Below are 61,847 nucleotides of genomic sequence, written 5' to 3' on the forward strand. Positions count from 1 at the left end.
GAAGGGGGGTCTAGGCTGGGCAGGGAGGAGAATCAATAGCACCACTCACACAGTTCTCAGCTTGTCACAGAAGAAGACAGAGACGTTTTAAACAGGTTTTCAACAGGATTAGGCCAAGATTTCCTCATCATGGAGAAAAGTATCAGACTCCTACTGCTCCTTGCATGGCCAGTCAACAGATTGTCATAACATGTTGTAATGTGATATATTATGCCGTTGTTATGACAACGTTATGGCTTGATGATGATGGTTGTTACAATGACCTACTGCTGTAGGATACAGTCCATAAAGTAGGAGTGTGTCTTTGTTTAATCATGGTCCCAAGAGCATCTCATTGCCTTGGTGCATTTACACACAAAGCTGATTTAGGACAGGGGCGGCAGGTAGCCAGAGCGTTGGGCTAGTAACGGAAAGGTCCAATCCCCGAGCTGGCAAGGTTGGAAAAATCTGCCGTTCTGCCCTTGAGAAGGGCAGTTCATCCCCTACAACAACTGCTCCCTGGACGCCGATAACGTGGACATCGATTTAAGGCAGCCTAGTAAAGGGTTTCTCATGTCACAATGCTTCATCAACATCCTCGAGAGCACCACTCCAAGTCCACACAGCTGTGTCAACACCACGGAGTAAAATAAGCATTCAGAAAGAAATACCTAAATTAACCATTAATGGAAGAACAGTCATATTTTTCCACACTGTCTGTCGTCGTTGTACGGCTGTTTCGGGTTTGTCATATTCATGTCTGGCCGCCGTGGTAACAGACATGATTTTCTTGTAACAGTGACACAAACTAGAGTGGATACTTTCCCTAAAACACACACAGACAAAGAACTTGAAAAGTGCAGACAGTTGGTTGTGTAGACTAGATTACCAGTTCAGACAGTTGGTTGTATAGACTAGATTACCAGTTCAGCCAGTTGGTTGTGTAGACTAGATTACCAGTTCAGACAGTTGGTTGTATAGACTAGATTACCAGTTCAGACAGTTGGTTGTATAGACTAGATTACCAGTTCAGACAGTTGGTTGTGTTGACTAGATTACCAGTTCAGACAGTTGGTTGTGTTGACTAGATTACCAGTTCAGACAGTTGGTTGTATAGACTAGATTACCAGTTCAGACAGTTGGTTGTGTAGACTAGATTACCAGTTCAGACAGTTGGTTGTGTTGACTAGATTACCAGTTCAGACAGTTGGTTGTGTTGACTAGATTACCAGTTCAGACAGTTGGTTGTATAGACTAGATTACCAGTTCAGACAGTTGGTTGTGTAGACTAGATTACCAGTTCAGACAGTTGGTTGTGTAGACTAGATTACCAGTTCAGCCAGTTGGTTGTGTAGACTAGATTACCAGTTCAGACAGTTGGTTGTATAGACTAGATTACCAGTTCAGACAGTTGGTTGTGTAGACTAGATTACCAGTTCAGACAGTTGGTTGTGTTGACTAGATTACCAGTTCAGACAGTTGGTTGTATAGACTAGATTACCAGTTCAGACAGTTGGTTGTGTAGACTAGATTACCAGTTCAGCCAGTTGGTTGTGTAGACTAGATTACCAGTTCAGACAGTTGGTTGTGTTGACTAGATTACCAGTTCAGCCAGTTGGTTGTGTTGACTAGATTACCAGTTCAGACAGTTGGTTGTGTTGACTAGATTACCAGTTCAGACAGTTGGTTGTGTTGACTAGATTACCAGTTCAGACAGTTGGTTGTGTTGACTAGATTACCAGTTCAGACAGTTGGTTGTGTTGACTAGATTACCAGTTCAGACAGTTGGTTGTGTAGACTAGATTACCAGTTCAGACAGTTGGTTGTATAGACTAGATTACCAGTTCAGACAGTTGGTTGTGTTGACTAGATTACCAGTTCAGACAGTTGGTTGTGTAGACTAGATTACCAGTTCAGACAGTTGGTTGTGTAGACTAGATTACCAGTTCAGCCAGTTGGTTGTATAGACTAGATTACCAGTTCAGACAGTTGGTTGTATAGACTAGATTACCAGTTCAGACAGTTGGTTGTGTAGACTAGATTACCAGTTCAGACAGTTGGTTGTGTAGACTAGATTACCAGTTCAGACAGTTGGTTGTATAGACTAGATTACCAGTTCAGACAGTTGGTTGTGTAGACTAGATTACCAGTTCAGACAGTTGGTTGTGTAGACTAGATTACCAGTTCAGCCAGTTGGTTGTATAGACTAGATTACCAGTTCAGACAGTTGGTTGTATAGACTAGATTACCAGTTCAGACAGTTGGTTGTGTAGACTAGATTACCAGTTCAGCCAGTTGGTTGTGTAGACTAGATTACCAGTTCAGACAGTTGGTTGTATAGACTAGATTACCAGTTCAGACAGTTGGTTGTGTAGACTAGATTACCAGTTCAGACAGTTGGTTGTGTAGACTAGATCAGGGGTTCTCAAATCTCTGCTCTGGGACCCTCTGGGACCCTCTGGGACCCACATCACTGGACTAGATGAACCAGTTGTTGAGAAACAGTGCACACGGAGCAATACAAAACAGACCAGGTTTAGAGAGATCTGATTCTTGATAATGAAACTATAGATTGAAATGATAACAAACCAATCTGGGCTGTGATGCCTGTAAGCAACTATTAGAGTATGAGTTTGAAGAGACACTTCGTTCAACAGAGAGTTGTTCAGGCCTGTTATTTACGGTCTCTCACACACAAACATCTTGATCTCTGACATCAGTGTTTGGTGAACGGTTTTCTTTGTTCCTCACAGCCATGTAATATGGGAGAGAATTCCATCTGTCCAGAGCAGGCCGGGACACGTACATGTATGCCCACAACCTGCTGTCGCTAGAACCTCCTGTGTCATTCCACATTAGTGCCTGCCGGTCTCTCTGAAGAAACCAGAAGGTTTATTCCAAGTGTGGTTGGACTCAATCTTGGTCCTGAGGGCATCTTAAAAAAGTAAAAACATATTATGTGTAATAATAATAATAGCAGCAGAAAGAGGCCCTGGTGGTTGTGAATTAAATTAAAACCATTCTGTGTCTGCGGGGAAGTCTCATGTTGGGCAAGATTTTCCGCACATCCATTATGACATCATCGGCCCTGGACGGCTCTCACCCTGTCTCGTTGATGGCAGGGGGTCGTCGTGGTGATGGATTCCGCAGCCAAGAGAATGTGGAAGCAGAGTGGAACAGACAGAGTAGAATGGAACAGTCGTGAAGTTCTGAATTCTCCCTGGAAACAGTGGAACCTGTAACTGATTCCAGACCTGTCTGAGCGGCCATCTGACCTCAGAGAGAGAGAGACTGCTGTGATGGTTATATGCCCTCCAGGAGGGCCCAAATACCATTTGAATGCGTTCCATAAACCACAGAGATATACACAGGGAGGGGCGTAATGATGTGAAGGAAATTGCAGCTATACATTTCATGGACTAACTTTCTTAGGGTTCTTGTGTATTTCTGCTCTGTTAGCAGTTTGGGATGTGATTTGCTTTGTAATGTCATTTTCTATCTGTTTCCCTTGATTTATTGATGTGATGTTTACATGTGTCATCAACAATATGTTACAATTTACTATAATGTAGTGTCATCAACAATATGTTACCATTTACTATACTTTAGTGTTACCAACAATATGTTACCATTTACTATACTGTAGTGTTACCAACAATATGTTACCATTTACTATACTGTAGTGTTACCAACAATATGTTACCATTTACTATACTGAGGTTTTACCAACAATATGTTACCATTTACTATACTGTAGTGTTACCAACATTATGTTACCATTTACTATACTGTAGTGTTACCAACATTATGTTACCATTTACTATACTGTAGTGTTACCAACAATATTTTACCATTTACTATACTGTAGTGTTACCAACAATATGTTATCATTTACTATACTGTAGTTTTACCAACAATATGTTACCATTTACTATACTGTAGTGTTACCAACATTATGTTACCATTTACTATACTGTAGTGTTACCAACATTATGTTACCATTTACTATACTGTAGTGTTACCAGCATTATGTTACCATTTACTTGGTTGTAGTGTTACCAACAATATGTTACCATTTACTATACTGTAGTGTTACCAACAATATGTTACCATTTACTATACTGTAGTGTTACCAACAATATGTTACCATTTACTTGGTTGTAGTGTCATCAACAATATGTTACCATTTACTTGGTTGTAGTGTCATCAACAATATGTTACCATTTACTATACTGTAGTGTTGCCAACAATATGTTACCATTTACTTGGTTGTAGTGTCATCAACAATATGTTACCATTTACTTGGTTGTAGTGTCATCAACAATATGTTACCATTTACTTGGTTGTAGTGTCATCAACAATATGTTACCATTTACTTGGTTGTAGTGTTACCAACAATATGTTACCATTTACTTGGTTGTAGTGTTACCAACAATATGTTACCAAAAATCCAAGATGGCGTAGTAGTGCAGTCCTGTTTTTGTCGTGTGTCTGTAAATAGCCTGTAAATACCCTGTTTTTTTTGTATTTTTTGTACATATTTTCCTATCAGACTTTTCATCCTTCTACAAAATATACTTTCCTGCAACCTGCCTCACTCAATGTGGAACGGATTCTATTATTGACTTACCTTTTATCTAGAATCTCCAGTTGAAACTAGCTAGCCAGCTAACTAGCTACTTGCTATTAGCCACAGTTGCTATTTCACCCAGAACATTGGATTTTCTGCCAGAATAATTTAATCACTGGACATTAATCACCGGATCGCAACTAGCTAGCCGCAACCGAATGGATGTTGCTGTTTGGCTAATCACCACTGCCCCCGATGCAAGCACCAGTTAGCCTCGAGCTAGCCTAGAGCCAGGCTCATATCCCGGCTATCTACCTCTAGGTCTACTGGACTATTATTCGGCCAGTCTGCACTGTCTGCACAGCGCGTTATCGACCCAGAACATATCCGTTTTTCTGCCGGAATCACTGAATCACTGGACCTTTAACTCCGGATTCATCGCTACCAGCTAGCTGAAACAAAATGGACGTTGAGGTCTGGCTAATCATCCTGAGCTAGGCCCATCTCCCATCTCCCATCTCCCGGCTATCTACCTCTCTGTCAACCGGACGGGACCACCTAGTGTTGACACGGAGCCCAGCCGATCCTATACGACTGGTCTGCCGACGAAATCGTCTGATGAGGTAAATTTTACAACAGGCTTCCCGTTACGACGTTGACCACGAAGATTCCATCTGCTAGCCCCGGCCTGCTAGCACACGCTAGCCGTGCCCTCTTGCTCGCTAGTGCTTTAGCAGCCCCCGAACTACCTCCGAACTATCCTATTGCTGTTCACCGGACCTTATAACTCAGCTATACAGCTGATGTCTGCTGGACTGTTCCTTTTTACGGTACTGCATCCTGTTTATGTTTAGCCTCAGCCCAAACTGTGTCGTCATTACCAGCTGTTGTCTTAGCTCTCTCAAATTACACCTTGATTGCTTTATGCCTCTCTCCCTTGTCAATATGGTTAGCTTATTGTTGTTTCGGTTATTTCTAATTGTACTATTTCACTGTAGATCCCCCAGCCCAGCTAAACTTGCCTTAGATAGCTCCTTTGTCCCACCCCCCATACATGCGGAGACCGACTCAATTGGTGCCTCCAGTGATGCTATCTCTTTCATTGTTACCCAACGCTTAGGTTTACCTCCACTTTACTCATATCCTTCCATATCCTTGTCTGTACATAATGCCCTGAATCTTTTCTACAACGCCCGGAAATCTGCCCCCTTTATTATATGTACCCAACGCACTAGAAGACCAGTTCTTAAAGCCTTTAGCCGTATCCTTATTCTAGTCCTCCTCTGTTCCTCTGGTGATGTAGAGGCTAACCCAGGCCCTGCAGCCCTCAGTATCACTCCTGCTCCCCAGGCGCTATCATTTGCTGACTTCTGTAATCGCAAAAGTCTTGGTTTCTTGCACGTAAATATCAGAAGTCTACTTCCTAAGTTTGAGTTATTCACTGCGTTAGCACACTCCGCCAACCCTGATGTTCTAGCAGTGTCTGAATCCTGGCTTAGGAAGGCCACCAAAAAATTCTGAAATTTCCATCCCCAACTATAACATTTTCCGTCTAGATAGAACTGCCAAAGGGGGTGGAGTTGCAATCTACTGTAGAGATAGCCTGCAGAGCTCTATCATACTATCCAGGTCTGTGCCCAAACAGTTCGAGCTTCTACTTCTAAAAATCCACCTTTCCAGAAATAAGTCTCTCACTGTTGCCGCTTGCTACAGACCCCCCTCAGCCCCCAGCTGTGCCCTGGATACCATATGTGAATTGATTGCCCCCCATTTATCCTCAGAGTTCGTACTGCTTGGTGACCTAAATTGGGATATGCTTAACACCCCGGCCATCCTACAATCCAAACTAGATGCCCTCAATTTCACACAAATTATCAACGAACCTACCAGGTACAACCCTAAATCCGTAAACATGGGTACCCTCATAGATATCATCCTGACTAACTTACCCTCTAAATACACCTCCGCTGTCTTCAACCAGGATCTCAGCGATCACTGCCTTATTGCCTGCGTCCGTAACGGGTCCGCGGTCAAACGACCACCCTCATCACTGTCAAACGCTCCCTAAAACACTTTAGCGAGCAGGCCTTCCTAATTGACCTGGCCCAGGTATCCTGGATGGATATAGATCTCATTCCGTCAGTAGAGGATGCCTGGTTGTTCTTTAAAAGTAATTTCCTCTCAATCTTAAATAAACATGCCCCATTCAAAAAATACAGAACTAAGAACAGATATAGCCCCTGGTTCTCCTCAGACTTGACTGCCCTTGACCAGCACAAAAACATCCTGTGGCGTACTGCATTAGCATCAAATAGCCCCCGCGATATGCAACTTTTCAGGGAAGTTAGGAACCAATATACACAAGCAGTCAGGAAAGCAAAGGCTAACTTTTTCTAACAGAAATTTGCATCCTGTAGCACTAACTCCAAAAAGTTTTGGGACACTGTAAAGTCCATGGAGAATAAGAGCACTTCCTCCCAGCTGCCCACTGCACTGAGGCTAGGAAACACTATCACCACCGATAAATCTACAATAATCGAGAATTTCAACAAGCATTTTGCTACGGCTGACCATGCTTTCCACCTGGCTACCACTACCCCGGCCACCAACTCTGCACCCTCCGCTGCAACTTGCCCATGCCTCCCCCCGCTTCTCCTTCACACAAATTCAGACAGCTGATGTTCTGAAAGAGCTGCAAAATCTGGACCCCTACAAATCAGCTGGGCTAGACATTCTGGACCCTTTCTTTCTAAAACTAGCCGCAGAAATTGTCGCAACCCCTATTACTAGCCTGTTCAACCTCTCTTTCGTAACGTCTGAGATCCCCAGAGATTGGAAAGCTGCCGCGGTCATCCCCCTCTTCATAGGGGGTGACACTCTAGATCCAAACTGTTACAGACCTATATCCATCCTGCCCTGCCTTTCGAAAGTATTTGAAAGCCAAGTTAACAAACAGATCACCAACCATTTCGAATCCCACCGTACCTTCTCCGCAATGCAATCCGGTTTCCGAGCTGGTCATGGGTGCACTTCAGCCACGCTCAAGGTCTTAAACGATATTATAACCGCGATCGATAATAGACAGTACTGTGCAGCCGTCTTCATCGACCTGGCCAAGGCTTTCGACTCTGTCAACCACCGCATTCTTATTGGCAGACTAAATAGCCTTGGTTTCTCAAATGACTGCCTTGCCTGGTTCACCAACTACTTCTCAGATAGATTTCAATGTGTGAAATTGGAGGGCCTGTTGTCTGGACCTATGGCAGTCTCTATGGGGGTGCCACAGGGTTCAATTCTTGGGCCGACTCTTTTCTCCGTGTATATCAATGATGTCGCTCTTGCTGCTGGTGACTCTCAGATCCACCTCTACGCAGACGACACCATTTTGTATACATCTGGCCCTTCATTGGACACTGTGTTAACAAACCTCCAAACGAGCTTCAATGCCATACAAAACTCCTTCAGTAGCCTCCAACTGCTCTTAAACACTAGTAAAACTAAATGCATGCTCTTCAATCGAACGCTGCTGGCACCCGCCCACCCGACTAGAATCACCACTCTCGACGGGTCTGACCTAGAGTATGTGGACAACTACAAATACCTAGGTGTCTGGTTAGACTGTAAACTCTCCTTCCAGACTCACATTAAGAATCTCCAATCCAAAGTTAAATCTAGAATCGGCTTCCTATTTCGCAACAAAGCCTCCTTCACTCATGCTGCCAAACATGTCCTCGTAAAACTGACTATCCTACCGATCCTTGACTTCGGCGATGTCATTTACAAAATATCCTCCAACACTCTACTCAGCAAATTGGATGTAGTCTATCACAGTGCCATCCGTTTTGTCTCCAAAGCCCCATACACTACCCACCACTGTGACCTGTACGCTCTTGTTGGCTGGTCCTCACTACATGTTCGTCGTCAAACCCACTGGCTCCAGGCCATCTATAAATCACTGCTAGGCAAATCCCCGCCTTATCTTAGCTCATTGGTCACCATAGCAGCACCCACCCGTAGTCTGCGCTCCAGCAGGTATTTCTCACTGGTCATTCCCAAAGCCAACACCTCCTTTGGCCGCCATTCCTTCCAGTTCTCTGCTGCCAATGACTGGAACGAATTGCAAAAATCTCTGAAGCTGGAGACTCTTATCTCCCTCACTAACTTTAAGCATCAGTTGTCAGAGCACCTTACCGATCACTGCACATGTACACAGCCCATCTGAAATTAGCCCACCCAACTACCTCATCCCTATATTGTTATTTATTTTGCTCTTTTGCACCCCAGTATCTCTATTTGCACATAATCTCTTGAACATCTAGCATTCCAGTGTTATTACTAATTGTAATTATTTTGCACTATAGCCTATTTATTGCCTTACCTCCATAACTTGCTACATTTGCACACACTGTATATATATTTTCTGTTGTATTTTATGACCTTATGTTTTTTTTACCCCATATGTAACTCTGTGTTGTTGTTTTTATCGCACTGCTTTGCTTTATCTTGACCAGGTCGCAGTTGTAAATGAGAACTTGTTCTCAACTGGCTTACCTGGTTAAATAAAGGTGAAATTAAAAATTAATTTTTTTTACTATACTGTAGTGTTACCAACAATATGTTACCATTTACTTGGTTGTAGTGTTACCAACAATATGTTACCATTTACCATACTGTAGTGTTACCAACAATATGTTACCATTTCCTTGGTTGTAGTGTCATCAACAATATGTTACCATTTACTTGGTTGTAGTGTTACCAACAATGTGGTCCTCTGTAGCTCAGCTGGTAGAGCACGGCGCTTGTAACGCCAAGATAGTGGGTTCGATCCCCGGGACCACCCATACACAAAAATGTATGCACGCATGACTGTAAGTCGCTTTGGATAAAAGCGTCTGCTAAATGGCATATTATTATTATATTATTATAACAATGAGAAGACTTCCAATAATCAATGTGTACCACATGCTCAGCGCTTCATGCAGTGGCAATAAACAGAACCTTTTTGTAACCCTTCTATTGTGAATGCATCCTGGAAGCACGGCAGTACATTATTGCTTATTTAACTCAAATGAGCGTGTAGTGTATTAAGATTATGACTTTCTTAATGGAACCAGAAAGAATGTTTATCTTAGTTCAAAAGTAGCCATTTGTAGGGTGACGCCCCAGGGGAGACAGGTGATTGGACAGCAGAGGGAGCAACCCATATTTTTGCATTGTTTATAAGTATATGCTGGACGAAGAAGAGGCCAGAGCAGCCATTGCAATCTGGGACGTTGCTCTCCGGGTGATCTTGACACCTGTAACTCATGCTGAAAGCTTGTGATATGAATAAACTTATGATCAAGGTTCAGTATGAGCGGACTCCTTTGTTTATCAGCAATGACTAGCAACTTTTACTCGATACCACAGAATGGCGTCACGAAAAGGGACGGTCTGCGTTTCTTCAGTGTTATACTCATGAGCAACGACGTGACTCTCGCTCAAGGCGCCGGCATAAGGTGAGATTTCTCACGGTCTTGTGTGTGTGTGTTTACTTCGTCTGCTTCTGGGTATGTGCGCTGGGGAAATGTACCGTGTAAAGGAACAATGTGTGCTTAGTGTTGCTGTATTGCTGAGAACTGGGGGTCTGGCTAATCATTATAAATTTGGTTGCGCTGGTAGACAGCGCAAAAGGGGGAAAAGAGCCTATAAAGGGTCTATAGAGATATTTGCTTGAATAATAGTTCAAGAACAAGCGATTAAGTGGAATAAGGAATGCCTAGGCATATGTGTATGTAACTTAGAGCCGCTGTAGATCAATGGAAAAGCCCTGGAAGACAGGCGACCTATTAAGGGTGGGCCAGTAAATCCTGATAACGCGTTATGCGTTTTAGGTGGGCCCTATGGGCTGGAGTCCGTGGTATATTGATGATGTATATTGCCTCTCAGCTGGCGGTTGACGAACGGCTTGTTTGACGCAATCTCTCGTGTCGGTTCCACGGATCTCGTGGTAGCATAAATTTAGCTAACAAATTGAATTTTACGGTACAGCGGAGGGAGAAATGCTAACGTGGCCTGCTAATTATGCTTCATGCTACATGCTAATGCTAAATGCTAATCATGCTACATGCCAATTTTGGATGCGGGTTATGATTAATATTTCTTCCTTGGTGGTCCATTGGAATGGGACGAGCCATCAGAAATGTGTTTAGTTAGCTTGGGCTTGGTGCCTGGTGTCTTGTGAACTGTTAAGTGTTATTGTTTGTCTATAAGGGGTAAAAAAAGAGAGAGCTATAGCGGAATGCTAACGTTCTGTTGTTTGGAGCTGCTTCCATGGTGAATTCGTAATGATGAATGTACTGCGCATGCGTTTGATTTTACGGCACTAAAACTACAACACGAGGGGTTTTACTAAAACTACAACCCGGGGGATTTTGGGTAAATAGGTCACTCCTCTGTTACACTGTGTTGCGGGGAGGCTGAGACAAACAAAAAGGAACAAAGAATTAGACATTTAGAGTCTAATGGTGTATTTTGGTTGTTACATCGGCTGTTGGTTAAAGATGAAACTGTTTTTGTGACCTATTGAATTGATAAATGAGAGAGAGATGTTGACGGATTAAAAATAAAAATAATTAAATAAATAAATAAAATAAAAATGTTATTGAGCTATTTGAATGCGATTCCTGAGTTAAGTCTTAGAGCGAATGTGAACGAAGAAATATTGAATGCTGGAAGTAACTCAGGTGATTGCATAAACTACTAAAATATTTTTCTGTGTCTCTGTTCTTTTGTCATATGAGAGGAACGATAGGACGAGACGAGAGGAGAGAGAGGGAGAAAGAAAGAGAGGTGCTGACGTGACATCACGTGACAAGGGGAGGATCGAGTCAAAAGGTTTTGAGGCTGGTTCTGTTTGCAAAATCTTCCCCTACAGGATATTTGATGTTATGACAATTTCACAGAGGCTTGGCAACAGACTGATCATTTGAATACAATTTGCATTTTGGAGTTTCTGTGCATCACTTGGCTTGATTAGGGGTTGTGTTGGAAATTAAGTACTGACATTATTCTGTAAAATTAAGATAATTAGGTGCTTATAAAGCAAGGGGGGTTATGGGAATTGTAGTGTTGTAAGGTTAGAGGGCTTTGTTTTTAGGATTGCTGTGAAGTGGACTACTTGTATTTACTTTCCGGATGGGTTGTGGTAAGATAGCCACTAATTGATAAATTGGTAAAATAGGAATATAGGAAAAAATAAATAAATTTGTTTTAATTATTCATAATTTTTAAATTGATTTTTTAAATTGATTTTTATTTTAATTAGGTGTTTTTTGAATAAAAAATTTTAATAGAATTTTTTTATATTCATATTTTGGTTGATTGATTAAAAAAAAAAATCTATAGTTTATATTAATAATTAAAGGGGGGAAGCCATAGGCTATATAGTCTAAAATAAAATAATTCACAATAAAGGAATATAAAAGGGTTGTTACAATGGGGAGAAAGGACAGCAAGGCTATGAGGGTGATTACACCTGTTGATATAGTACAAAATAGTAATCCTTTAACTAAAGTATTGCTAGGTTATCCGGCAAATGAAACAAAAGTTGCCCTTCATTCTCAAACAAAAACTGATAAAAGATTCCAGCGATAAGATAAACAAAGGTATAGAGAACATGCTAAAGGAAGAGAAGGCGACAGAAAAACTAATGGCAGAAGCTAGTACACCTTTCTCACACACGGATTCAGCAAAAAGACACCCACCTTATGAGAAGGAAGTAGAGCTTAGGGATGTTTATCCTCAGCTTCCAGTGATCATCCAGGAGGGTGATTATTGCATCAGAGATGAAGATGAACGAATAATAGATAGAGGACAAGCAGAAACGACCAGAAAGATGAATCCAAAACTCCAGAAGTAAGAAAAACCGAGATGTCTGGAAACTAAGAGAAGAATACAGTGAGGCCAAGGAAAAAGGCCACTAGTAAGAAGATGATGGAAGATGATATTTCGAGGACAGAACTTAGAATATAACCTTTTGAAGAATCCTGATATGTCAACAACAAGAAAGAAGAAGGAGAAGAGAAGCTTTGGTTATGAAGAATCAGAGTGAACCAAATCAACAATCCCTGCTACAGCTTCAACTGAACAAGGCCAACCGCAATTGTACCAGCCATCAAGGGGGGTACCAGTTGTTTCATATCCACAGCCAGTTTCTGGACAGACACAGAATTGGAGAGGAAGAGGACGAGAAGGCCTAGAAGGAGGAGGAAGATTTCAGCCACACTTCCAGCAACTTTCAGAAGAGTGTTATAATTATGGACAGGTTGGTTACTTTACCTGTGAGTGCAATGGGCCAGGAGGAAACAACAGAGGACATTTCTAAGGAAGATAAAGGAGCAAGTGAAGATCATCTGTTCTCCAGGTGAACCCCTACAGGGGTCCGGAGCAAGGATTCTAGAGTGCCTAGAAGATCCGAAGGGGGGTGTCAGCTGGTAGCACCAATTAGGAAGAAAAGTATCTAACAATTGAAGTGAAAACAAAGGACTATGAGAAGTGATGGTGAATAGTAGAAAAGCTTTTATCTGTGTTGAGCCTAAAGAGGTTAAACATCTCACTATGTAAAATTAACTAATTAGGATAGGGATTTGAGGTAGTAAAACAGCTAATTACTCTTAAGGAACCAATTGAGCTCTGCTATAAAAATCAAAGAGAAATTAAAATAGACATACTAATATTAGAACATACCTATTGCATTGTTGGGAAGAGAGGCATTGTGTAAATTGAACTGTACAATAAGATGTACACTAGACGACTGTCTGGTAGAGGATTTTAAAAGAGTAGGGTTTTTGGGAATCATATTTGCTTAAAAAGATAATATCATAGGAAGGATGATAATCTATTAGACTGCTTATTAGACAATCTGTCTGAAAAATAAAGTTAAAAGGGATGACTGTTATTCTGGGTTACATTCCTACACCAAGAGATTTCAGGCTAGGCTAAGGGATGTTTAGTCGTTTGCCAAGTCTGTGTGTAAAGAAGTCAGAAGCAGGTGGGGACTTCCCAATCACATATTCTAAAAATTGGTGGTAAAGGGATTTTGTGAATAAATCAGTGGAAAAAGGTTTTTAAAGGTTAGGAGAAAAGATTAGATTAAAAAAAGTTAGGAGAACTAGGTGAAGGAACTCTAAGACAGTAAGCTAAGTTTCAAAGTTAGTAGTAAGAGAGAGAGAACAGTGGTGAAGGACATTTTAGAGTTTAGTGGGAAGATAGATATGGTAGGAGTTTAGATCTGTTAGGAGCAGATGCATTGAGAAAGTATGCGTTGCTGAATGATAAGAGAAGATTGAGGGTGATTGAGTATCTATACTTACAGTTCCCAGCAGGGAGATCAAGGTAATTATAGGTGTATTTTGTTATAATCAAAAGTTTGAAAGTCAGGGATTAGAGGTAGGACTGAGAGTAAAAAAATAAAATAAAAAAAAGTGACACTAGTGGTGATAGAGGGAAGTACAAGCAAAGAGTTCAAAGTCTTAGGGAAAATAGATGAAGTAACAACAATGACATTAACACTTCAGTATATTAAAACAACAGTGAGAAGCAATTTAACTCTTTCAACATTGATAGTTATTAAAGCCATAAATATATCGCATTTGATTATAAGGGAACCAATAGCTCCAGCACCAATTTTAGGGGGAAAAAGACTGTTGTTAGGGTTAGGATGGTGACGTTCCTCCCACATGGAGAGATAATTAGGGAGAAGAAGTATTGTTATCAGGACCAGATGTAGAAGCGGTTGCACCTAGTCAAAGGAGGTATAGTTTGTACAACGATATGAAGTGGAAGAGGGTTATGAGTGATTGTTCATTTATTTTGCGTAATGTTACAGAGAAAGATCAGGGGGAATATATGTGTACTTATCTAGTGCAAGCATTAAAATTTGTTCCGGTTAAGAATTATTGGTTAAAAGGCTATGTAATTCGTAAAGTGACGCTTATAATGGATGAGTTGAAGTCTGTTGAAGCTTCCACATTCACCGAAGGAGTTCAGGAGTAGTATATTACAGTAGTCACTCCAACAGTAAATAATACACAGAGGATATCGGGAGCTTTCCCACTAGAAGTAGTTAAGGGTGTTAATACATCAATTAAATCAACTACTTTAATGGTAACTTTGAAAGGGATTAATGGTACGACGGCAATAGCAAATGTAGGAAGTATGACACCGACACCGACAACAACTTTTCTGAAATTAAAGGGGGTAGCAAGAAGGACTCAGGGGTTTATGGTACGGATAGAGAGTGCTGTCAATGATAGTAAGGATAGGGTTAAAATAGGAGAGCAGATAGTGGTAGAGAACAATATAGATTCATCTGAAATAGTGAAGGATACTATCATGGAGGTACAGGATGAGGTCTTTGATTTTAATGACAGACAAGGAGAGGTATCTGATCAGTACCGCTCGTTAGGGAAGAGAGAAACTAAATGGAAGGCATGTGGTTTGATTCTTCTGTTGTGAAAATTAAAGATGGATGGGCAGGTAGGAATCTTTGGTTCCAGCAGCTAGCTCATTCTGTAAGATCAGTGAGGAATCTTGAGGGTACATGTCTGTTGAGAATTCCAGAACAGATAAAATAATGTCGTTGTCAAAACATTTGTTTAAGCCTAGGTTTAAGTGTTCTTGGTTAAATGAATTACCCTATGTGGATTTGTTAGATGGGAAGGAAAATCTGTTAACAGCGAACCCTGAAGCATTGGAGGTGAAACCAGTGAGGGCTAAAAGTTGTTTTTGTGCTAATGAAACATATGATGTAAGGGGTATGTTTATGGGAATATCAGATTGTGATGATTATATGATAACTTTGGGTATGCATGACCTTAAGGGTAGTAATGAGAAATATAATGTTACTTTTTATGTTCCAGTTAGTAAGAAGAGCAGGACTTTGATGGTGAAAGATTAGCTTTTGCCTGACAATGTGACTATTGGGAATTTTAGAGATATTTGGAGGGTTTGTGGTGATAAAGCGTATATATTCTTACCCTATGGATGGACAGGATGTTGTTACATGTCAACGTTGAAGCTTCCATATGAGGCTTTTACCATTAAAAGAGGGGTAGCACCAGACACAGATAAATCTGAATCTAGGTTTGGAAGTAGGGTGAAAAGGGACATGGCGACATTTCATAGTCTTGACGCCTATCATTGGAGGATAAGGCTAAGAGAGAAGGGGGGACTTTTTCCATGGTATGGTGTAACATTTTTGGCAGATCATATTGATAATATTAGCTATACTTTGATTCCAGATAGTTCAGATAGTATCACTATGCGTTGAAATATATAAGGGATGCGTTTGGTAGATCTGAAGGAGCTGGATGGTCAGCGAAGACTTGGTTGCAAGATCAGTTAGGCCCAGTAGGAGCAGTGATGGATTAGATTTTAATGGCAGCTTTGATAGCACTGTGTGTGATGTTTGTAATTTGTTACTGACCTTTGAGAAAGCTATGATATTGAGATAGGTTGGAGTTGTGATGCCTGGAGACAACGCTCAGATGCCGTTGTTGACTGTTCCTGATCTGGATGAAGAGGGACAAGTGGGACTGGATGGAGTATTGATGATAAATATCCTTTTTGATTTTTTGATCATTTTTCAAAAAAAAAATTCAATATTAGTGTGATTTTAGTATGATGTTATGAATCAAAGGGGGTAAGTGTATGAATGAATCTTATTATCCTAGTTCATTATTCTATCATTTATAGTGATTCATACATCATTTATATATAATTTTTATATTCTTAGTTGATATGGATGTTTAATTTGAAAGTGTTGTTTTGCAAAAGATACTGTTTGGTCTTTTCTTTTCTTCCAGAAGCATTTGGGGGAACATGTAGAGATTGAAATACTCAAACAAGGACAATATGAAGGGACAATATGAAAGGAGAATGACTGGAGGAGATGGAACAAGGAAGGTGTGGAAAGATTCCGATTCCATCATCAACAATGCATTGGAAGAGGAGACTACGGGGGAGATGAAGTGTAGTGGACTACATTCCAGTGTCTGCAATGAAATATAGACATATTTGCATGTGTAATACATAATTTGTGTCATATTCTTAGGTATTAATTTTTGTAGAATGATATTTGATGTTATTGGATACATGTGGGGATCTTAGATGTTTTTGTTTATTTCGTGAATGCTTAGGGACAGGGAGTCTAGGCAGGGAGAGGTCCACTGTAGGGTCCGATGGGTTGCCAGCCTTGGTGTAGATATTTTTTGAATAGTAATTTGTTTGCAGGGGCTTACATGTGTATTTAATTGCATCATAGTTTCAAATGCATTGATAAGGATTTATGAGTTTATCGGGAGTACCTAGGTGGTTGCCTGGGGCAGAGGGACCGTGAGAGAATTTTACTGTCTTGATTGATGGATGGATATTTGGAACGAAGTTGCCAGACAGTTTTTCGCTCTCACACTCCATAAAGATTTATTCATATTTCATAGTAATGTATTCACACTCCATAAAGATTTGTTCATATTTCATAGTACTGTATTCACACTCCATAAACATTGGTTCATAGTTCATAGAAAGGTATTTACACTCTAGAGAATAATGTTTTTTGGTTTAATGTTAAAGATACTCAATAAGATAAATTGTTACTTGTCATAATCCTATTCTGTTTGTTTTCGAGACTTTTAGTTCGTCTCGAAGGGGGGATATGTAGTGTATTAAGATTATGACTTTCTTAATGGAACCAGAAAGAATGTTTATCTTAGTTCAAAAGTAGCCATTTGTAGGGTGACGCCCCAGGGGAGACAGGTGATTGGACAGCAGAGGGAGCAACCCATATTTTTGCATTGTTTATAAGTATATGCTGGACGAAGAAGAGGCCAGAGCAGCCATTGCAATCTGGGACGTTGCTCTCCGGGTGATCTTGACACCTGTAACTCATGCTGAAAGCTTGTGATATGAATAAACTTATGATCAAGGTTCAGTATGAGCGGACTCCTTTGTTTATCAGCAATGACTAGCAACTTTTACTCGATACCACAAGCGTTCTATCCAAGGCATCTTTCTCTCTTGCCTGAGGTCCATATGAAAAGCATTAGAGACAACATTGTGGCCCAACAAGACTGACTCTACAGTTGAGGAATACACATACAGACATAATAAGTCCTGAATGCCAACATTAAGACAAAACAACATAAACACATACAGAAACTATTCGCTAAATCAAGTCTTCCACATTCATGGCACAACATACAGCACATGCATTAACAAAAGATCCCCCACAAAAAACAACCCACTGTTCGGAATTGTGGGCACTCCAAAAAACAATACTTCACAATACGCCATTTGGGACTTGATCGTTTCATAAATGTATATTTATCTCCTCAGCCCAGCAGGGTTTGTCTGATGTAGTGGCGGAAGGTTGTCAAGGTTGTGCTGAACTCATTTTCAAGGGAGAAATGTGTCCACCCAAGCATGCTTCCATGATTACATCACTCCTCTGGACCTCCTCTTGAGATAAGAGAGAAATTTCATTCTTAATCAAAGGCTTCAAACCTGCCTCAAACCAGTAGTTACAGTATACGATTGTAGTGGCATACAGTCGGCTATCATTGTATTAATTGTCGGTTTTATAGTCATATAACAGATGGTTAATAACAGAGACAGTTTGTCTGAGTTGATTGCGTCCCCATGTCAGTCCTGCATCTTTTCCAACATTATAGAAACAATGTCTTTCCAATCCGCTGCATGTGGAAGAAAGCCAAGTGAAAAAGCCTGAGAAACTGGGAGGAAAGCTAACACAAAAAACATGTTTTGGTAAAATACAGTCTAATATTCATATACTAAATCAAAAGCTTCATATCTCAAACAATGGACTGTTTAAGCGTTCTGGTTGGGACATATTTTTCTTAGGAAAGCTATGGAACATGTGAGATGTGACATGTTGCTAATTTAAATGCATATCTCTTATAGGTTGGGATTTTAAATGATCAAATCAATGTAAATTCCACTCAAGCAGAAAAACACCAGAGTATTGTAAAACTGCACTCAAGATAAACTGTTAGGTTCTCATCTTCACCTTCTTAAATCAATGTCAAGACACCTGCACTAAAAAGAAAAGTTCACAAAACCTAACCTGATCCTTTGAGAAGAGAGAGTCTTTCCCCCTTACTAGCTCTGAGTCTGCTGATAGCTTATTTACATAGGAAAAATGTCCTTACTTTGACTGTGATATGTGGTTGTCCCACCTAGCTATCTTAAGATGACTGCACTAACTAAGTCACTCTGGATAAGAGCGTCTGCCTACATGACTAAAATGTAAAATGTACAGTACCAGTCAAAAGTTTGGACACACCTACTCATTCAAGGGTTTTTCTTTATTTTTACTATTTTTTACATTGTAGAATAATAGTGAAGACATCAAAACTATGAAACAACAAATATGGAATCATGTATTAACCAAAAAAGTGTTAAACAAATAAAAACATATTTTATATTTCAGATTCTTCAAATAGCCACCATTTGCCTTGATGACAGCTTTGCACACGCTTGGCATTCTCTCAACAAGCTTCACCTGGAATGCTTTTCCAAAAGTCTTGAAGAAGTTCCCACATATGCTGAGCACTTGTTGACTGCTTTTCCTTCACTCTGCGGTCAGACTCATCCCAAACCATCTCAATTTGGTTGAGGTCGGAGGATTGTGGAGGCCAGGTCATCTGATGCAGCACTCCATCACTCTCCTTCTTGGTAAAATAGCCCTTACACAGCCTGAAGGTGTGTTGGGTCATTGTCCTGTTGAAAAACAATTGATATAGCCCCACTAAGCCCAACCCAGATGGATGCTGTATCACTGCAGATTGCTGTGGTAGCCATGCTGGTTAAGTGTGCATTGAATTCTAAATAAATCACAGACAGTGTCACCAGCAAAGCACCCCCACACCATAACACCTCCTCCTCCATGCTTTACGGTGGGAAATACACATACAGAGATCATCTGTTCACCCACAACGCGTCTCACAAAGACACGGTGATTGGAACCAAAAATCTTTCAAAGTTCTTCAAATGTTCCGTATTGACTGACCTTCATGTCTTAAAGTAATGATGGACTGTTGTTTCTCTTTGCTTATTTGAGCTGTTCTTGACATAATATGGACTTGGTCTTTTACCAAATGGGGCTATCTTCTGTATACCCCAAGCTCCAAGCTTCTGTATACCCCAAGCTTCATAGACCCCAGCTCCATGTGTTGAAGCCTGCTCGGGCTCTAGGTAGAGAATGACTTCCTCAGAACGTACAGTACAATATGGTAAGCAGAGAGTCAACGATGCTGGGTAGTCAAGCTGGGTCCCCACTCTCCATAGCCTGGAAGCCACAATGAATAGTGAAACAAAGCAATACGTAGTGTGGATTCCAGGATACCCAGGCTACCCATGGCGATGTGCTTTATTCCACCAAGAGCTTCAGTATCGTTATCTGGAGAGCGAGAGGGGGGAGAGGGGGGGGCGTGGGAGAGGGAGAGAGAGAGAGAGAGAGAGGGGGAGAGAGAGACGGAGAGGGAGAGAGCGAGAGGGGGAGAGGAAGAGGGAGAAGGAGTGGGAGAGAGAGAGAGAGAGAGGGGGGAGAGGGAGAGGGAGAAGGAGTGGGAGAGAGAGAGAGAGAGAGAGAGAGAGAGGGGGAGAGGGAGAAGGAGTGGGAGAGGGAGAAGGAGTGGGAGAGAGAAAGAGAGAGAGAGAGATGGAGAGAGAGGGAGAGAGAGTGAGAGAGAGAGAGAGAGAGAGAGAGAGAGAGTGAGAGAGAGAGAGAGAGAGAGAGAGCACTGAGAGGAACGTTATTTCCTTTTCCTACAAGGTCTTCATCCTCAGGACACAGAGGACATTAATTAAGGTGAGCATAGCAGTTTAACGTAGATGGCTGTTGAGGATGAAGTCGATCACCACCCTGCGTGGTACATACGGGTCATAAAACACAGAGCTAAGTACAGCATTCTGCTGTTTCTGAATGGGAGATGGGAATCTAGCTTACTTTCACCACTGCCTGGCTGCAGAGTATGGGAGTTTGTGTTTTGCTGCCTTGAGATTCATTCTGCGCATAAACATTAGGCAGCTTCCAGTGTTTCTCTCAGTGTGTAGTAGTATAGTATAGTGGTAGTACTGTATCTAGCTGCTGTTCACAGTAGGAGGATCAACAGTCCAGTAACAGCTCCTTGTTAGTCCCACATTGGAACTGGACACATCAAAAGGGCTTACAGAACACTCCACAACAAATTTTAATGATGCCCGGTGTGTGTGTGTGTGTATGTGTGTGTCATATGTTCATTAGCAGCTGACTCATGTTATCCATAAAACTATGCCTGAAGGAGACTGCCAGCCTGCTCTGTTTCTGTTTCAGGAGGTACACAGTACCTGTGGGGCTTATACTGTCGTAAATTCCAACAGTTTGCAGCAGGCAGGTCTGAGTAATCATTAACATTCAGTAGTAATTACTTTATCGGTTGTTTGTGAGCTTATTCCTCCTCCTCCTCCTCCAACAGTCTGACACTCTATGACTACAGGACAGGCTAGGAGCTGGGCTGGAGGTGGGCCTGTTACTCAACACTGGAGACGCAGGTTTCTCTCCTCCTCACCTGCCTGCCTGTTTGCACAGAACAGAGCAGAATAACTGTGTGCAGTGTGTAATTTAATACCCAACGCAGCACACAGAGAGGCCCCTCACAGCCTGAGAGGCAGGCAGTGTGTGTGTCATATGTTCATTAGCAGCCGACTCATGTTATCCATAAAACTATGCCTGAAGGAGCCTGCCAGCCTGCTCTGTTTCTGTTTCAGGAGGTACACAGTACCTTCGGAAAATATTCAGATTTTTGTTTTGTTTTATCCTCAGCAATCTACACATAATACCCCATAATGACAAAGCAAAACCAGGTCTTCAGAATTGTAGCAAATCTATTAAAAATATGAAACATAAATACCTTATTTTCATAAGTATTCAGAGCCTTTGCTGTGAGACTCAAAATTCAGCTCAGGTGCATCCTGTTTCCATTGATCATCCTTGAGATGTTTCTACAATTTGATTGGACTCCACCTGTGGTAAATTCAATTGATTGGACATGATTTGGAATGGCACACACCTGTCTATATAAGATCCCACAGTTGACAGTGCATGTCAGAGCAAAAACCGAGCCATGAGGTTGAAGAAATTGTCCGTAGAGCTCAGAGACAGGATTGTGTTGAGGCACAGATCTGGAGAAGGGTACCAAAACATTTCTGCAGCATTGAGGTTACCAAGAACACAGTGGCCTCCATCATTCTTAAATGGAAGAAGTTTGGAAGCACCAAGACTCTTCCCAAAGCTGGCAGCTTGGCCAAACTGAGCAATCGGGGGAGAAGGGCCTTGGTCAGGGAGGTGCCCAAGAACCCTGTGGTCACTCTGACAGAGCTCTAGAGTTCCTCTGTGAAGAACCTTCCAGAAGGACAACCATCTCTGCAGCACTCCACCAATCAAGCCTTAATGGTAGAGAGGCCAGATGGAAGCCACTCCTCAGTAAAAGGCACATGACCGCCCGCTTGGAGTTTGCCAAAAGGATTCTCTGGTGTGATGAAACCAAGATTGAACTCTTTGGCCTGAATGCCAAGCGTCACTTCTGGAGGAAACCTGGCACCATCCCTACGGTGAAGCATGGTGGTGGCAGCATCATGCTGTGGGGATGTTTTTCAGCAGCAGGGACTGGGAGACTAGTCATGATCGAGGCAAAGATGAAAACCTGCTCCAGAGCACTCAGGACCTCAGACTGGGGCGAAGGATCACCATCCAACATGACAACGACCCTAAGCACACAGCCAAGATAACGCAGGAGTGGCTTCGGGACAAGTCTCTGAATGTCCTTGACTGGCCCAGCCAGAGCCCGGACTTGAACCCGATCGAACATCTCTGGAGAGACCTGAAAATAGCTGTGCAGCAACGCTCCCCATCCAACCTGACAGAGCTTGAGAGGATCTACATAGAAGAATGGGAGAAACTCCCCAAATACAGGTATGCCAAGCTTGTAGCATCATGCCCAAGATGACTCGAGGCTGTAATCACTGTCAAAGGTGCTTCATAAAAAGTACTGCGTAAAGGGTCTGAAAACTTATGTAAATGTAATATTTCTGTTTTTTACTTTTAATAAATTAGCAAAACATAAATTCCAACGGTTTGCAGCAGGCAGGTCTGAGTAATCATTAACATTCAGTAGTAATTACAGTATGGTAGTAAGTCATTTATCTACACTCTTAGAAAAAAGGGTTCCAAAAGGGTTCCTCTGTGAAAAGGGTTCTACCTGGAACCAAAAGGGTTCTATCTCGAACCAAAATGGGTTATTCAAAGGGTTCTCCAATGGGGACAGCTGAATAACCCTTTAAGGTTATAGATATCAGAGTGTACACCAGAATTATAAGATTGATGTCCACAAACATATTGCATTATTATTACATGACTGAATGATATCTGTTAGTGAGATAAAACATCTGACCCTAACTTCCAGATCTAAGTCAGATGTTTGGGAAAAGGCTATTTTGGAAAACTCCTGCCAGGACTTTATCTGTTATTTGTGAGCTTCTTCCTCCTCCTCCTCCAACAGCCTGACACTCTACGAGGACAGGCTAGGAGCTGGGCTGGAGGCGGGCCTGTTACTCAACACTGGAGACGGGTTTCTCTCCTCCTCGCCTGTCTGCACAGAACAGAGCAGAGGAACTGTGTAGTGTGTAATTTAATACCAGACGCAGCCTGACTGAGCCTCTCTGCACACAGAGAGCCCCCTCACAGCCTGAGAGGCAGGCAGGAGAGGCAGGCAGGCTGAGCAGGCAGACTTCCAGGGTCCGGCTCAGCCCTCCATGACAGGACAAAGAGCAGGGGATGCAGGACCGACCAGAGCCCTAGTGGAGGACCCAGTGGACCCATCAGCCTCTCCCTCTCCCTGTGGCCAGGTACCAGAACCTCTCTCTCTCTGTGTGTGTGTTCTGTTTCCTCTGTTACAGTAGTACAGTGACAGTGCTGAAGGCAGCCAGTAGTGTAATGGAGATTTACTGTACTAGAATGGGCAGTAGCAGCACTTTCCAGAAGTGAACAGAACAGCACAGAATTCTGCACTGTAAGAGGTTTTAGACATGCATGCTTGCACTCATTGCCAATTGATTCCTTTTTTTAGGGACATTTTGCAATTTAAGCTGTTGCCTTTTTTCTTAAGTGGAAAATGTATCTTGCAAGAAGAGAAGTGTATGTGCACTTGAGGTGTACATGTCTCTGGCTGCATTCCAATGCAATCACCATACTCTCTCCCTCTGGGAATGCTGTGAGGAACAGGGCTCTGGTAAACATCCCCTGTCACAGTTTCTTTCTTTAGATAATAACACTGCGTTCAAGGCTTCAGGGCACTTTCTGAAACACCAGTTTTCTGAAACAGGAGCAACTGAGAGAAAGAGTGTGGTAGAGTATCATACTGAAGGTTTTAATTGTAAAAAAAAATGTATCCCCTTTTTCTCACGAATTTCGATCTTGTCTCATTGCTGCAATTCCCCAACGGGCTTGGGAGGCGAAGGTCAAGTCATGCGTCCTTCGAAACATGACCCGCCAAACCGCTCTTAACACCCGCCTGCTTAACCCGGAAGCCAGCCGCACCAATGTATTGGAGGAAACACCTTTCACCTGACGACCGAGGTCAGCATGCAGGCCCCCGGCCCACCCCAAGAGCGCGATGAGCCAAGTAAAGCCCCCCCGGCCAAACCCGGGACGACGCTGGGCCAATTGTGCGTAGCCCTATGGGGCTCTCGATCACGGCCAGTTATGACACAGCCTGGGATCGAACCCGGGTCTGTAGTGACACCATTCGGGAGGCCCCATACTGAAGGTTTTAAAGGATTAGTGCTCTGTGCTGCATGTTTCAGTTGGAGTGTTCTCTCTGGGGGTCGGAATGCGACCCTAAAGCCAAGAGGGGGGACACCACATGAAGCACTGTGTAACTTCAGCAGTGAGGGAATCAATTGGCTTGTTTTCTCTTGTTTTTAAGCTCCCTCTCCCTCTTTCTTCACTATTCTCTGGAAGAGCAAGAATAACATGGAGCTTTCAATGGTCCCTCTGATAAATACAATTTCACATGTATTTATTTTAAAAACTTCCCCCCTGCTTGACTGTGAGAGTGAGTTCAAGTGTTTTAATTAGTGCTCCATGCTGTGTAAGTGTTCTCTGAGGATTGTGCTGTGGGGAACAGATACAGACTCAGTCTGCCTCCCAAATGCCCATAGGGCTCTGGTCAAAAGTAGTGCACTACGTGGGGAATAGGGTGCCATTTGGGATGCAGCCACAGTCTACTCCAGGGCACACTGACTGAATACCTCAGGGAACCTGAATGGAAACTCAGATCAGATCAGGTCACGGTCGGAATGAGTTTGGTTTGGGCGGCAGCGGGGTGGAGGGGAAATAAAAAAATTAACTCCTGTACAGAACAGTCCTTGTGTTCTGCACCACTTCCTAAGGGGGTTGATTTTCCCTCTTTCCATCCCCAGTGCCCTGTTCTGTGTTAGTGAAGCATTGAGAGACAGGCTGTGTAGGCAGCCACCGTGCACTGTATCTGTAAGGCTGGCTGGTGCTGTAATAAGCCTGTCCACTGGTCCATCCAGGTCCTGCTAGGGTAACTACCTACAGCGTAGAATAAACCAACAACGTGGAGTTAACGTTGAGACAACGTGGTTGTGTGTTTGCTGGTCTTGCACATCAACTGCATTCCTCAGTTCATGCACCTTGGTTGGACAGCATATGCTTTCCTAGACAGCTCAGCCCACACAGCGTGGTCTGCCTCCTATTGGTCAGTGTTTTGCGTGTTGTGTTGGAGCCTGTGTGACCCCAGCTGTCTCCGTTAAATCTATCAGCAGCATCACACTGGTTTCTCCAGCCGCCGCTTAGCCCCAGCTCTCTAGCTGTACTGTGCATTAGTCTCACTCCTCAAGGCCCTCAGATTGTGTCGGTCGGTTCATCCGCCCATTTGCACTTTGACCAGCATGCCTGATGTCTGGCTGCTGCTCCAGCTAGAGTTGTATAGCATCCGATTATTACCACAGGGAAACGGTCTGGGATGGAGGTTGGCCAATTCATTACAGTGCAGGCCATTACATTACTCACTACTGCTGCTACATGGTTTTACACAGCTACTCCCTACACTGGACACATGGGTAGGTGTTACGAACCCCGTGGCTTTAAAAGTCTAGGGTGGATGGAAAAGAGACCCGTAACAATTCATGCAAATTAGAATCGTGACATGGAAACAGTGAGAACAAAAAATACACTGACAACCATAAGCTACCATCAAACATCACATTTTTATTTTGAACACACGGTAAAGGTTTGGGAAAAAGGGCTGAGCAGGACCCAAGGAATGAAACAATAATGTTTAAAAAAACTAAACTGATCTTGCCTGTCTCAAGAACCACTAAGCTACTGCTAACCATACAAAAATACAGTGGGTGGTCCGCTCAGGTCTAACTAGTGTTTTTAGACAATGTTCTTCCTACGGGTAATGTATGCCCAAGGGCAACTTGCTAAATCCCCCTTTTCCCAGAAACACACAACACAGTACCATACAGAGTAACCAGCAAATGAGTGAGTACACAAAAAAAACAGGACACCACAGTATCCATACTCACATACAAAAATAGTCTCTTCCAACAAACACAACTGACTGGCTTTTAAAACAATGGGATGTGTGATGTGAGTGAAAAACCAGAAACAGGTGGTGCAATGCAGAGGAATGTCCACTGATTGGTCCACCTCAGCAATCAGCAGACAAACGGATGTCGGACAGGTGGGACACCCCAACGACCACCAATCAGGAACACAAAGGACACCTGTGATTAGGGCAGAAGGAGAGGAAAAACACAAAAGCACACACAGGATACCTGTATCCATAACAGTAGGTAATTGCATAGATTTTTCAGATTTCAAACTTTTACTGGGGGGGGGGCTTTACTTGGCTCATTGCGCTGGGTTGGGCACGGAACTGGGCCAGAGCTGGGTAGACGAGGGGGTTGGAGGCCCAAAGCTTCGCCATGTGCACTCCATATTGGAGAGTGTGGGTGTTTACACTGGCAGAGGCACTGCCGGGCGCTAGCAGTGCTTACATAGAGAGAGACTAACTTACAACCAACTGTCTAAATGGCCCTAGATGGCAGTCATCTCATCAGTATTATTTTTTGTGTTATAATGGTTTATTTTCAGGGAGCAGATTAAATACCCACAGGTCTCTTGTTTTCATATTGTCACTAAGGGAGTGGATACAGTGGACTGGTGGATTGAGATCTCAAATAAGCTCTCACTATTGTAGCTTTGCTGCGTGTTAGCGTGCCAGGATATACTATAGGGCAAAGTGCTCTCAGACTGAAGACTTCTCTAAATTGTGTCTGTAAACTCAATGTTTACACTACCTCTTCTCCATCTCTCCCTGTGAATGGACTGTTCCATTGTGGAAGGCTGTGTGTGTGTGGGAGGGGGGTGACACAGTTGGATTGGCTCACTGTAGCAGGAGATGGGGGTGATGTTTGGCAGACATTGTGGCTGATGCTTCACATCACACTGGGAACTAATGAGTCAATACTGTACAGGCCCATCGCTGGAGGGGGTGAAAACACACACACACACACACACAGCAAGCAGAGCCAGACACACTGCTACATCGCGTTGAGCTAGGTTTGTCAATATTGCTAAACCACGAAAGTGGATTAATATTTCCTCTGTTTCACTGTACTGCAACCTGGATTGGACTAATAAATACAGTTTAACATGAGAAATGACTGTTGTCATGAGTAAGATATTATTGAGATGTTTTTCCTGGTAGAATAGAGTATTTCCTGGGAACCACATTTGAATGGCATAAATATGAAGAACAAATATATACATGATCATTAAGGATCAATACAGAGTGTTCAAGGCACATCATCAACACTAACCTATTACACCAGTGATAATAAATTACATTCAACTACACACAGCCTTCCCTGAGGGTAAGGTAGTTAGGGAGGTCTTTGCAGCCGTTATGTTTCTGTGGACGTACACAGACATGTAAACTTCCTCCTCTTTGATGATTGTTTGCGAGGCTTTCAGCCTGGTGCACAGATGAATTACTGACTAGAGAGAGAGAGAGAGAGAGAGAGAGAGAGAGAGAGAGAGAGAGAGAGAGAGAGAGAGAGAGAGAGAGAGAGAGAGTTTAAGCCCCACCCTCTTCAACATATATATTATATAACCACTTCAAAGGAAGCGATTCACAAACCTTCCATAACAAAGCCTTCACATACAGAGTCCCCTAAGCAAGCTGGTCCTGGGGCTCTGTTCACAAACACAAACAGAGCCCCAGGACGACAACAACAACAACAACACAATTAGACCCAACCAAATCATGAGAAAACAAAAAGATAATTACTTGACACATTGGAAAGAATTAACAAAAAAACTGAGCAAACTAGAATGCTATTTGGCCCTAAACAGAGAGTACACAGTGGCAGAATACCTGACCACTGTGACTGACCCAAACTTAAGGAAAGCTTTGACTATGTACAGACTCAGTGAGCATAGCCTTGCTATTGAGAAAGGCCGCCATAGGCAGACCTGGCTCTCAAGAGAAGACAGGCTATGTGCACACTGCCAACAAAATGAGGTGGAAACTGAGCTGCACTTCCTAACCTCCTGCCAAATGTATGACCATATTAGAGACACATATTTCTCTCAGATTACAGCGATCCACAAAGAATTAGAAAACAAACCCAATTTTGATAAACTCCCTTATCTACTGGGTGAAATACCACAGTGTGCCATCACAGCAGCAAGATTTGTGACCTGTTGCCACAAGAAAAGTGCAACCAGTGAAGAACAAACACCATTGTAAATACAACCCATATTTATGTTTATTTATTTTCCCATTTGTACTTTAACTATTTGCACATTGTTACAACACTGTATATATACATAATATGACATTTGAAATGTCTTTATTCTTTTGGAACTTTGAGTGTAATGTTTACTATTAATATGTATTGTTTATTTCGCTTTTGGGCGGCAGGTAGCTTGGTGGGTAAGAGCATTGTGCCAGTAACTGAAAGGTCGCTGGTTCTAATCCCCGAGCCAACAAGGTGAAAAATCTGTCGATGTGCCCTTAAGCAAGGCACTTAACCCTAATTGCTCCTGTAAGTTGCTCTGGATAAGAGTGTCTGCTAAATGACTAAAATGTAAATGTTTACTATCTACTTCACTTGCTTTGGCAATGTTAACATACGTTTCCCATGCCGAGAGAGAGAGAAAAAAAACACAAACAAAGACTGTATAAAAGAGCAGACCGCCACCAGGTTTCAGTTAGGAGGAGAGGAAGACAGAGGAGAGGAGAGAAAACTGAGGAACAAAGGAAATGGGTCACTGTTCTTTGACTGTGTTTTAACCATCTCTCTGTTTGATAGACTATCATATAACATAATATGTATGTTCCTCTCCATCATTCCTCTTCTCCCTTTCTTCCTCTCTATCTCATCCTATCCCTCTCCTCTCGGACAACGAACTCTCCACCTCTCTCTCTCTCTCTCTCTCTCTCTCTCTCTCTCTCTCTCTCTCTCTCTCTCTCACAGCTGTCAGCCTTCCCTGACACAGCAGAAACCCAAGGCCATCTCTGATTACACACAGGCATCCCTCTCCTCCTCCTCCCTCCCTCTTCTTCCAGTCTTGCCACTCCCCCGTCTTCCCAGAGGTATCGTTGGAGCTCCCAGGATGCGGCTGCTCAGCGCTCTGCTGCTCCTCCTGCTCCTCAGTTCTGCTGAGCCCAGGAAGGGTGGACGGAACAGAGACGGGGCATGGCCCGGGGGTAAAGGCAGAGCCAATGCTGTCAAACGCCAAACCTCTGAATGCAAGGAATACATGGAGGCTGGAGAGAAATACCTGGACTGTCAGGACTGCCAGCTGACCGGGGTGCAACAGCACTGGCCTGAAGACATCCACCACCTCCTGCTGGCCCGCAACAAGATCCAGGTGCTCAGAGACAACACCTTCTCCCAGTTCAAGATCCTAAAGAGTCTGGATCTACAACAGAATGAGATCTACATGGTGGAGGAGGGGGCGTTCGCAGGGCTGGGCCAGCTCACTACTCTGCTTCTTCAGCATAACAAGATGAAGACAGCTTCTGAGGAGCACCTGCTCCCCTTGCCAAGCCTCCGCTACCTGCGTCTCTATGATAACCCCTGGGACTGCCGGTGCTCGCTGGATAGCCTGGTCAGGACCCTGCAGGTGCCCAGCAACCGTAACCTAGGGAACTACGCCAAGTGTTCTGAGCCGGACGCTCTGAGAGGTCAGAAGCTGAAGAAGATGAGGCCGGAGCTGGTGTGTCCTGAGGATGGGGAGGGCCAGCAGCCAGGGCAGAAACCTCAGGAGGGGCAGGATAGTCTGCCCAAACCCCCTCCCATCAAGAAGCACCCTGATGCCAACTCCTTGTGCCACACCTACATGTTCCCCAAACCCATGCTGGACTGCAAGAGCAAAGGTAAGCTATGAGCCAACCTAGCTTGTCTTCCTTTCATTTGTTTGTGTAATTTGTGTGAAGAATTTCCTCCTTGGAGGACAATGAAGTGTTGTATTCTGGTCTTTCAGAAGACTGGAGTGAGTTATTAGGGTTCTCAGGGCCATGGGTTCATGGACCCAGATGAATCTCTACTGAAATGACTTTTTAGTCCAGGAATAGGACTAGTATGGGTCAGGGAAACCGGCCCTCCATGTACGAGTCACATGTCCATCTGAAATATCTGGCCATTGTTCACTGCTCATGATTGTTGTGAGGCCTTTTGCAATAGTGTGGAGGAGAGGCTGGCTGTTAGATACTCCAGAGCTGTGGTTGATAATGAGTACTTTCTAAATGTGTTCTCTATCATTTCCCTGAATCAGCATGTGGTACGTAACGTGACACACAAAGTGACCAAGGGAAAATATGGAGTCTCATTTCTGTCTCCTGTCCAGACTCTCACATCTGGTGCCGTTTCTGTGGAACTATGTATAACTGCCACATTAAAACTGCTATCAGGACTATAACTTCTATAAAGATTACGTTTCATTATTGTATTTCAAATAGCCGTTAGGCCAAGACCCATGGGACTGACTACAAATCCTGCATGGAGTCCATGCTGTGTGGGGACTGCTTTTGTGTTTGAGCTCCAAAATACAACTTGGAATATGTGCATGGTCCTGAATGGTCCCTTCATAATGATTCAGTGTAGAAGTGGCAGTATGGTCCTGAATGGTCCCTTCATAATGATTCAGTGTAGAAGTGGCAGTATGGTCCTGAATGGTCCCTTCATAATGATTCAGTGTAGAAGTGGCAGTATGGCCATGAATGGTCCCTTCATAATGATTCAGTGTAGAAGTGGCAGTATGGTCATGAATGGTCCCTTCATACTTATTTATTGTAGACGTGGCAGCACTCTGATCTATTGTTCTACTGTATATTTATGAAATGTCACAGTGAGCTGGCCCTTTGATCAAGATGATGAATGACAGTCATATAATGATATACTGTCCCTATCCTGTCCCCAGAAAGCCATTTATCAGAGTGCAGTTAAACATGCAAGAAACAGCAACACTGGTCTATCTGTATTCTACTGTCGCTATATAAAAGATCCCCATGTTCAGCTGGGTGAAACTATTTCCCTTCCCCTCTGGAAAAGTTTTCAATCAATCCTTTATCTGAACCTCAGTAGATAATCTCACTGGTCATAGTCTGTCCCCATCCCTCCCTCCCTCTCTCCCTCTTTCCTCTCACTCTTACTCTCACTTTCTCTCTCTCTCTCTCTCTCTCTCTCTCTCTCTCTCTCTCTCTCTCTCTCTCTCTCTCTCTCTCTCTCTCTCTCTCTCTCTCTCTCTCTCTTTCTCTCTCTCACTCTCACTCTCACTCTCACTCTCTCTCACTCTCACTCTTTCCTCTCTCTCGCTCTCTCGCTCTCCCTCATCTCTATCTCTCCTACTCTCTCTCCCTTTCTCTCCTCTCTCTCTCTCTCTCCCGATCTCTCTTGCTCTCCCTCCCTCATCTATCTATCTCTCTCTCTCTCCCTCATCTCTCTCTCTCCCGCTCTCTATCGCTCTCCCTCCCTCATCTCTCTCTTTCTCTGTTTCTCTCACTCTCTCTCCATCCCTCTCTCATATGTGAGTTCCAGTGAATTCAGAGCCTTTTCTCATCCTGTCTCCAGGGATCTGATGGTAATATACTGTATCACTAATTACTGAAACAAAGTCTCATTTGTAAACACTGGATATGCCCCTACAATACACTACAGAACTGCTTGGGAGCAAGACAGAACGTATCCAAACACAAACACAGAATCTGTGTGGTGAAAGTGTAGGCTACATACATGATATATGTGAGAATATGTGAGAGTACACATACTTTTTAGATAAATGTTGTCCAGACCTCACAGTCAGACACTGAGAGAAACCTTTTCAAACAAGTCATAAGCCTGAAAGATTATGCCTGGTTTAGTCCTGCTCTATAGCTAGCAGAAAAGTTGAGTCAGCATATGGGCGAGTTGGCCTGCATCTCGTCTCTGTAAAGGAAATGTGGCATTATATCATGGTTTCTTGGATTTCCTGTATAACCGACGGTCGGGTATATTGTCAGCAGACAAGTTGAATCTCATTAATACACATTCTGGGGGAGTCATGATGTGTAGCAGAGAGGGAGTAATATTCTGCTGGTAGTCTTCTCTCCTCCACAGCAGGATTGATTTTCTTTGATATACAGGCATGTTTGGCACCTTACTCTGTAAAAGCAGCACTGTGCATTTACAACCTAAATGTATGGCTATATACGTTTAGTTTCCTCCTGTCTGTAAACGACGTGTGATTTTAATAAACTATATCAGGGTTGGGCAACTGGCCACGGCCCCCCCCTTTTGTTGGCCCGCAGAACAATTACCCCCAAAAAAGTCTAATAAACGTACTGTTGAGGGTGGTTGTTATGTCAGTCACTGACAGCTACATTTGTTTAGATTGGTAAGTTAGTCTAGCGGCCAGCTATCTAAACTTGTAGTAATCATGGTCGAATTACCGACCGGGGCCCGTTGATTTTGATAGTCAGTCTCATTTAGATATCATATTAAAAACTGCAAACATTTCTCTCCACCCTATGGCAAAATGTGTAGAATTGCAGGAAATGAGCTGTAAAACTGCAAATTTTTCTCTTCGCCCCTTGGCAAAATGAGTAGAATTGCATGATTTTTTTAAATAAAATTGCTAAATCTTCTCTCCGCCCCATGACAAAATTTCACTTAGGGCCCCCAAAAGGCCCCGGCTCTGACTGCCTGAGTGGGTATGGATTTGGGTACGCAGACCCCCGAGCCACTGTGGCCCCTCATGATGAGTTCAGATTCTTTGTGGCCCCACCCCCATCAAGGTTGCCCACCCCTGAACTATGACATGATTTAGTCCTGCACAGTTCGAACACTGAAAGTCCATGTACATCACATGGATTCCTAGACAATCGGTCGTCTTCTCATGCAGCATCATTAGCAGCAGGTATTGGATAAATTAGACTGAGGGTTGATGCTCTCCTGATGAGCGTAGAAATGTCAAAAACAGAAGCTGATCCAAAAACTGTTATGCATGAACGACCTTGACTTCTCCCAACGTCCCAACCATCTGCATGTTTCCCCACTCAGTGCTGTAGTTTGAACTAAAGCATATCACAGGTGTTGTGAGGCAGGGGTTTGATAGATAATGGAAGAGGGAACATCTCTGGATGCGTCCCAAATGGCACCCTATTCCCCTATATAGTGCACTACTTTTAACCAGAGCCCTACCAGGGCCCATAGGGCTCTGGTCAAAAGTAGTGCACTATATAGAGAATAGGATGTCATTGGGAACGCTAACTTCTGTCTCTGTTGTGCTGTTGTGAATGCTCCAGCAGCAGCCCCATCTACAAGCCAAGGAGGGCTAATCTCATTTCCTTACGGTGGAGAATGATGGATGTCGTATGCTGTTATGATATTTGAGCAGCTGTCTGCCGTAAAGGTCTGTAATAGTTCCTTCAGCTGAATGATACATGAACCATGCTCAGGATGTGGCCTACTGGAAGCAGTCCAAGACTGTACATGGAGTTTGACAAACACAAAAGGTCCTGCGTCGTTCATGAAATAAACAATGATGGTTTTCCACCCCACCACAGCGATGTTCCTTCTCAGCTAAGCATTTTAGTTTTACAGCTAACTCCTTTCATTGTGAACATGACTTGGAAAACCGGTTCCAAAGACATAATTCATTATGAAGTGTTAATACAAGTTGTATGCATTTTAGGGACCACCTACTTAGTCTTTATGTTAAACTATACATTGAGAACAATGGCTCTTGCAGATGTTTTCCTTCTATGGTAAAGGCTGCTGGCGATCACAATAAAAGAGAGAAGCTCTCTCAGAGGCCTTCTAAGCCTGTGGGAAACCCTGTTTCATATGTTAGCCTTCATGTTTCATACCCTTCAAAGGCTAAGGGAACCCAGAGTGCTGTGAATAACAGTCCTGCTTGGCACAGACCTACAACATGGCTACAGAGTGACTATAGAAAGGGGACCATCTTGATATTCTTAGGGCACACTTGGAATTCACATATGTAGGAATCCACATTTCAGTCACTCTGGCGATCAAAAAGTATGCATTGGGTTAAAAAATTAACTTATGCCCAAAAGTTCCTTGTGTGTCTGCTTATGTTTTCGTTCATGTTTTCATGCAGTATGAAAGCTAGTTGATTTTGCCATTGTAAACATGTCTGGTTAAGCCATTGTCCTCTCACTGACCTCCATATTCTCTCTCTCTTTCTCCCCCCTCTCTCCCCCCCTCTCTCCAGAGCTGAAGAACATACCCTCAGGCCTCCCGTCAGACATTGTGAGGATGGACTTGTCCAGTAACAGCATCACTCAGCTCTGGCCCAAGGATTTTGTTGCTGCCAGGGACCTGAAGCTCCTCAACCTCAGCAGCAACAGTCTGGATCAGATCGACACAGGTGAGAAGAGATCATCCACTTCCTTCCAACAGCACACTCCTTATGGATGTGTTCCAAGTCATGCTGCACAGATGATCAGATCCAGAAGAAGACGTATTTAATAAGATAAAGCAATCCTTTTTTTTTTTTTGGAAGTGTGATTTACAGTAGTGAGTGCATACATTTTCTTACTGGTTCCCAATGGAAATTGAGCCCACACTGGACCTTCAAAGAAAGAGGTCAAAATAGGAATCAGATGAGAACCTTGACCTTGAGTCCATTCATCACAAAATGGAGGCAGAGCTTTATTTCATCCTGGAATAGAATCCTTAGAATCCCTGGGGTAATGTGGGAAAAGATGCAGAAAAAAAGACTAATCAAAAACTCACATACTTTATCTACCATACCAGACAACGTTGAGTTTGGATCAATTCTACACATCCATAAAAATCCTTAACGCTCATTAGCTTCTCACACGGTTTAATCTGACTTGTTAAAGGAGCCTACGATGCCGTAAACATACTACATCTCGTTTGTAGAACTAACAAGGTTCTCTATTTGCCGAGGAATCACTACACTACCTTCTAGTTCTGTTACGTTGGAGAACTGGAAGAAAAAACCCGCTATATCATTATTCCTAGGCTAACAAGAACTGGTCACACAGCCAGGAAGCTTCGCCAAGGAAGGAAAATCATTCCCTTATCATTCATTATTGCAGAACATTTGTAAACAATTTACATTAGAGTATTTCCCTGAGTTGTTACTGAGCAATAAATGGTGGTTCATTCTGACCCACTATGACAACCAGTACTGTACACACCAGTGGCGATTTTAGCATGTAAATCTTGGTGGGGCAACAAAAACAAAATGTGTGGGATGCATGCCAGCAAAGCCACTACACAACACAACACTAAACAATACATTAATTGCACTATAACGGTGACAAACGGTGCCCACAAACTGTTAGGGCCTACATAAACCTGTCCCAATAGCAGTCCCAACACCTTACCATTGCTACACCTGGCTATCAGCGGAGCATAGCTGATATGGCTGACTTGCTTAAACAAATGTGGTTTCTACTGACAATTGAGATGTACAAACTATGGCATAAGGGGACGACAAGCGGATAAGAGGCAATCCGTCATTTTGATTAAGACGTTATTAATGAGCGAGCCAGGACGGAGGTAGTCAATATAACTATTTGTTCAGCACTTTTGAAATGTACAGCGACAGAATTCAGAACATGGGCCGTTCTTACAGTGTTCTCCCTGTGCATCAAGTCAGAACAGTAGGATAAATAAAGGGGGCATATAAGCAGACAATGAAAGCTCTTACAATATTTGATGATTACATTTCTCAAAAACAGGTTATAGGCTACATGTGCACCACTGAGTCAGAACAGTAGGTGAAATTAAGAGGTGAAAATTAACCAAATTATTATGGTGAGGCACATGGGCTACTAACAGCTTACTACACAACATACACTTAGTATTACTTTCTTAGCTACAGTATACATATCTCCCTGGCATATTACATAATTCATGCAGCAGCATATAAGACATTTTGGGACGTTGTTGTGATGTGCTCACTTGAACAGGAAGGTGGCGCGACGGTCCTTCGTGGGCAAGTTTTGTCATCAAAGAAAGAGAAAGAGGACGGATTTACAATTCCGAGTTGGATGACCGTTCAAAACGTATTTTCCCAGTCTGAGCTCGTTTATTCCCGATTTACCAGTTGCAACGCTTGCAGTTAGCCACTGTCACCGATTTCTTCCAAACCACTCATTGTTGAATTTGCGATTTCTAACTTGTAGTGCAATGTCCAATGGCCGATGAGCACCAATACACCAATATAATTATCTTCATTATTTCTCTTCATATGACAAGGATTAAAAAGGATTTGCCAGTAGATTGTCGACTTCATTCATGATGATGACTGCTAGCTAAGATTTTGAAAGTAAGATGTTGACATGATCAGTCCAATCAAAGCTACTGTACATATACGGTGATTTAACGTCATTTTATCTGTGGCCAATGACATTGAGCCTTCGCACTTCTAATGTAACTCTATGGCAGGACCCGAAGGGCTAGAATTTTCGATGTCTACCCTTACTAAGGACTTAGACTTGGAGGTGATGTAGTGTCCCCATGAGTGACAGAACACTGAGCCAATCACGGCGCAATGCTCCTATTTTCTGCTGGCTTGCCCCACCACCACAGAAAGCACTGCGCTAAGCTGAAACACCTGCATTTTGGAGCTGCTTTACTCAAGAAAACAAAAAAGAGACCATGTTTGTATGCGGCTTTATTAACTCAATTATATATATATTTTTTACATTGTTTGCAAACTGATTTGTGACACGTATTAATGCCAAAATAACATGCAAAACAGGCAAGCCCAAAAAAATTGAAAATAAATAAATATATATATATATTTATATATCTTTTTTTTTCTTTGGTAAAAATGTGGGGTTCAAAACAGGTGGGGACCTGCCCTGAATGACGGGTTGCCACTGATACACACACAGTCATGATCGAGGAGAAATAAATTAAATAGCCTGTTATGGATAAAAGGCCAATCCGTTCTGGAGAGAGAAAGCAACTGCAAATTGAACACAATCCACAATAAATATTCACAAATTGCTCCCTCAGTTTTCTCAGCGACTGTGAGAAGCTAAGCTCTGTAGAAGCCCAAACTGGTCTCAAAAATAGACCAGAATTGTGGTCTCATTGAGTTGCACAAACAAACCAGTAGAAACCGGACAGTAATTCTCATGAGTATGATAAGAGCATCATCTGAGGAGGTTTGTGGGAGTGGTGACAGGAGGTCACTCTGGAGACAGTGCTGAATACAGTAGGCCTATCTATCTCTATGGTGCTAGCCAGCATGAAGCACACAGCCACCATTACTCAGGGCTACACTGCAGGAACACATCTTAAAGAGTGTCAGCCCAACTATTAGGCACATCACAGTCACATCAACAGTCTAACTTCAGCTTGAATTAGAGCTGAGAGTAGGTGATGGGGAGAGCACTGGTCAAAGTTAATATCAGCATGTGTTTGAAGACGAGGTGCTGAAAAAACAGTCAGAAATGAGTTATGGAAGCTGTTACTCTTTCTCCTGTTACAGCAGAACATTAGTTCCAGGTAATACTTCAGCATTCATGTCCATTAGTGGAAATTAGTTCCACTGAAACTTTCCACTGAGTGCTACTGTACAGTCATGGTCAAATGTTTTGAGAATGACACAAATATTAATTTTCACAAAAGTCTGCTGCCTCAGTTTTTGTGATGGCAATTTGCATATACTCCAGAATGTTATGAAGAGTGATCAGATGAATTGCAATTAATTGCAAAGTCCCTATTTGCCATGAAAATTAACTTCATCCCCAAAAAACATTTCCACTGCATTTCAGCCCTGCCACAAAAGGACCAGCTGACATCATGTCAGTGATGATCTCGTTAACACAGGTGAGAGTGTTGACGAGGACAAGGCTGGAGATCACTCTGTCATGCTGATTGAGTTAGAATAACAGACTGGAAGCTTTAAAAGGAGGGTGGTGCTTGAAATCAAGGAAACACGTGCCGTCATCATTGCTTTGCACAAAAAGGGCTTCACAGGCAAGGATATTGCTGCTAGTAAGATTGCACCTAAATCAACCATTTATCGGATCATCAAGAACTTCAAGGAGAGAGGTTCAATTGCTGTGAAGAAGGCTTCAGGGCGCCCAAGAAAGTCCAGCAGCGCCAGGACCGTCCCTAAAGTTGATTCAGCTGCGGGATCGGGGCACCACCAGTGCAGAGCTTGCTCAGGAATGGCAGCAGGCAGGTGTGAGTGCATCTGCATGCACAGTGAGGCGAAGACTTTTGGAGGATGGCCTGGTGTCAAGAAGGGCAGCGAGGAAGCCACTTCTCTCCAGGAAAAACATCAGGGACAGACTGATATTCTGCAAAAGGTACAGGGATTGGACTGCTGAGGACTGGGGTAATGTCATTTTCTCTGATGAATCCTCTTTCCGATTGTTTGGGGCATCCGGAAAACACCTTGTCCGGAGAAGACAAGGTGAGCGCTACCATCAGTCTTGTGTCATGCCAACAGTAAAGCATCCTGAGACCATTCATGTGTGGGGTTGCTTCTCAGCCAAGGGAGTTGGCTCACTCACAATTGTGCCTAAGAACACAGCCATGAATAAAGAATGGTACCAACACATCCTCAGAGAGCAAGTTCTCCCAACCATCCAAGAACAGTTTGGTGACGAACAATGCCTTTTCCAGCATGATGGAGCACCTTGCCATAAGGCAAAGGTAATAACTAAGTGGCTCGGGGAACAAAACATCGACATTTTGGGTCCATGGCCAGGAAACTCCCCAGACCTTAATCCCATTGAGAATTTGTGGTCAATCCTCAAGAGGCGGGTGGACAAACAAAAACCCACAAATTCTGACAAACTCCAAGCATTGATTATGCAAGAATGGGCTGCCCAGAAGTTAATTGATAGCAGAGGTCTTGAAAAATAAGGGTCAACACTGCAAATATTGACTCTTTGCATAAACTTAATGTAATTGTCAATAAAAGCCTTTGACACTTGTAATTATACTTCAGTATACCATAGTAACATCTGACAAAAATATCTAAAAACACTGAAGCAGCAAACTTTGTGAAGACCAATACTTGTGTCATTCTCAAAACTTTTGACCACGACTGTATAAGATTAATTGAAGTAGCAACTGAACAACGTCCTCTCTCCTTGTCCCCCTCTTAGCTGCATCCACTGGGCTCCTGTACCACTCAGTAGGAATGACTTCCACTGAGACTTTTTTTTTTTCTTTTTTTTTAGGGGGTAGATCAGCTTTAATATTGCAGATAGATTGTAACTTCCATCAATGTAATTGTCTGCATTACTTCCAATCCCCGTATGTTTTTTTTCTTTTTTCCGCGCATATATATATATATATATATATATACACATACATACATATACCCATATACATACATATATATACATACATATCCTTTAAAAATATATATATTTCCCTTTCTTACTTTCCAACCCCACCATCCCTTCCCTAATTGGAGTAAACTAGTGAACAACAATGCTTAGGCCTCTACTTCATGCTTATACATACTATATACATTTTATGGACACAGTCAATAATTATATTTGTTTGTTTTTACTCCTGAACTTCCTCCGATCATTTTCATGATGTCCATCTGGTATGCTTCTATATGCCATATCTTTCTAACTGTGCTCTTTCACAAAAGCTCACAATATATAATCTATATACTTATTATGGACACAGCATGTCTTACACTAGTTATCTTGTTGTTATTAGTTGTTGTTATTAGTCCCATCCTTCAGCTCCATTCAACACCTCCCATCTATCTCTTAACACCATCCACATTGGATTTCTATTTGCCATATATTTTTCAACTGTACTGTGATGTCCACTGAGACTTCTGCTACAAGATGAATTGAAATACCCTGTCCCTCTAACCCCCTACCATCCTGCATTTCTCCCCCTCTCCTAGCTGCGTTGCTGGGCTCCTGTACCTCGCGGGAGCTGGACCTGTCCAACAACAGCCTGCACTACTTCCAGTACGGAGTGTTGGAGACCTGTACTTCCTCAGGATGCTGAATCTGGGGGATAACCCCTGGGTCTGTGACTACAATATCCACTACCTGATCTACTGGCTGAAGCTGACCACCCCCAGGGTGGCCTCTCTGGCCTAGTCTGACCGAGCCTCAGGAGTTCAGGGGCTGGCTCGTGGAGAATTATGTCCAAGACCTACAACGGAGAGTGTCCCAAGGATAAGGATCCACAGCCAGGGGGGTGATACGGGACAGGGACAGACAGGTACGGGTAAGGGACAGCTCAGGGAGCTAGTGGCCGAGACAGAGGAGATCGAGCTGCTACCGAAGCCTCTGAGAGACCCCAGACCAAAGAAATAAGGAGGTCACCAGGTTGAGTTAATAGGATAGAGTTGAAAATTACACGAGAACTGTTGTTGTTGTTGTTGTTGTTGTTGTTGTTGGTGGTGTTTTATATTATCGCAGAACATTCCAATTCAGTCTGTATCAGATTTTTTTTTTTACGTTGAGATTCCCACCAGAATAACCAATGCAGGATAGTTAGATTCCACCAGCATAACCAATGCAGGGCAGTTGTTGCTGTTTTCGTTACAATAATATTTTGTTGTGTAAATACTTTTTTGAAAAAGTAGAGGTTGATATTTTCTAAATGTATGATTTAGACAATCTGTTCATGAAATAAAAAGCCATTTTTTTCTGAAATGCATGAGGTTTACATTACTAACACACACTTCACTAATCCTAAAGGGATTTAGGCACATCCTTCCCCTAATAATAATGTAAGTGATGAGTTGTGCATGAGTACGTTAGATGGTGTTCCCATTGATTGTGTCCCTGCCTATAAATACCTGGGCATCTGGATTAATGAAAAGCTATCTTTTAAAAGCATGTTGACAAGTTATAATCTCAGTTTACGCTTTCATTTGGATGTGTTGTTGTCTCTGGGTCAGTTTATGAGAAAGGCTAGTGATTTTTATTTTGATAAATGTGTTTGTTTTGTTTGATTGTTTATTGTGTATATAATATTTGCTATTTATTTAATTTTGTGTTTTAAATTGTGTATACTTTTCTTTTCTGTATTGTTCCTAGGGCACATTTTCAAATGAGACCTAGGTCTCAATGTGTTTTTCCCTGGTTAAATAAAAAGGTTAATAACCCCTTCAACTATCTGTTTGATCTGTGATGCATCGTACCTTCACCATAAAACATGGAACGTCTTCGGGTCCGTTCAAAGAGCTGCTTCAAGGCTTTACTACCTCTTCCTCTCTGCACTACCTCTTCCTCTCTGCACTACCTCTTCCTCTCTGCACTACCTCTTCCTCTCTGCACTACCTCTTCCTCTCTGCACTTCCTCTTTGCACTACCTCTTCCTCTCTACACTACCTCTTCCTCTCTGCACTACCTCTTCCTCTCTGCACTTCCTCTTCCTCTCTGCACTACCTCTTCCTCTCTACACTACCTCTTCCTCTCTGCACTACCTCTTCCTCTCTGCACTTCCTCTTCCTCTCTGCACTACCTCTTCCTCTCTACACTACCTCTTCCTCCCTCTGCACTACCTCTTCCTCTCTGCTACCTCTTCCTCTCTGCACAGCCTCTCTCTCTGCACTACCTCTTCCTCTCTGCACTACCTCTTCCTCTCTGCACTACCTCTTCCTCTCTGCACTTCCTCTCTGCACTACCTCTTCCTCTCTACACTACCTCTTCCTCTCTGCACTACTTCTTCCTCTCTGCACTACCTCTTCCTCTCTACACTACCTCTTCCTCTCTGCACTACCTCTTCCTCTCTGCACTTCCTCTTCCTCTCTGCACTACCTCTTCCTCTCTACACTACTTCTTCCTCTCTGCACTACCTCTTCCTCTCTACACTACCTCTTCCTCTCTGCACTACCTCTTCCTCTCTGCACTACCTCTCTCTCTGCTTACCTCTCCCTCTCTACACTACCTCTTCCTCTCTGCACTACCTCTCTCTCTGCACCTCAACACATGAAGCTGAGAGTTAGGCCTGGACCCGCTGAAGACCTAAAGTACATTAAGTCAGTCCATACGATCCTGAACAGAAACCGATGTCTTGGGTTCATACACACCATGAGTGATTCACATGCAGGGATTGTGGGCCACTGATGTTGCGGTGGGTTTCTATAGCGGCATGTGTCCTGAATGATCCTGGAGGTCCCATGTTAGCCTGGGAGCCCTGTTGACATCACAGGAGTCAGACATGACTCTGAGGTTCTAAGCAGTACGGTAAAGTATCTCAGTGAGTGAGGACACTTCCCAACACAAATATGCACAGCTGTTACTCTCAGAGCTTTCTCACGTTTGGAAACATGTTGTTTGGTATGTCAGAAAAAAGAGGGGGAAACAATTTATTCAGTCAAGCTGTCCAATAATCTGATGTTTGCTATCTGGGGAGAGAGTCTGAAGATCACTGCCTGTGAATGTCAATCAAAAACATTTCCATTTCTGTCCTTTGTTCAGCAACTTTTGATGCGAGGAAGGCAAATTGTTATACAGTAACTCTTAAAAAGAGTTTCATAAAAACCTCTCGAAAGGCTTTAATAGATTGTATTAAGTATCTGCAGATATCTCCCGATTTCGTCAGTTGGAACGGAACCTTCTACGGTGACTGTGGAACTATAGTCCTCGCTGTGCAGATGACGTGTCTGGAAGAAAACCCAACTTGGATTAATTGGGATATTGAAAACAGACCACCACCTAACTTTAAAGAGCCTGCAGAAGGACCACAAAATTACCCCCAATTTGGTTCTGCTTTTGTTACGACTACAATTCACAGGTACAGAAGAAACGGAGTGTATAGAATACAGTAACTTTTTCCTCTGATTATTTCATTCAGCCATAGTGATTCATGGAATGATAAGCTTTATGAAACACACCACCCAGGGTGATCATATGAACGAAACAGGCTCCACATAGCCATAGAACAGCTGTAAGAGGTTGTCACTCGACCAGAGTATGGTTATACACAGCTCCAACCAGATCACTTAAAAGAAGATTGTTGGTTGTTTTCAAATCTCTCAAGATACTGTATGATATTGATAAGATGCCGTATCTTAAATTCATCATCATGTTGTTGCGGAATTTTCTGCACGGCAGGAAATACAAACTTGTAGTGTATTCAGGTTTAAAAATACTTCATGTTTGCAATTTCCACTTTAAAATGTCAGACTTGATTTGCCCTAACGGAAAATGCATCAACCCTTACAAAAAAATCATGAATTACAATCCACATTTCCTGTTTCTGCAGGATTTTTACTGTGGCTTCGCTGGGTCAGAGAGGTGCCCCCGCACCTCTCTGACCCAGTTCGCTACAGCAGTAAAATAATCCTGCAGAAACAGGAAATGTGGATTGTAATTCATGATTTTTTTTTGTAAGGGTTGATACAGGTCGAGACACAGCCCCCCGGCTGCCTTAATAGACGCCCAGTTGTTGGGGGTTAACTGTGGTCCTGTGTAGCTCAGTTGGTAGATCATGGCGCTTGCAACACCAGGGTTGTGGGTTTGAGTCCCACAGGGGACCAGTATGAAAATGTATGCACTCACTACTGTAAGTCACTCTGGACACGATCATCTACAAAAATGTACAGGAACTGCCTTGCTCAAAGGCAAACAGCAGAGTTTTCAGGCTTGGGGATTCAAACCAGCAACCTTTCAGTTACTGGCCCAACGCTCTTAACTGCTAGGCTACCTGCCACACCAGTGTTAAAAGTGGACCAGTGCTCACTTGTACAGAGAATCTCACATTTTCTACTGTTTGAGTGCCAGCACCTCTTTAGAGAATACCGGCTCAAAAATACAAACCCTGGTACATAAATATGATGTTTAATCCACTTCAAGCACTGCTCAGCACTATTCTAAGAACAAATATTACACCTACTAAGCCAATAGAGTGATGTCTTTGGAACTCCTGGAAACACACTTTACCATGGCACTCAGAAGGAACAAGTGTGTGTGACTTCACTGACCACTAAAGAGGGCACTAAATCCACTAAAGAGCCCTAAATATAGGCTGGATAATCAGAACAGGTCGAGACACACCTATGCAAAAGTTAGACTGAAAACCTACTCAGAAAGTTAAACTAAATAAAACGTCTTGCATGGAATGGTGCACATTCCTTCATCTTTAATGGCTGTGAAGCCACCAGCTGTTGTGTTTACTGAATACAGCACAGAATCCTTGTTTTCCTGTGCTGCTACATTATGGAGTTAGTAACAAACACATAACTAAATGAAGTCGTTTTTCTGTTGATGGAATATCACGATGGAATATGGAATGATAAGAAAAAAAAACCTTGTTAATTGTGACCAGTTAGCTAAATCTACTGTCTAACTTAGCTACATGCGCCCGGATGCATATGAAATTTGAGTTACACACAAATTCTAGAAATAATTTCTGAGAATTGCAGGAACTTGTTTTACTTGCCAAAATATATAATTCACTTGAAGGGCATTATTGTTATAGAAAACAAAAACATGGGCAGGTTCAGAAATCAGTCCAGAAATGTGATGGAAGTCAAGGTTAATGCTGAGTGAACCCTCTACCTGGACCAAAACGACCAGATCAGTGAATAATGACATACAATGTTCTTATGAGCTATAAATGGATCATGAAAAACATCGAATCAACTTCTGAGCCAAAGTGTCAACCATTTGATACTGGCTCAAATAACCTACTACAGTAGTCACAGGACAGAGGATATGTGATTCTATGTGATTTAAGAAAATGCTAAGAACAATGAATGCACCCAGAGGAATTTGCATAGGGAAAGGAGCGTAATCAAGACCACACATTTGGATCCAGGGAAAGAGCAATGATCTTAGAATGTTTTCCACAGTTTCTCGTGAGCTGAGAGGGTGACCCTGTCACCATGACACAATGGAGAAAAGGAACTCTCCAGCTGTTCTGGGCCCGTATTCACAAAGAGTCACGGTGTAGGGAGTACTGATATAGGATAAATGTTGCCTTTTAGATCATAATGAATATGATTATATACATTTACATTTCATTTACGTCATTTAGCAGACGCTTCTTATCCAGAGCGACTTACAAATTGGAGTGCATTCACCCCTATAGTGAGTTAGGGATAACCACTTTACAATTGTTTTTTTGTTTTTTTGTTTTTTTGGGGGTAGAAGGATTACTTTATCCTATCCCTATTCCTTAAAGAGGTGGGGTTTCCAAATGTCTCCGGAAGGTGATGAGTACTCCGCTGTCCTCAAGGCGTCGTGAGGGAGCTTGTTCCACCATTGGGGTGCCAAGGAGCAGCGAACAGTTTATCACTATGCTGAGCCCGGGGAACTGACATCGCTTCCGCAGAGAAGGAGCCAGCAGGCCAGAGGTGGTATGAACGCAATGCCCTCGTTTGGGTGTAGGGACTGATCAGAGCGCTGAAGTGCAGGAGGTGCAGTTCCCCTCCACAGCTCCATAGGCAAGCACCATGGTCTTGCAACGGATACAGCTTCAACTGGAAGCCAGTGGAGTGTGCGGAGGAGTGGGGGTGACGTGAGAACTTGGGAAGGTTGAACACCAGACGGGCTCGCATTCTGGAGAGTTTGTAGGGTTTAATCTGGCACAGGCAGGGAGCCCAGCCAACAGCTGAGTTGCAGTAATCCAGGCCGGGAGATGACCAGTGCCTGGATTAGGACCTATGCGCTTCCTGTGAAGGAAGGGGATTCGTACTCTCCGGTGTTGTAGAGCATGAACCTGCAGGATCGGGTCACCGCCTTGATGTTAGCGGGAGAACGACAGGGTGTTGTCCAGGGTCACGCCAAGGCTCTTCGCACTCTGGGAGGAGGAGACACAACGGAGTTGTCAACCGTGATGGCGAGATCATGGAACGGGCAGTCTTCCCGCGGGAGGAAGAGCAGCTCCGTCTTGCCAGGGAAAGTTCAGCTTTGAGGTGGTGATCGTCATCCATACTGATATGTCTGCCAGACATGCAGAGATCGATTCGCCACCTGGTTATCAGAAGGGGAAGGAGAAGATTAGTTGTGTATCGTCAGCGTAGCAATGATAGGAGAGGCCATGTGAGGATATGACAGAGCCAAGTGACTTGGTAGCATAGGGGAGAAAAGGAGGTAGGCCTAGAACTGAGCCCTGGGGGACACCAGTGGTGAGAGGACGTGGTGCGGAGACAAAGCTTCTCGCCACAGCCACTTGGTAGGAGCGACCGGTCAGGTAGGACGCAATCCAGGGAGTGAGCCGCGCCGGGAGATGCGCAGCTCGGAGAGGGGGTGGAGAGGAGGATCTGATGGTTCACAGTATCAAAGGCAGCAGACAGGTCTAGAAGGACAAGAGCAGAGGAGAGAGAAGGTTGGCTTTTAGCAGTGTCCGGAGAGCCTCCGTGACAAGAGAAGAGCAGTCTCAGTTGAATGACCAGTCCTGAAACCTGACTGGTTTGGATCAAGAAGGTTCTGAGAGAGATAGCAAGAGAGTTGGCTAAAAGACTGACGCTCAATAGTTTTGGAAAGAAAAGAAAAGAAGGGATACTGGTCTGTAGTTGTTCACATCAGTGGGATCGAAAGTGTTGGTTTTTGAGAAGGGGTGCAACTCTCTTGCTCTCTTGAAGACGGAAGGGGACATTTTATTTTTATTTTATTTAACCTTTATTTAACCAGGAAGGGCTCATTGAGATTTAAAATCTCTTTTCAAGAGCGTCCTGGCCAAGATAGGCACCAAGTCATTACAAAAAAATTAAGCAGGACAGACAACATGAAAAACTACAGGTAATCTAGTAAAAACCATTCATGAATTCACAAAGAGTATAACAATATCAAAAACACGCAAATTAAAAACATTGACAGGTCAGGGAATCAGCCTCAAAATCCTTCATCAGAGATTTTAAACACCAATCGGGACAAGTTCTTCCAGTTTAAAATTATTGTGTAAGGTGTTCCAAGACGTTGGCGCAGAGTAGGCATAAGACCTTTTTACCAAATTCAGTTCGGACATTTGGAAACAGTTAGCAGGATAAGTCCAGTGAACGAAGAGAGTACCCTCCATATTTCTGAACAATAAAAATGCCCAAATAAAAGGTAGTAAACCCAAAATGGCTTTGTAATAAAAGTATACCAGTGACTGAGCCTAACGGTGACTAGAGAAGGCCAGCCAACCTGGTATAGTCGCAGTGGTGCGTAAGGGTTTTGCAGTTTAAAATAAATCTCAAAGTACCATGAAGTAAAGAGTGTCAATTGATCTCAAACACTGAGGGAAGCATTCATATAAAAATATCCCCATAGTCTAGTAAAGGCATAAATGTAGCTGATACTAGCCTCTCTGAAGCTTCAAAAGAAAAACAGGCCTTATTCCTAAAATAAAATCCCAATTTCAGCTTCAATTTTTTGTAAGTTGTTGAGTCATGCAATTTAAAAGAGAGGCCGTCATCAATTAGGAATTCCAAGATATTTATATGAGGTTACAACCTCAATCTCCTTGCCCTGACAGATAACAGGTGAAAGGTTCAGAGGTCTATTTCTTGCATTAGAAAACACCATTAGTTTAGTTTTGTCAGTATTGAGGATAAGCTTCAATTGACACAAGGTATGTTGAACAGTATAAAAAAGCAGTTTGCAAGTTCTGAAAGTGTAAGAGAGTGAGGCACAACAGTAAATAACAGTATCATCAGCATAAAATGAAGTTGTGCATTTTGGACATTTTTGTCTAATTCATGAATATAAATAGTGAATAAGAGAGGACCCAAGTAACAGAGCCCTGGGGCACACCATTCAGGACAGACAATTTAACAGACATAAGCCCATCAAATTGAGTGCACTAGAGTTCTATCAGACAGATAGTTAGCAAACCATGCAACTGCATGCTCCGAAAGACCTACACTCAACAATCTCTGCCTTAGTATAGCATGATCAACTGTATCAAAAGCCTTCTAGAGAGATCAATAAAAAGGTGAGACACAATGCTGTTTTTTGTCAAGGGCTTCAGTGATATCATTTAAAACCTTCATGGCTGCTGTAATTGCAATGCTTCTTACTTGAAGCCCGATTGATACATTGATAAAATAGAGTTAGTAAATAAAAACTCTTTTAGCTGTTCACTTAACAAGGGTTTTGCAAGTATTTTCACCAGGGGTGACAGCTTTGAGATTGGCCTATAATTATTTAAAAGAGTTGGATCTGCCCTTTCAAAAGTGGTAGAACAAATGCTGACTTCAGATCTTTGGAATTTCATTACATTCCAGGGTTAGATTGAACAGATATGTAAGTGGTTCAGCTGTAAGAATCAGCTGCCAGATTTAAAAAGCAGGGATCCAAAGATCGGGACCTTACCCAGGCTTTCTTTGATCTAAATTTCAGGGCTATGTACCACCTGCACTGAGAATGGCATGAAAAGCTAAAAAGTTTGACCAGCTCTCACTGTGGTTCATCCACACAGAGGTTGTACAGAGACAGAGGACACTGGTTCATCCCACACAGGGTTGTACAGAGACAGAAGGAACTGAATCAAAACAGCCTACCAGATGATACAAAGTGCTCATTGAAACAATTCAGCATTTCAGTTTTTGTCATATATAGCAACAAGAGTCCTTCAAAACATGACGGTAATTCATTAACATTACTGTTACCAGACATAGACTTAATATGTTAAAACTTTCCTAGGGTCATTCAGGTTATCAGTAGTAACAGACATAAAATATTCAGACTTGGCCTTCCTGAGAAGAAAAAGAACCTTGTTTCTTACTTTGTAATAAGCCAATCAGCGTCGAATAAGATTGCCTTTACTTTAGCCAGGCTAGATTGATTAGTGAATAATACAAGACAGCTCAGAGAAAACCATGGATTATCCCACTTGGCAACCTGAACCTGCGGAATGGTTTGTGTTTGTTTACTATTTGGAAAAAAGAAGAAACATTCTGAAAATATCAGGCAGTTTCCACATCAGGATAAGCTCAATCTTGTCAGTCCAAATAAAACAAATCATGAGAAAGAAAACCTGCTCATTAAAAACACTTCAAAATTTTCTCTTACAGATAAAATATGTGGTTTGTCTTGGAACCTTAGTATTTCCTAACAGCAACAACACTTGCTGTGGTCACTTAGAAAATCATTGCAAAAACACCAACATAAGTGTTACCTTGGAACATTTTGTCAATATCAAATCAATGGGTAGATTTATCAGGGCATTTAAGATTTGGTGAGTGGGTGAATTAATCGCTGGGTAAAAAATTCATAGGAATTACAAAACATTTTAAATCATCAGACACACCGGCGGCTTTAACCAACACCAGTTGAGATCTAAATCAAGATCATTTCTGTAAAAGTTTGAACTACAAGGTCGTCAAAAAATGCATCTGCCAAAGGCAGGGTCTATATTTTAGCCAATCACAGTTATAGAAGTACACTTTTGCCTTGCCTTTGACCTCAATGATAGAAACAGAAATTCCAACTGTTTTAAATAGATTTCGAACTTTGCCACTACTTACATGGAATTTACGTTTTACATATATAGCACACCACCTTTTATTGCTTGATCTGCACGATAAACATTGTAACCCTTATACAAATATCACTTATCAAAAATAGACTTGCTGAGGCAGGTTTCTGAAAAGCACTTTGTTACATCAGCATCAGTTGATTTAGCCCAAATCTAACCCCGTAATTTTGAAAGCAGCAGGCTGCATTGCATTGTTAATGCCATCAATAGATCTTGATTTAAAATCAGAGGGGTTTGGGACATTTACATATCAGGGCCAGGTTAGGATTTGGGTACAGTGCTCAACAGAAGAATAACTAGGCACCTCTGTTTAATAACCACTTGCACGGCCTGCAAGAGGACCTACCACCATGAATTCTATAGTGAGTTTCCAGACAATACCAAGCCAGTCTACATTTAAAACCATTAGACTTTGGTAGTGACACAAATTCATGCTGTTCACATCATGCCACAAAATGCATCTGGCATGGGCAGAGTGGACCAGTGAAAAAGAGCGAGTTCTGCAGACTAAAATGTGTAATGGACGCGAGAGTATTGTCAGGTCTTGCTCACCCATAAACGTGTTCGTTTCTCAGAGTTCAGTAAAGTCATGCACAAAAAGCAGTACCACGTAATTAATGTTTCTCTGACCAAAAACAAGAGGCCAACGAAGGTAAAGTGGAGAGGACAGCGTGTATGTGAGTCAATGTGAGTGTTTGCGCGTGCCCAGGTAGATTGGGTGTTGAGGCGATAGGAAACAGGTTGAGCCGCTGACAGCGGGCGAAGAGCAAGAGAACGCTCGGACAAGACACTCCGCGGACTAACGAGGAACTCCAGGCCTTCAGAGATAGGGTTACTTTGGTAGCTTCAGCAGTAATGAAGTTCCGAGTTGAGAGGACCATGATCTTTATAAGCAAAAATAAAATAGTTTACTTTTTCACTAACAACAGTTACTAACCATAAATAATGGGCCATAGCCATGCCGGTCAGGGATGAGTTGATCCAATAGCGAGGTGAGTGCAGAGAAGATCACCGGAGATGGTCTGAAGAAGAGGAGGATGAGGTCAAGCGGGCAGGTTGTTGGGCAGCCTGCAGTCACAAGTCGCAAGATTTTATCTCTTTGGAGAGAGGGAGGAAGAAGTCAAAGGCATAGGGTAGGGCAGGTGTAGGCAGGACCAGCTGGGCAGGACCTGATCCTGGGTCAGCAGTCCAAACTCTGAGACGCTTTATGAATTCAGGCCCCTGGTCAACCAGAATATTTCCAAAGTTATTCCGTCAGAGTAAATCAACTTTTTTATATATCACAAAAACCCATTTACCTGGACCCAGGCTCCAGCTCCCAACAGTTCTTGGTGCAATCCATAACTGGCATTATCAGACTTATATCAACTGCCTCCTGCAGAGGATGCCTCCAGGACAAGGGGTTGGTTGGCTTGGTTCAGGCTGAGGCAGACAGTGAGTGCTCTCAGGTACGGAATCTTACACTAAGCCACATCTTAAGGAGAACTGAAATAGAGACTACTTCTACTCGCGATTCTCTGTACTCGCGTGTAATAGATACCCAGCGCCCTCTGCATAGATGTGGCTGTCTGTTTGCCTCAAGCATGCGATTCTGACATGATCGTACATTTTCAACAATAATACAAGTGCATGCCTTCTTTATTAAAAATGTCAATACAGCTAGTATTTGCGTGTCTTATTGTCTCTGGCTGTTTTAAGTTTGAAAACAGAGTTTTCAGTCTGAGGACATTGGGCTTCGTTGTTATGCTTAGCATTTTCAAGGCATTTCAACAAAACAGAGAAGGCTGCGAGATTTGCCCACAAGTATTTTTGGTGTTTAGCTATTCGCAGCTACCAACTAGCATTTCCTGATAATCCACCCCCAGACCTAACTTTTATGGCATGGTTTGGCATATGCTGGATATTTAGATAGGCTCAAGTCACAGCTGAATAAAGGGTGTTATAGAGTGGAATAACATAATTGTAACAGTTAGCTAACGTTACCCCCTGAAAAGCTATGTCTTCTTTTCCCTAGCTAGCTAACATGAGTCTGGTCAAATAGTAGGCAGCGAAGTTTTGGTTCCTGTTTGGCTAAATTATTCATCTAAATCAGAGTGCTCTCTAGCTAACGTTATATCACCAAGGTAGGGCAGCCAATCATTTACCTTGCAAATGAACACAGACAGTGCGCGTCTGAAAAATATTATTCAGGAGTTGAAAAACACACAGGCCTAGTCTCAGTTAAAACTGGTTTAATAGTCTTTCTACCAGTATTTATTTGACACTTCTTAGGCCTACCCACTGAGTGTCTCTGTGTACTTTCTCTGTCTGTCTGCGTGCGTGCGTGTCTGTCTCGTGCATGTCTGTCTGAGCAGTCTGTCTGTCTGCTGTCTCTGTCTGCGTGTCCTGTCTCGTGCGTGTCTGGCTCTGTCTGTGTGTGTGTGACAGGGCCACTGGGCCAGGCTGGAGAGCAGACCAGCCCTCCCAGTGGAGGAGGAGGTGAGAGGAGGGGCAGCAGACAGAGGAGACTACTCCTCTATCAGCCCTGGCTCCTGATGTGCCCTACAGGAGGAGACTGCTCTCTATCAGCCTGGCTCCTGATGCTGCCCTACAGGAGGCCTGGCCCTGGGCCACTCACGTCTCTGACAGCCCAGCCTTCCAGTGCTTAAGCCAGGTAACATATACCCTTTTCACGTGCTGAGACCAAGCGGGCTGGGCAGTGAGCTCTACTGGGCTGACCTAGTTATTCATCCACCATAGTTGCTAGAACTGCAGGTCCACTGCAATGATTGAAACCAGAGGTCTCTTCACAGTCCAAGGTCAGGGCAGAGGCTGGGAAACACAGTATTAAATAAAAGCCATGACTGAATGGAACTCTCTGCCACCCCAGGTACTCAAGCTAGCAATAAAGCCAGATAAAGCAGATATAAGAACACCTTGCTGTGAGGACTGTGAAGAGACACAGACATGTTGATGCATTTTGTAATGTATTATGCATTCTATTATGTATTGTATTATATGTGATACGTGGTTGGGATCTAACTGTGATATGTGGTTGCCTGCGCCTGGCTATCTTAAGATGAATCTGGACTAGCTGTGGGTCTCTCTCTGAGTTGGGCGTCTGCTGAAAAGCTCAATTATGTGTATAAATGTAGTGCTATAGTTGTTTATGTATATTATGTATTTATTTGTTGTGTTGTTTCCTGTTTGGACCCAGGAACAGTAGCCATTACCTTGTAACAGCTAGTGGGGATCTATAATAAATACTAAATACTAAAAAACATCAATAATCCTGAACTCTTCTAGATGATAAATAAACCATCAGCCAATCCTAGACCCTTATGAAGGGAAAATAAATAAACCATCCAGCCAATCCTGAACCCTTATGAAGGAAAATAAATAAACCATCAGCCAATCATGAACCATTATGAAGGAAAATAAATAAACCATCAGCCAATCCTGAACCCTTATGAGGAAAATAAATAAACCATCAGCCAATCCTGAACCACTTATGAAGGAAAATAAATAAACCATCAGCCAGAAATCCTGAAAAAAAGAAGACCCTTATGAAGGGGAAATAAATAAACCATCAGCCAATCTGAATACTTATGAGAGGGAAAATGTATAGAATACCAGTACACTGTTGTATGTCAAATGCTCCAACTGTGAGTATGCATTGCCAACAATATCTGCTGTTTCTGTGTAGTGTGAACTACAACAACCAGACAATTGTTTGATTTTATACCTTACTTTTGAACAAATTATTATAAGCTTACAGATAGAGTTCTGCCCTCAACCTCTGCTGATGATTTGCAGATATAGGCTAGGTCAGGGCTGTTGTCTGCCTGGCTGTTCATGGGGATATGGATAACAAAGCATTCAGTACTCAGTGCAAATCTGTAAAGCTTTATTCGTGTTTTATATAAAGTAAATACTTTTGAATAGGACAATAGAGTAGATATAAGGTCTAATGTAAATGCAGTTCTAAATGTCAATACATGAAATCAATTATTCTATTCAATGAAACTACACACTTTAAACCGTTTCATACAGAGTCCAAATAATCCATATTCTAGTTTTAAACTTCTCTGTGGTCTTCCCAACCCCCAACTTTAATGCTTTTATTCAGAGTCACAATCCTTTTTTGGGTACTTATCTTGAGGCAATCACTGTGTACTGCATGAAAATACAGTCCTTACCTTAGTTATATAAAAAGCTATCATACTTCCAAAAATAAATACTGTACATTTCCTCCTATGATCTTTTAGGGACTTTTGTTTCCAATGCTGCTCAGCCTGTCTCTAGATGAGGATCTGTGTTATGATATAAAGCTAGGTGGCAGTATTATACAGAAAACATGGGATATACAGATGTCAGGGAACAGTTGCAGTGCCTGCAGTCAACCAATGCAATTATTCTGCACAAAGCAAACATATCTGACGCCATTTTTGTTGCTGTTATTAGTTCAGTAGCATGTTCCATATTATATTGTTTAATCGATATCAGACATGTCTGACATTTATGACTGTGATATCATACATTTGTCTTGGTGGAGTCTTCCAACATTGTTTACAGCGGTGAAACTGGTGACACAGAGAATTCATTGCTGTTTGGCCGTGAACTGAAGTGTCTCAGGCCGTCTCTGAACCATGTGGTTAAACTTGACAGTGGGAGGCAGAAGGTCAAAGGCAGAGTTAAGAAGAAGAGTCTTTCTGATCTTTCCGGTTGTTTTCGATCTCATGCTGCCTTCGCTACGGAGCGTAGTTCTTTGGCCGTATCTCATCATTTTGACCGTCTTGAAGACCTGCCTGTAGTTGGTGGGGTATGCTTCACTGGACATGTTTGTGCCATGTTCCCAGTAGATACGTTCCTCACGCCCTTGTATCTTGTGATAGTATTTCCCAGTGAGATTGGCTGACCACAGGCGTCAGCCACCACCCCGAGCTGTAGTCGCCCGCGGATTCCCTGATGGGTACATGCGTTGTCCTATCTGGTGTGGTGAAAGAACTTCTGGTGATGGTTGAACTGCTCGTTCTGTGCAGCGTTGCCGGCCGTGCTGTGCCCGCTGATGGATAAGCGATACCTCAGGAACTCGTTGTACGTAGAACTGAGTAGAACATGCTCCGCACCATGGAAGTCCTCCAGTTCGATCGCAGCACCATGTCCTTGGCCTTGGTCAGGAGGTGGATGCGGTCGTTGCCCAACAGAACTCTCCCGTGGGTTACCCAGCCCCTCTGGAGAGAGAGAGAGAGAGAGAGGTAAAGGTCAGTGTCAGAGAGTCAGTCTGTCCCAGTAAGCGCCTATTCCCTACATGGAGTTCTGGTCCAAAGTAGTCACTATATAGGGAATAAGGTGCCATTTGGGGCCTCCTATTTTCCCCTGATTCTCACAGGCCACCAGGCCATTGCATGGAGATATTTGTGACTTTCAGCCAAGAGTGGTGACCTGGCGAGTGGCGCCACGGTCTGTCAAAAGTTTGAGAAATAAAAGAGTAGACTTGTCAAAAGTGTCAGATGGGATTATTAACCTTGTACTCAGCCCAGGAGCGGTTTGAGCCCCAGCCCGGTGCCATTGAGGCGCTGCTGCACCGGGGTCAGCCGCGCGACGACTCCATGTCGCAGTAGACCTGGCGTGCGTTCCTGAGGTCGGGCGCGGCCCGGTAGACGCCGTTCTTCTCTCCCCAGCATGTTGTAGTGGAAGCAGTCACTTGGGCGCGATGATGACTGTTTGGGGAGAGAGAGAGAGAGAGAGAGACGAGGGAGGAGAGAGAGAGGGAGAGACGGGGCAGGTGGGGAGGAGAGAGAGAGAAGAGAGGCAGAGGGCAGGGGGAAGGTTGAGAGGAGAGGGCAGGGGAGAGTGAGAGAGGAGGAGAGACGAGGCTGAGAGAGAGAGGGCAGGGGAGGGGAAGGTTGAGAGAAGAGAGAGGAGAGGGGGCAGGGGAGGGAGAGGGGCAGGGGGAGAGAGAGGAGGACAGGGCGAGAGAGAGGGGGCAGGGAGGGCGAGAGAGAGAGAGAGACGGGGCAGGGGAGGGAGAGACGGGGCAGGGGAGAGAGAGAGGGAGCGGGGCAGGGAGGGGAGAGAGAGAGGCGGGGGAGGGAGAGAGAGAGAGGGAGAGAGAGAGAGACAGGGGAGGGAGAGAGAGAGAGGAGGCGGGGCAGGGAGAGAGAGGCGGGGCAGGGGAGAGAGAGAGGCGGGGCAGGGAGGAGAAAGTCAACGGTCGAGGTGTCAGAGAATTGCTTCATTTACCTCGGTCTCCTTCAATGGTATTGCGCCCAGAATGTTGCGGCTTTCAGCCCAGAGCTGACCCGGCTGATCGAGCCACGGCCGTCAAGTGTTTTGATATAAGGGAGACAGACTTGTCAAAACGTGGGAAAGTGTAAAATCTAGGATTAACCAGGAAGCTGCTGGAGAGCCTGCAGTCCCCCTTTGTGTTTGTGGTGCTAATGCATCTGGCATACTTTTGGAGGCGCCAGAGCCTGCGTTTTGGAAAGTGGCCTTGATCGGCTGCTCCAGGATAGGAGCCTAGGAAGCATGGAGAGGAGTTGAGTTGGCAGGCACAGAGGGAGGGGACAGGCAGAGCCAGAGGACAGAGCAGAGCCAGAAGAGAGGACAGAGAAGAGCCAGAGAAGTTGAGCAAGCCAGAGAGAAGACAGAGCAGAGCCAGAGGACAGAGCAGAGCCAGGAGGGACAGAGGCAGAGGCACAGAAGGGGACAGAGCAGAGCCAGAAGAGAGGACAGAGCAGGGGGGCAAGAGGACAGAGCAGAGGGCAGAAGGGGGGACAGAGTGGAGCCAGAGAGGACAGAGCAGAGCCAGAGGACAGAAGAGCCAGAGAGGACAGAGGCAGAGCAGAAGAGGGACAGGCAGAGCCAGAAGAGGACAGAGCAGAGGCAGAAGGACAGAGCAGGCACAGAGAAGACAGAGCAGGAGCCAGAAGACAGAGCGGAGCCAAGAAGACAGAGCAGAGCAGAGAAGACAGAGTAGAGGCCAGAAGAGGACAGAGAAGAGCCCAGAAGAGGACAGAGCGGGCAGAAAAGACAGAGCAGAGGCACAGAAGAGGACAGAGCGGAGGCACAGAAGGGGACAGAGCAGAGCCAGAGAGGACAGTCAGAGCCCAGGAGAGGACAGAAAAGAGCCAGAGAGGACAGAGGCAGAGCCAGAAGAGGGGACAAGGCAGAGCTGAGAAGAGGACAGAAGAGCACAGAAGAGGGACAGGCAGAGCCAGAAGAGGGACAGATCAGAGCCAGAGGACAGAGCAGGCAGAAGGGGACAGAGCAGAGGCCAGAGAAGAGGACAGAGCAGAGCCAGAGAGGACAGATCAGAGCCAGAAGAGGATGACACAGCAGTCAGTTAGTAAGCTAGCCTGGCAGGATGTGTGTGTTTGACCAATGTTTATATCCCTTGTGGGCAGTACTCCTATCAAAGTCTGTCCATATGTGATAGTAGTTCCCTACTCAGAATATGGACGCCAGGCATGATTGACCCAAATATAACAGTCCGACAGACAGATGGACAGACAGCCATACTGCAGGCTGATAAAGGTGATTGACAGCAACGACAGCTGTATTATCAAGTATGCAGAGAGATAAAACCCTTATCTAGAACTAACATCCTCCAAATGAAGAGCTTGTGCATTCTCACGTACAGGCCATAGTTTTGTATTCATACTGAAAAAGGCTTGGGACATTAAATGAATCTTAAAGAAGTGTTTATAAATGAATAGAGAACGTGATTCAGTTAAAGCGCTGCAAAAGAGTGGAGCTCCTCCTGTATGTCCTCCATTGCTTAAATCAATCAAGAGATGAAAGCATACTGTTTAGTTTAACTTTGTGAATTGGGGCTTAATGATCCCGTTACAGAGATTGTGAGATGTCTGACTGATGACATTCTGTTGTCGTTAGACCAGAGGAAGTTTCCCATATCAAGACAGAGACGTGGCCGGTAGAGAGGATGTGTCACCAACAGAACACATAGCCACTACTGGACTCTGATACTGGATGCTCCTCTCTACTCTATTGCAACACTCTATGTTGCCTGTTTCTCCATCATCTTTACATTCATCACTTTTTGTTATCAGGAGTCATTTGCAGAGCTCTTATAAGAAACATGACAGATTCATCTAGACAAGTACTTTTACATTTACATCATTGTAAGGCGCTCTTATCCAAATGACTTCTAGAATAGTGCATTCACCTTATGATAGCCAGTGGGACAACCACCTTTTGTTTTTCTTTTTACGTGAGGGGTCTAGAGCGTGCTTTATACTCTTCAGGGTATTCCTTAAAGTGGGGTTTCAAGTGTCTCGGAAGGTGGTCAGTGACTCCGCTGTCCTGGCGTCGTGGGGAGCTTGTTCCACTGTTGAGATTCTTAGGCAGCAATAAGCTTTGACTGGGCTGAGCCCGGGAACTGTACTTCCGTGGGGTAGGGGAGCCAGCAAATGAGGTGGATCTGAGCGTAGTGCCTACGTTTGAGTGTAGGGTCTGATCAGAGCCTGAAGGTAAGGAGGTCTGCGTTCCCTCACAGCTCTACTTCTACACAGTATTTCTCTTCTAACATTGACCAACTGTGGAAGGCAACAAATTTGCATCATCTTGTATTGTGTAGTGTAATAAAAGAGTTAGTTGTTCACACTGAAATGGCCACACATTAACACTGTCCCAATCATTACACTGAAATGACCACACATTAACACTGTCCAGTATTACACTGAAATGACCGCCACGATTAACACTGTCCCAATGTTCACACTGAAATGACTGCATTAACACTGTCCCAATGTTCACACTGAAATGACCACCACGTTAACACTGTCCCAATGTTCTCACTGAAATGACTGCCACGTGCTTACTGTCCCAATGTTCACTATAAAAATGACCACTGCGTTAACACTGTCCCAATGTTCTCACTGAAATGACTGCACATTCTTACTGTCCCAGTATTTCTCACTGAAATGACTGCAACAACACTGTCCCAGTGTTCACACTGAAATGACCGCACGTTAACACTGTCCCAATGTTACACTGAAATGACTGCACGTTAACACTGTCCCATGTTCACACTGGAAATGACCACACGTTAACACTGTCCCAATGTTCTCACTGAAATGACTGCACATTAACACTGTCCCAATGTTCTCACTGAAAATGACTGCACATTAACACTGTCCCAATGTTCACACTGAAATGACCATGCGTTAACACTGTCAATGTTGCTATGAAATGACACGCGTTAACACTGTCCCAATGTTCACACTGAAGCCAGCCGCCGATTAACACTGTCCCAATGTTCACACTGGAAATGACTGCACGTGCTACTGTCCCAATGTTTACACTGAAATGACCGCACGTTAACACTGTCCCAATGTCACACTGAAATGACAGCACGTGCCTGATCCCAGAAAGTACACTGGCTGGAGAAATCGCACTGCTGTCGGAGTCGATCCATTTAAAAAGGATCTCACATCTGTTTTCCAGATAATAGCCAATGGAGGAGATGAATTTGTCATGCTATGAATGATTTCAATATCCATTTTGATGGATTGTAATATGTTATGATTACTACTGAAATATGTCCCTAAGTTACCTCTAGATGGAAATTTAACTTTGTTATGACTAGTTTGCATTCATCAATAATTGGGCATGGGTTTTCAATTCAGATCTCAAATGAAGCACCCAGTGGTATACAGTATTGAAACAATAGGCAAATTAGTTGCAAATTGGTTCCTATTAAACCCATATGAAAATATACGTATCTTTCCATCGGAAGGACCCTCAAAATATCAGAATATCCCTTTTTCAAGATATCAGAATATCCCACATTCAAAATATCAGAATATCCCACACATTCAAAATAACAGAATATCCCACATTCCAAAATATCAGAATATCCCACACTCAAAATATCAGAATATCAGCAGGTTTTGAAAGAAAAAGTGTGAGAAGTAGTAATTAGGACCATAACTAAGGGGTGATGATCTGGAGTTAAACCTGCTGTTCTCCTTTTTGAGACTGATACGGCAGAGTCCTCACCCTCAGTAGAGAGGGCTGGCATACTGTGCAGTACTGCATGCAGTGCAGGAAAGGCTGGTTTTAGAATAAGTCTGTCTGGCTGAAGCTTAGAGGAGAACAATGGGTTAGCAATAACAAGAGACTTGAGGGCTTCTACAAAGAGAGAATAGAGGGCTATTTTCAATATTCTGCAGTTTACAGAATAATGATAGCTTAGAAGTGATAGCAGAGGGTGTATGGAAATCAGTTAAGGTTATACAGAATGTATTGTCAAAGATAATATGTTCTCAATAACCTATTGGTTAATTAAATAAAGGCAATAAGTAAATACACGTAACACTGAGGAGGAGTCACACACTGGGCGGCACACTGGCTGTTGCAGAGTGTTGCTGAGCTTGTTTGACCACTCCGGTGATGTTTCTCCACCTTGCTGTTCACCATGAGCCTCCCACGTTCCTCAGTGAGGCTCAGCAGCTCTCAGGCGGCCCTGCAGGCCGTGATCTGGCCCCGTGCGTTGCGAGCTGTTGGACATCCTGTTCATCTTCACCTGCATCTCAAACACAGAACCGCCGGTAGAGCCACTTCCTTTGCCAGTACCCAGAACCGGTGCTAGTGCCAATGCCGGTTCCAGTGTCTGTATCCCATCAGGTCTGTGTTGGTTCCCCATCTCCTCGTTCCTCCTTACTGGTTTCAGACTGTAGCTCCAGAAACCCTGGTCCCATTCCCGTGCCGGACCCCTGCCCTGCCTCCCGCTGTCCCTCTGCAGGCTCTGGTCAGCCTTTCTGCGGCCTCCCAGGCAGTCCCTCTTCAACCCAGTTCCCCGTCTCCTTCAGGCTCTGCAGCTCCTTCATGGTCTTCTCCAGCATCCTGAACTGCTTGGGCAGCTGGATAGTCAGTGGAGCAGGGTGATCTGATAGGGGCAGTCCTCTTCTCCACCTGGCCCAGAAACTACATCCTCCTGGGGCAGCCCCCTGAACCCCCTCCTGCTGTGAGCTTATCCCTGGACCTTATCCCATCTCTGGGCTCCGTCTCCTGGGTCTGCTGCGGAGCTCCGCCTGGGACTGCCAGCAGAAGAGTGGTGGAGGCAAGAAACACACAGCAGAATGTCTCATAGTGTGTTTGGTGGTGAGTGAGTGTGTGTTCTCAGCTACGCAGTCAGAGAGTGAGCAGTGTGAGAGAAAAGCCTGCAGGAGAGTGAGCGCAGGAGACTGCCTCCTGCCTGAGATAGCTGTCATTAATATCACAGGAGAGAGAGGCAAGGGAGGGGAGAGGAAAGGGAGGGGCAGGGAGGGAGAGGGGAGGGGCAGGGAGGGAGGAGGGAGAGGGAGGGCAGGGAGAGAGAGGGAGGCAGGGAGGAGGGAGGGAGGGAGGGGGAGAGAGAGAGAGAGGAGGGGGGCATGGAGAGAGAGAGAGAGAGAGAGGGAGGGAGGGAGGGAGGGAGGGGAGGGAGGGAGGGAGGGAGGGAGGGGGAGGGAGGGAGGGGGGGGGGAGGGAGGGAGGGAGGGGGTGCAGTGTGAGGAAGGGAGGCGTATTTTTGGCTGCTGGTTGTGTTGCGTAATTCCTCCCACTCCAATATCAGCAGCACAGTGAACCATTAAAGAAGTAGGAAGGCGGAGTTCTGTAGCTGAGCTGCAGTTCTTTTAAAAGTCAGCCCATTTCCTGAACAGACAAGTGAGTCAGTACAAAGGGTGGGAGGATTCTCACCTGTAGAGTTCCCTCATCTTGTTGTTTTGCTGTTTTGTCTTCTTGGATGTGAGCCTGAACTAGGACACTAAGCCCTTTCTGAAGTGGTGGAAGTGGTTGGTTTGAGACCACACTTTAGATCATCTGGACAGAGAGAAAAGCTATGGTCCTGCAGTGCACCCTGTTTTATCTCCAAGCTCCGATCTCAGTGTTGCTGTGAACTAACATATGTCTCTCTTTCCTTCTTAACTCTGGTCGTTGCCATACCAGTTTTATATTACATTTATTACAACCGTCTCTAGTGATATGACACCACCAGGACTGCTCATTTCTAGAAAGGCTCATTTGTATACAGAGCATCTTCTCTCTGCCACGATGAGTTGTTAAGCATCGTGCTGATGGACTCAGTTTGCTTGGTGGGCTGTGGGATTCCTGTGCAGTGGGCTATGGCTTTCTGACTGGAAGTCATTCACACTATGTTACCCCACAATAGGGTGTTTTGCAATTTCAAACCCTCTATTGAAACTCACGTTTACCTTAGTTTTTGGGTCAAAGGTGAGATGACTGTAGAGCCGTGAAGATAAAGAGA

The 61,847-nt window shown here is 43.6% G+C and overlaps 1 protein-coding gene and 1 pseudogene across 1 annotated transcript; one reads left to right on the top strand and one right to left on the bottom strand.

Moving 5' to 3' along the window:
- The first annotated feature begins 23,196 nt into the window (after positions 1–23,196).
- Positions 23,197–40,373, top strand: LOC121568091 (leucine-rich repeat-containing protein 17). The gene is given in 7 exon segments (XM_045216442.1): positions 23,197–23,491; positions 29,162–30,066; positions 34,404–34,559; positions 40,068–40,145; positions 40,148–40,251; positions 40,286–40,318; positions 40,320–40,373. Coding segments are annotated over 6 exon segments (1,191 nt in total). The 5' UTR covers positions 23,197–23,491; positions 29,162–29,300.
- A 13,948-nt stretch (positions 40,374–54,321) lies between these two features.
- On the bottom strand, positions 54,322–60,717 carry LOC123485489 (annotated as a pseudogene).
- Positions 60,718–61,847: the final 1,130 nt, after the last annotated feature.

Source organism: Coregonus clupeaformis, unplaced genomic scaffold, assembly GCF_020615455.1.
Source record: "Coregonus clupeaformis isolate EN_2021a unplaced genomic scaffold, ASM2061545v1 scaf0712, whole genome shotgun sequence".
Lineage (NCBI taxonomy): Eukaryota > Metazoa > Chordata > Actinopteri > Salmoniformes > Salmonidae > Coregonus > Coregonus clupeaformis.